Source organism: Anabrus simplex, chromosome 1 (assembly GCF_040414725.1).
Source record: "Anabrus simplex isolate iqAnaSimp1 chromosome 1, ASM4041472v1, whole genome shotgun sequence".
Lineage (NCBI taxonomy): Eukaryota > Metazoa > Arthropoda > Insecta > Orthoptera > Tettigoniidae > Anabrus > Anabrus simplex.
Genome location: NC_090265.1, coordinates 1,647,022,914 through 1,647,095,002, shown reverse-complemented (window position 1 = coordinate 1,647,095,002; position 72,089 = coordinate 1,647,022,914). Strand labels below are relative to the sequence as shown.

Here is a 72,089-nt window from a genome sequence, read left to right as displayed (position 1 = left end):
CCAATATTATTCCTCAGTTCACTGTCTTTAGATGTCTACATTCAAGACATATATGGCCTCAACATTTTCGATTTTCATACCGGGCACAAAGGCGCACGAGTCCTTAGAATACCATTGCCAAGAAAGCGATATATTTGAGCTAAATGGACCGAACACCGAGTGACACCACTGCTACTGGGAATACTTCACGACAAGTCGTTATCTATCATTGAGTGTCATCTTCACTTTTGGACAAGTAACCCTAAAAATGAGTTCATGACACTGAGCAACATTTGTCAAACTCACTCTGGATCTATGAACTCTGTTTATAGGGTTAAATGGACCTCAGGAAGGACCGGGCATTTAGCCAAAAGAGAAAATAACATGAGTGAAGATAGAATTGACTTGTAATATGTGTATACTGCTGACTTAAATGTGAACTAGCAGAATGGCCATACTTAGCACGGGATAAAGCGTGATCTTTAATTTTGTTAATCGCAGAACATTGGAACAAAATATTTAGTTGATTTATAAGGTATACATGAGGCAAATTTAAGCCCTCTACATTTGTGGGAAGTGTGTAATTTAGTGAAATTATATTTTCAGTTTGGTAAATACCCTAATTACAATCAGCTTATTACAATACATTGAAATAAAACATCTATACCTTCCGTACTTATCTTAAACGAATAACTCAGACAAATTCCAGCCCTCTAGCTTCGAACGATGAGTGAATATTTATTATATTTTAGTTAGGGGAATTAATCCTATTTCACCCCTTGATCACAAGATATCTCTACTTTCCTAAACAGTAACTTGAGCCAAACTTCATCCCTCTAGCTTTCAGTCAAGTGGGAGAATTAATGATAATGTAAGTGTGGAAGTTATGTTTCACAAATCTCGTCACAAATCGTTGAAAAAACATCTCTGCTTTCTTTACCTAGCTTATAAACACTTGTGGCAAATTTCAAATGACCAGCTTCGTAGGAACTGATGATTCAGTTTTTTGCTATTTGGTTTACGTCGCACCGACACAGATATGTCTTATGGCGACGATGTGATAGGAAAGGCCTAGAAATGGGATGGAATCGGCCGTGGCCTTAAAAAAGGTACAGCCCCAGCATTTGCTTGGTGTGAAAATGGGAAACCAGGGAAAACCATCTTCAGGGCTGCCGACAGTGGGGTTCGAACCCACTATCTCGCGATTACTGCATACTGGCCGCATTAAGGGACTCCAGCTATCGAGCTCGGTTTGAGGTAAATTACCTAAACACAATACAGCTACCGTAACTCAATCACATCCCAATAAGCTAGGAAGCTGCAATTTGCAACGGTTAATTTTATTATTTTCACTGGCTAGTAAGGACAATTGAAGAATTCGTATTCCGATATTTCGTGATTATATGTGTGATATTGGGGTAAATACACCAATTTCAAAATTGTTAATTGTCGCAGGTCCGCGTAAGCTATAGGGCAAAAATATGACACAAGGTTTCCTTGGTTTCCCTTTTCCTTGGAGAAATATCGATGTTTTATTCCGATGTTTTATTATAAACGTGGTAAAATCTCAATTTGTGAAGGTAATGACTGAGTTATCTTCCAGCATTCCGGTGTGTCACTTTATGGATAGTGGCTAAAGGGACTTCAATTACTTGGCATGGCTACTGAAAAGTAATTGCTGGAATTTACTTCTCCGCGCTGTTAACTTCTAAAAATGCCAGTAGCATTATTGATGTAGGTATTTGTATCCTTGACCTTATTCCTTGAAAAGCAGGCGCTTTAATGAATAAGCGCAAGATGTTCAGTCGCTGAAATTTCCAATGCGAATTTAATTATTTCTCTTGAAAAGTATAACATTCCTACCTCATTTCCCCCTGTCTTGTTTGGAAGGAAATGCCACGTACGTGACAGTAAAATAATGCACGACATAAAGCTGTGTTTAACTAACGTTCGAACTCGGATGGGTCTTGGGCTGTCTAAGAAAAGAGCTTCCTGTAGTTAGATAACATTTGATTACGTCAGTATAGACTCTCAGCTGCTATCTGATTGACCTTCACAAAACAGCCGAATGAGTATCGCACTCGCGGGGAGTAACAGAAATTCATCCTTTTTTAATAAATACTGAACGAAGCAAAACAGAGAGCATGTCAGGGTAAAGATATTCTTCAGTCAGGTACGATGCTCTAAATTTCTCTTGATGTAAATTATTTTAGATATAAACGTTTTTCCATTGTTTTCATTTCTGAGAATCTTGACAAGCATATAAACATAATATCTTTATTATTAATTTTGTTATTAATTGTACTTTTAAAATTCGTTCGTTGGTAGAATATCGGGTGTTATTGTAGAAGAGTTCATTTCTTATTACGTTACTTCCAACATAACTCACGACTTGGTAGAATATTTTAATCGTATATAATATACTAAGCGAATACATTGGATGGGCAATTAAAAATTATGAATTTATAAACGTGTTTCTCCTATTGTTTCATGTTTTAGATACTCATTTCACAGTTTCGCCACAAATACACTATGTTACTGGCTAAACTTTAAGGCAGTGCTAAGGAAATACGGGTAAGTAACGTTCGACACAATGTACCATAACAACAATTATTCAGATCATGTTTAAAATTTTCACCAAAATAGTTGAGAATACCTCGTGAAAAAACGATATATTTCTATTTATCCCTTAACCTTTAATTAGCCGCTCACGGAGATTTCCTCCGGGCCGATTACATTTTGCACGGTACTGAACTTCCCAGTTGAACTGTGGGTCTCCCCCATCCCTATACCTTTCTCCTTGTTCATTTGGACTCTTCCTGTCAGCATTTCGGTGCGATCGTGCATCCTGTGTGCAAGTGTGGGATCATTGTTGTGACGAGTGACAATGCCTGGATGTTTCCTCCGTGTGCGATTAAGTAAATTACCTTATATTTTAGTGCATATTTTTTTTTTGGAGTTCGATGAATTTGTTGTTTTGTTCTTCTAAAGCTATTTTAGAAAAATATTATTTCATATTTTATATGATGTGATCGTCGTAATGTAATGGCGAGTCTCACAAATTTAATACCATAAGATCATTGGAAATGCTTAAGGTGTACAGTATTCTGCTATTAGATCAACAAACTGTGTAAAAATAACCTGTAAGTACTTAAAAGGGTTTATTTTAATTATACCGATGAATACCGCAAACGAAAATGCCAAAATAACATCTGAAAGGACGAAAATAACGCACATTTTTAACCTCGAAGTTTACCTCCGTGCGCGACTAGTAACGTAATAATTTTTGCGCGACTAGACAAGGGTTAGTTAATATTTCGAAAGCATTCATGTTACTGTGCGGGGGGAAACAACAAAGAGAAGTGTGTTAAAATGTACAAAATTGTGTTCCATTGACAGACTGTTTAGATGCCGAACGTATCAACAGAACTTTCAGTTCACTTAAAGACAGTCTGGAAAATAGAAGTGTCAAAAAGAAAAGCAAAGCAACATTTATTACATTTCCGAGGTGGACAGCAGGCAATTGTATATGATAAACGGGGTTAAAATTCAGGTTGTGAGTTTCACTAATAGGAAAGGCCTCTCAGATTTAATTGGGGTGAAAGTTCCTTATTAGATCACTGTAAGTACCCATGTGTTAATATAAGGAAATATCTTCATTGGGGTTATCATATAAATGGGATTGTATGTAAATGTTACACATCTCTGCACATGGTTATGAAAGTATTTAGGGGTTCTAGTGAGGATGTAAAAGAGAGGGCATATAAGTCTCTGGTAAGACCGCAACTTGAGTATGGTTTCTGTGTATGGGACCCTCACGAGGATTACTTGATTCAAGAACTGAGAAAAAAACCACAGAAAAGCAGCTCGATTTGTCCTGGGTGACTTCCGGAACAAGAGTAGCATTACGAAAATGTTGCAAAATTTGGGCAGGGAAGACGTGGGAGAGAGTAGACGAGCTGTTCGACTAAGTGGTATGTTCCGAGTGGAGGGATAGCGTGGAATGGCATTAGTAGACGAATAAGTTTAAGTCCTTTCTTATAAAAGAATAGTAGGAAAGATCATAATATGAAGTTAAATGTGGAATGGTAGGTGACGAATTGGGGCAAATATTCGTTTATAGGAAGAGGAGTTAAGGATAGAAATAACTTGCCAAGGGAGATTTTCAATGAAGTTCCAATTTCTTTGCAGTCATTTAAGAAAAGGCTAGGAAAACAACAGATAGGGGGACTGCCCTAATTGCAGATCAGTATTGACTGATTTGATACCTATGGCTCGTGGAATGTGTATTTGTGCCGCCTTCAGCATTACACTTCATGAATTGGAAAAAAGGCGTATTTATATTTTTCCTACGAGTTCATCTCCTCGCTTATATCTATCGGTTATCCATCCGACAGACTTAATGGGCCTCCGTGCACATGTGATTCCTGAATACAATGTCGCTCCAGCAGAAATTACTCTCGGCGTTACAATCAAACTTTCCTTTCCTTTGCTTTCGTATAAAGAAAAATGAACCTTACCGTTCCGCACTGTAGGAATGTATGTTTGCACACCTGCAGTTGATGCATTTAAAGCTCATTTTCCTTTGGTAAAATGAACACAACGAATATTGTTATGACGGACTAAATATCCATATGTGGCTGGGAGGCGTGAACCGTCTTAAGGAAAATAACTGGTGGGAAGAGGAGTGTAAGATATAACCTTTTGCCCGAACACCGACATTATATACCCTAAAAGAATAAATGGACGATGAACATGATGAAGGTTTTCAAGATGAGAGCGCCGTTTTGTTCATTTTGGCAAATTTGAGTTGATCGTTGTTTTCTTCTCTCTCTTAGTCCAATCCTTCGTAAGGGTGTCGTGGCATCATGCGGCAATCCTTTTGGTGATCTTCCTCCAGGAGTCTCTGCTTTGGGCATGGTGACTTGCTTGCTGTAAGCTCATCCTGGTCAAGTTCTTGATCCGGTCCATCCATTGTAACGGTGCACTTCCTCTAGGTCTTCGGCCTTCGACTCTTCCCTCTATGATAAATATTCCCAATGCCTCCTGTCTTCTGGCAATATGACCAAAATATCTGAGTTGTTTTCGCTTGATAAGGGTCGACAGTCTTGTTCTGGTGGCGAGCTGTTGCAGGATCAATTCATTAGTACGGTGTGCTGTCCATGGTATTCGCAGTAATCTCGTATAGCACCACATTTCTGGAGCATCAAACCTGCGGCGATCCGCCGTCTCCATCGTCCATTGTCCTAGCCAGTTGTAAAATAACACGCTATTACATGTATTAAAATTGTCTTGCTCTGAACGATAATGAAGTAATATATTAACGGGCGAGTTTTTCGTGCTGTTTTTTTTTTTTGCTATGGGCTTTACGTCGCACCGACACAGATAGGTCTTATGGCGACGATGGGATAGGAAAGTCCTAGGAGTTTGAACGAAGCGGCCGTGGCCTTAATTAAGGTACAGACCCAGCATTTGCCTGGTGTGAAAATGGGAAAACACGGAAAACCATTTACAGGGCTGCCGATAGTGGGATTCGAACCTACTATCTTCCGGATGCAAGCTCACAGCCGCGTGCCTCTACGCGCACGGCCAACTCGCCCGGTTTTCGTGCTGTTAGGGGCGCGCAGCTGTGAACTTGTATCAAGGAGATAGTGAGTTCAACCCCACTGTCGGCAGCCCTGAAGATCTTTTTCACGTCGGGCATATGCTGGGGCTGTACTTTTATTAAAACCACGGCCGTTTCCTTCCCATTTCTAGGCCTTGGATAGCCCATCGTAGCCGTAAGACCTACCTATGTCGGTGTGACGTAAAACCAATTGTAAAAAAAAAAAAAAAAAAAAAAAAAATCTTAATTATGTATGTTGTATAAGTCATGGGTCTAATAATTATACGCCATAAATGTTCTATTATCGAATATATCATTTTCACAATAAGTGAGCATATATATTGTTTTACATGCCTGCAATAATGCTCAAATAACCCACAGTTTTGTTCCAAAAGAAATCCATATCTGCATTTTAAAGACTACAAATGCGTTGGCTAAGATTTCAATCATGGCTGCCTAGGTGAGAATTTTGATGATATTCCACTCGGCCATCACGCACAAAATTTTATATCCATTGACTCTTCTTTCTCCACTTCCTTCCCTGCAAAGATTGTTTTAATTTTCTTTTGGATCATTTCGTTTCAGAATTCATAATACAGTACTATATTGACTACATGACAACATGTTGTTTTCAATATCTTGCTTAATTGTGATGGCCTTTCTGGTTCTTGAGTGCAGTACGACTTTAACGGGTTCATCTAATGAAGAAATATTCCATTTTTCAATAAGCAGTAAGAAGAACTCATCGCATCACCGTATATTGCAGGTATGTTTGATCTTAACAATATTATATTATGATACTAACCTGTGGTTACACAGACCGTATGATTGTACACCATCAATAGACACTGTGATCATGAAGAAAATTTGGCGTAATATTGTCACTAAAATTAACCTCAATAGCATTTTGTAAATATTTCTTGTATTGAAATCGTATTTATAATATTTTCTTGTGAGGAACTAGCTTGATGAAGATATGCAGAAATATAAGTAATATCCAAATATTAATGAAAATATTTGCTACGGAATAATAAAATATTAAATTCAAAATACGACTTGTTCATTTCCACATCACTGCTTGGTAAACAGCTGGTCACTTGAGTGCACTCATCTTGACACGAGGAGTCCTTAAGGAGGTAATTTAACTTAAACGTTTCGAAATGTTGTGTAATTATTTTTGAATTTTCTCTGAGATTTCGCATTCTGAAATTACTCTGTTGTACGTAATTTAGCAGGATTTGTAAGACCAATATTATTGTACAAGGCACCCAATTGTAGAAAAATGATATCTCGCATCGTATTTCATTCTAAGTGTTGTATGAAATTTTATGTCTCCGGAGTTAATTAGCCTCTTGTCGGCCTTCCTGACAAAGTACAAAGTACAATGAATCACTTTTAACATGAATAATCAATAATAACCTCTATTAGTATACTATTTATTTGAAAATATATTCGTAATTATGTTTTTCGGCTGATTGGAATGGGTAGTGGCCTACGGTTCAAAATGTTCCGAGTTCCATTCACGTTTCTCTTTCTCATATTCCTGGGGAGTCAGAAAATGCACCCTGCCGTGAGACTGTTATTAATCTACCTCAAATAATACTGAACGGCTCGGGAAATATCATCAACTTATTCCTACCTTCTGTCCCAAAGTAATTATTATATTATTATTATTATTATTATTATTATTATTATTATTATTATTATTATTATGATTATTATTATTATTATTATTATTATTATTATTATTATTATTATTATTATTATTATTATTATTATTATTATTATTCATGATGGCAATTGCAAAATGACTGATAACAAAAATAAACGATAAAGACCGTCGCTGGCATATGGCGTCCAAAATTTAATGGATGAAAATATGTGCGAATATTGACAAGCAACCCAGTTGCATTATACGGATTTTAATAAATTATTCATATCCACTTTACGAGAAAAAATTCTGTTTAGAGATAAACGTTATCCTTAATCCTTTTCAAACAAAGTACTTTTCAACTGCGTATCATAGCAGATATACTATGAAAACAGATAGGGATATTCAAACATTTTCATGTAATTCTTTAATGGATGACTGAAGTCGGCGCGCATTCTTATAAGTAGGGAATATTACTTTGTGATGTGTTCGTTGAAATGCCTAGGTTATTTAAATACGGATTGTAGTGTCATGTGAATATATTACCTTTATAACTGAATCTATTCTTTAATAACCACCATCAGGTTATCTCTGGTAGATTTAGTGTAAATGAAGCAACCTATTTTTGTTTGGCCTTTGATCGGATGACACTTGACACAAGTGCGGTAAGAAATCCCCTCCCCCAATACATATTACAACGAATATTACCTCCTTTAATATATGCTAAAATATATTTATGATATGTTATTTATTGTTATAGAATTAACGTATTATCTACTAAGATGATCAATATTTAAATAGAGTTTATTTTCAACAGGTAAATCTGATGAAAGGTATAGGAGGAACTGCAAACAGCAGCGGAGAGATATTCTTGGAAGTGGAACACGGCAGATCCATGCACAATAATAGTGAACTGGTCCGTCTGAGCACAACAGTCTCTGGTAATACAGCCTTATGTTAGTCAAACCCTTTAATAGTACTTCTGGACATTTCTTTGAATAATTACAGGCTATCAATTCATGACCAAACGACGTTATTCATTATACACATGCTGTAGTAACACACAGTATGAAGATGGTATGTATTTTTATTAAAAGCAAACTCCATGCAAATTTATTAACGGTATACCAGAAAAAATGAATTCAGGACGACCTGCTGACATTAGGTCATCTGAACACCTCCTACTCCTTTTCAACCATTATACAGTAATTCTTTATTGGTCCAAGCTGCTGCCATCAGCCCACATCAGGTTAGTACAGTTTAGTCCAGTAATTTCCAGTCTTAGCGCTGAGTGTGGACAGACGTTACCGCGCAGCAGTGCGACAACACTTTACAGTAACTCAAGTCCTATTCTACGCCGTTCTGAACCGCTGATGTGGTCCTTAAGATGATTATATCGTTCGGCTCTAAGCATCTGTCTGATCGTTTTACAAGTATCCGTGCCGATACATCTCCGTTCATCCCTTTGGAAAAGTGCTTAGCTGTATGTTTATCAATCTCGATATTTCACTGCATTTAAGATGTTATTTGAAATTTGTGGGTGAGTTCTTCAAAATATGAACTGGTTCGTGTGAGGACTTCTTTTAACATTACAGGAGAGTTTCGCACTCCTGCGATAATATTCCCAACAACACAATATGACTTGTAAAGGAAAGGAATCCTACGCAGATAACGTAGTGGAGTGTGCGATACAGAAACAGAAACACAAGGCCTAAATAACGTACAATTAATGCCGTAATCGAGCATCTAGGAGTTACGGGAGATTATCAGTGGAATATAATCGATGAACTGAATGAGACGTCTTGGATTAAAGACGGAGCTATGAACATGTTCAGACTCGATCCAGGTGTAAAATACTTTCTCTAAAGCAGTATCAGCGTCTTCAATTGTTCCTAAGAAATACGTTACTTTACTGCCAGGAATTTCCTACATCTAGACCTCCGGATGATAGGCAGCAAGTAACTTCGAGCTGGGTATTTGTCCATGTTGAATGTAGACACATATGGATAAATAACTAATAATTAATAAGAAAGGGAAGAGGTAAATTTAAAAGGTAAGACTTAATAGGAAGAATAGCCTAATAATTCCTTATTCATAAAACTATGCACACTGAACAATCTCTCGCGTTTGTCCTCTTGTTGTCGCAAGATAATTAAATAAGAGTTTCTTCTCAACAGATAAATCTGATGAAGGATGCAGGAGGAACTGCAAACAGCAGCGGAGATATATTCTTGGACATGGAACACGGCCGATCCATGTGCAACAATAGTGAACTGGTTCGTCTGAGCACAACAGTCTCTGGTAATACTGGACCTTCTGTTAGTCACGCCTTTGACATCGACATGTAGTAGTGTTCCTTGCATTGATGACAGAAGTCGACGTCAGCCAGCTTGGAAATTAAGTACAGATGGACGGGCTACAATCCAGCAGACCACTCTGAGATGCAATATTGGATAATTACGAAGTGTTGGTAGCAATTGTGTCAAGAATGCAAAGAATATGTACTGACAAAGAAATGATTTGTTTAGCTACTGACCGCACTTGCTCAGTCAAGTCACAAGGAGAAGCCTCTTCTCTACCCTTCACGTCCCTCTTCAGCACATCCCACTAGTATACTAGCTGTGAATCAACATGCGATAGATCCGCCAGCAGGTTTTACCTTATGTTTCAAGTGCCAAATTGATCTGAGGCAGTTATAAATCGTGCACTACAGCAACGACAGACAACAGTCATGAACAATGATACTGACGCATCTCACGTTCCCTCCAGAATTAAAACTTGTCATTTACGATAATCTGTACGCAAATTACAAGATCATAACTCAGGCGCTTAAGTTGTAATAACTACTGTATTGCTTACGATAACCTGGTGTTCTGTATATTACTGATGGTGGTTACGATACATTATTTTTTACTTTGTTTTCACCCTCTTTATTCATTTGACGCTTACGAATCTTTGCCAGCATGTGCAGTGGAGTCCGATTGACGTTCGGTACAGTTTAAACAGCGTAACCTCAATTTCGACCAAAATGTCGCTTACGATACTTTGCCTTTCCAGGGACGATATATTTCTGCTGCCATGTTTATTGGCTAACTGCGTGTCGTTGTAGCTCAAAACCTATAATAATGTAAAGGCATTTTAATATTTACTGTGTGTCCTGGAAAGTAGGAAAGCTAGTAACGCTCCTCTGTTTAAGAAGATGCTTTATTTATGTTTCAGTCCCAGAAACTCCAATTCGAAGAAGTGATTACGAGCTATTTCCTGGTTTAGGCTACTACAAATTACACACCACAGTCCAGCTATGGGAAACAGCCCGAGAGATATGTGTGAGCGAGGGAGCCCATCTGATTGTCATCAATTCCGACGCCGAGGCCAATGTTGTGAAGGAGTACTTCTCAAGGAAACCGATATTTTCGGGATCAACGTCATCAAGCTGGATTTACGCTGGATTCCACGATAAATATACTAAAGGAGACTTCGTTACTGTTACAGGTATGTTTAATAATTCTGGGAAAATTATTGGGGAACTGAAAATAATTTTGAGCTGCAAAGGTTTATATTCCGTGAGTTGAAATTCAGTTCTATTCACTCCTTTCATCGTGGTATAATTGCTATATCTCTTGAAAAAGGGTTTAATTAGACACTGATAAATTCCACGAGACGCAAAACCTTCTGAATATAAGGGAGTTATGATGATCATTCTACCCGGGAGTTCAACCTTTTGGTATATCAAGTGATATACCCATGTCTTTTTCTCAGGTGCACTTTTTATGTATTTACACTGATGACAAACAGCACGAGATGTAGCTGTCGTTTTAGTGAAACGGCTCCGTGGTCGTACCAGGGAATATAATAGTACGGTGTACTATATGTTGTGACGTAATGAGATCTCGTAACGGAAATGTGAATAACAAAAGAGCTCATAATGTGTAAGACATCAGATCTCAGCTTATTTGACAGCGGCAAGCTTTCCTGTGACTTCTAGCATCCATTCAAACTTTGAAGTCGGTCAGGTGTTAGGCTTTCCGCAGATCATCATATACGATCCAACCGCCAATACGTGGTTTCATGTAGCAGTCATAGATCCGTCTGTTCCCAAAAACTCCTTGTGTTTTGTGGAGTGAAACCGATCTTCAGGATGAAACTGGATGCTGCACGTTATTAGCCAGGTGTTTGTTATTCAATTGCTCATCAGAGTAATCTCACATACAAATGTGTCTTTCGTTTCGTTTTTATAAGGGTATTGTACACAACTGATTCGATGTCAACACTCAAATGTATCATTATTAAACAGGAATATCATAACCTGATAGATTTCGTTTCATTTTTAGGTGTTTCCCTGTCAAAGTCCGGCTACACAAAGTGGGAAAGTGGGCAGCCTAACGGCGATGACTTCGGTGGACTTAACTCTCAGACTCAATTGGTGGATGTTCCCGGCCACTATAAACTTGGCTTCATATGTGAACAGGAGCTGTGACTTTTCTGATAAATTTTTGAATATATTTCTTTAACTTCTATAAATTTTTCTTCATAAAGTTGTCATTGTAATTTAAGAATGGATTTGTAAAAAAAATGACTACTATTAAACAACATTCATGTTTACTAACTATAAAAATTCTAGATAAGTTGTGTGAAATTATTACTTAACTACCGAACATTAAATTTTAAAGTGTTTTGGTGTTCACAGTTGACGAGCGAGCATTGGTTTTACTAGCTGTATGAAAGAGAGAAAAATAATATCAGGAAATGAAAATAAGGTAGTATTTTCTGCAGCGAGGATTCTGAACCACGTGACCTTGTAGCGTTACGGATGTTTGTATGTCGCATTGAAGCAGATATCCCAGCCGTAGGTTCACCCATGTATGTGTATGTTCCGTCTCCTGCCCTAAGGCTGGTTGGATCTTCAAGAGCTCCGCCATCAGCTGTCATGGATGGCGTAGGCATCACTGAAGAGGCGTACTAGGGAAATGAGGAGTGAGGTTGATTCCCGTTGCTTTCCTCACCGAGCCAGAGGTTGCTATTACATATCAGTCTGCCAAGCCCACTTAAATGCATGCACCAACCGACCCTATGAGCAACATTTTCACACCATTCATGGCAGGGACGGACTGCACAAGGAATGGCATTACTAGCATCGCTCATACCTCGGTCACTTTCATATTGTCAAAGCCAGGGACAAGGCAGAGACAAATCAATGAAAGTAACAAAATTGCTCTAGCCCATACCAGAAGAGATAGTGCACTGTAAACACTAGGTCCTGCCAGCAAAGGCATAGGTTCACCCATATAGGATGGGTATTTAACGAAATAAAACATTTCTAATTTCTTCATAGAAAAACAGCCAAACTTTGGGAAGTTGAAAGGCTGACATTCTGGATTATTGACTGATATTGCCTTGTAATATTATTTAACTTGCCTTAGCTCTGTTTATACTGCAAATAAAAACTATCGTATCTAACTCTCGAGGACACACAGTTCTCTCTGTATGATGTAATGGTGATGGCTTTCTACGTAGTAAAATACTGCGGAGATCAAATAATCTCTCATTTCGTTCTCCGGTTGGTGATTTAATGAGAAGGGGTAATAATCAGGAAGACCAAGGAAGACTTTCTAAGAGTCTGCATGCAGTGTTATACATTTCAATTACTGTGGTAGGTAAGATATTCTAAAAAGGGAAATTGATAGGCTTAACTTAAATATATTTGGTATAAGTCTAGGAAGCCAAGAATAACGGCCGAGAGTATTCGTCGTGTTGAGTACACGACACCTCATAACTGCAGGTCTTTGAGCTGAGGAGTGGTCACTTGGTAGGCCATCGCTGCTTCGCGGCTGTAGCGCTATTGTGGGGGTTTTTTGGTGGAAGTGAAGTACGATGGCTGGAATAGTATGATATTTGGTCAGGCGATTGCAGATTTGTCAACACTATACTACACAGGAGAAATGCTAGAGTTGGCTTAAAAATGGATAATAAGGAAAGTAGGCCAGCAGCTAAGCTAGTATGACCAGCGTTATGAACGAATTATTGTTGTCAAGATAGGCAAGCAAATGCCAATCACAACAGTGAAGGTCTGTTTACAGCTAGTACAGCGGACCATGGAGAAATCGAAAGAATATACGAAGAGAGGCACGATATAATAAAATTTGAGAAAGGAGATGTTGATCTAATTGTGCTGGGAGACTGGAGTGCAGTGGAAAGGCAAGGAAGAGAAGGCAATATAGTACATGGACTCGGACTGCAACAAATAAATGAAACAGGAAGACTGCTGTTGCATAAATAATTTATTCCTTACTGATACTTGGTTCAAACACCACAAACGACGACTTCATACGTGATCTCGACTTCGCGACACCAGAACGTATTAAAAAGACCCTACCGTTTAGGAAGAGTTTCAGGAACTATGTGTTTGATAAAAGCTTCCCAGGAGTTGAAGTGGATTTTGACTACATCCTGCTGGTATTGAAATGCCGTCCGGAAAAGAAGAAAACTGTAGATAGAAAGGAATTCATGGAAATTGGATCTATACGATTTTTAAAGAAAAGAGTGAGAGGGATTTTTGGCATGAACATTCGACGGTATTGTAGGACAAAATATAATGTGTGAGTGAAACACGATAGATCAGGAGTATACTGTGATGAAGAATGGGACCTGTATGGTAGCTGATGCAGTGTTTTGAAGAAAGGAAAAATGAAGTAAGTATGAGCTGGTAACTAACGTGTTACTGGACGTGACTGATGAATAACGGAAGAACAGAAATGAAAAAAATGAGGCAGTCAGGAAGGAATGCAGACGAATAAATAATGAAGTAGATAGAATGTGAAATACAGCTAAGGAATAACGCCTAAAGGGGAAGTTAACAGATGTTGAATGATGTATCATTATCGGAAAGGTAGATGCTCCACATTTGAAAATCAACGGAACCTATGGTGAAAAGACAATTAAGTGTTTACATTTTAAGAGGCTGCATGGAAACCCACCTCTAGGGAAAAATAAGGCAGAAACTAGCAGCAACATGCTATTCAGTAATGTCGAAAGGCTGTGGCGTTCCCCATAAGCGACGCCCTTCGTCCCCACTCGTACATCGTGGTAAATGGGAAAGCGCTACCCATTCACGGAGCACGGTGCGGGCTAAAGAAACGAGTCCCTTTTATACAACTATCCACTAATAATATTGGAACATTCAGAGAATAATCCGCGAGCTTGCAGAGACGGTAAACAAACGCCGATTTTTTTATCGCTTGTGAACAGGAACCAAAATGGAAGGGGTCAAAATCAAGAGGCAATGGCGATGCGAAAATGATCCTCTATCGTAGCACAAGTACTTTCGAAAAACGCAGTTCCTGTCGGCATTATTCAGAAACTCCGTTATGCCGTGGTTGAAGTCAGTAGACTTTCAAACCGTACAATAGCGGTAAGAATTGATTTGAAAACGGCAGCTATGCATATTATTTTCTGCAATGCACCGCAAAGTAAACGGACTGATTACATGAATGAAGTATTCTTGAAAATGTTACGGGCTCACATTCAAAAAATACCCTGTGAGGAAATTTTAAATTTTTGTGGTGTCCTTAATGGTCATGTTGGAGAAATAGGAGATGGATATACCCATTGCTATGGAGATCACGGATATGACAGACGAAATTATGGACGATGCTAGATCTTAGTCTTTGCTGAGTCGGACAATTTTGCCATTGCCAACACATTGTTTAACACAAATCAACTCATATCATTATTCAAGTCTGTTATGAGCTTTTCATTCAGAATGATTACTGGCCGATACGCAGGTGCCACTTCAAGTGGGCATTAAATGCAAAATTAATCCCATCAAAATCCATTGACACTAAACATCTTCTTGCTTAATTTCGAAGCTCGAATTGGGCAGATAAAACCACCTCGTCCTCAGAAGCTTGGTCCGAAAAGAATAAAATATGGCAAACTCTACGGGAAGAAGGACATGCTCCTGGCAAAGTGACCACGGTTAGTATTCATTTATATACTTATAATATGTATCGAAATGCAAAGACCTTCTGTTTCTGTATATGATCATTAAGGTCAAGCAAATCATGCCATTGCTCATATGAAATTTAACTTCATAATCTGCCTCTCTAGTGCTTAAGTGAGAGCAGCTGACTTTTTTGGGAATATTTTTGTATGTGTCTCCATAGGGTGAAATGTGTAGTTTGTTAAGGGGAGTCGGAAACCAAATTTTTTAAAAAAAATTTTACTTTTTCTAAATGTTGCCTCATTAAATTATTTGGACTCTGCTGATTAAAATGGTGTATAATTTATTTTAATAAGACATATGGAAGCCTTTTAAAGAAATGTTTTAAAATATCAATGCGTGAGTGTCAAATTGGGCAACATAGACAATTTTCTTTTTGAAAATGGAACCCTTTAATCTGGAAGGCTGTGGTTTTCACTGTTCTATTCCGGCACTGCCATAACAAACATTTCGATAGTTTCGATTAAATAGAGTTGCATTTTAGGCACTCTTGTGAGTAAGTGTGTGAGTGAACATTCTGCTCTACTTTGAAATCATATTCTGAAAAAAATGACTTTTTTCACATGTTTGACCCATTATCTCAGAACCTACAACGGATAGGCAGTTCATTGTTTACAGAGAGTCACCTTGTGCCATGATACAGCTACTGAACCAGATAAAAGCACTACGCATGTATAGTTTCTTACTTACATATATTATTAATGACATTTCTTGTAAAAAATTTGGAACTTATTAAACAAATTCATAACTTTACAATCGTTTGCTCCAACCATTCCATCCTGGTTCAGTACTTATGGAAAGGGTGTAAATATAAGCAGTAAAAATATCAAATCTCTAAACTTAATACTTCCTGAGATTACAATGCATCTTTTCTGTCAAATTACCATTATCAAGATAGGGCTTTCCGACTCTCCTTAAGGTAATTGTTACAGTTCCTCAGCAATTTTGAACTCCTTCTGTTGAAAATCCAAGGGCAAGTCGTTAGCATAACCGAACTTCTTTGCACTGATATTAGGTAAGTCCTAAATATGAAGGTTGAAAAGTGCGGAGGTTATTAGTTTTAGCGTGAATAATGGTCAACTTGCGGAAACCATGTGTACACAACTCACTGATCAGATACACACGGCAGCAGATGACAGTCTCGTAAAGGGAAAACTGGGTAACGGTTTGAGGTGTAACGAAGAAGTACAGACAGATGTCCAGGCTAAGAAGGAGGACAAAAAGACAAGGCGGAAAACAAAACTATAAGCAGATCATGACCCGTACAAGGTGTTAAATTCTGGCGTAAAACGCTTTCTAGAGCGACAAACAATAACCGCTACTAAGGCCAGTAAGTAACACTAGATACGGCAGACGATACAAATAAAATTCAACGTCCGTAAAAATACGGCACCGAGCAACTGAACGTATTTGACATGTCCTGCAAATTAAAGATTCCAAACTAACGTCTTCTCCGAAACTCTCTAGCATTTTCGACCGTTGAAGAACTACTACAAGATTAAATGTAATGAAGAATTTCTACACAAGCGATTGCATGTGGTGATGCTGTTGCTGGATCTGTCCTGCCAATTAACATCCGAAAAGTATCTCAAGCTGTGAGCAAGTTGAGATGTAGCAAATCAATTGGAACAGACGAAGAACTATCTGAGGTAGTATTCGTGGTCCTTTTCCACCGCATTATTGACGGGGTATGCCTACCCACACTATGGTTTTCGAGCACTACAATACCATATCAGTCTGGAAGTGTATAGGTGACGCTGCGACTGTTCAAACTACCGGCCAGTCTGCTTACTCTGTCACTCGTTAAAGATCTTCGAGCGAGTTATAGATAGTTGACCCTGAAACATAGTCCAGATATATCCTGAATCCAGTGTGGTTTGGTGAAGGGTATTAGTACGAAGGAAGCGATCCATGCAGCTTACCTAAGCTCACCTACTCATCGATACACATAGGAAGAAACCTCTACATCTGGCCTTGCAGATTGTGGAGAAAGCTTTAAATAAGTCTGTTGTCAATAAGTCCAACTTGTGAAGCAGAATGTCAAAAGACACTATGAGAGGTATTTTCTCATTTTAAAAATTAATGCCTGACTGGCCATCAGATAATATAGATATTGTAACCGTAAAAGTTTGTTTCGATGGCTAGCTGAACACAAGACCGATCCTTATCTGAATTGTTACAGAGGAGAGGTAAGTAAAATAAGTATAATGGAACACTAATTATTTAAAAAAAGTTTATTCATGAAATAAAGTCAGATTTTAACGTCACCTCAGCACAGCAGCTACAATGAGTACTTCTCCTTGGGTCTGAATTGGCCCTAATACTTTGCGGGTCACAATGTCTGCTCATGGTTCCACCATCTTCCGAGCCGGTCTCGAATATCTGCAAGGTCTCGAATATCTTGGAGGTCTGGATGGTCTAGGAGCATTCGTAGTCTTGGTTGTAACGTGGCACTGGGGCATGGAATGGATTCAAAGTAATTGGTCTCCACACATGAGATAATAGTTAGTAGCGATCTGCACTCGACTGTCTTTACAGTGGGATTTCACTAATGAACATAGTCATTGCTGATGGATTGAATTGAACTCAAAATTAAATCTGTGATGTATCAGCCACGGAAAATAAATAAGTCACTTTATCAAAGTTAAATATGAGAACTTCGGCTGAATAGTGACGTAGAAAGTAAAATATTCCACTTCCAAACTTTAGACAGTTCAAGTTCGAATTAATTCTAGAAATAAAATGAAACCAAAGAATTTGTTCTGTGATGAATTTAGTCCCGTTCACGATTAAATATAGAAACCACTGTCCTTTCTAGAACCGTCCTGGGTTCAACACAAGTCCTATCTGTATAATTAATAAATGCTAACTGTACCAGTTTATTCAAGCACAGTTCTAAGGCTATGTTCTATCGTGAATATGGTCACTTGGAAAATAAATCCTAAGTTTGATAGAACTGTTAAATTCAACTACTTGTGTCAGTAGCTTGTAACATAAACGTATAGTTTGACGAAATGTTCTAAACCTTGGTAGAGTAATCGTGCACTTTGATGTTTTACTATCACAAATTTCAATCACCTGTACCGTTTCGCTATTAGCACAGGTTTATCACTTGTTAAAGTTAAATACAAAATTTGTACAGTTTTGACGTTTCACTAACGACAAGGTTTTATCACTTTTAGCACTCAATGTTAAATCACTTTGTGAAGTTTAAACACTGTCATTCAAATCCTATCATATCTTGTAATTTAAACATCAAATTACGTTTAAGTACTTGGTAGCGTAGTATCGTACTAGTGAGGAAATATAAGTTCGAATCACACTGTTCCTGTAAATAGTTAAACACCTTAACTGTTCACGTCTCAACTCATACATAACTTCTATTACCGCAAGTAAACGATACTATAATTCTTCTAAGTCTTGTAGATGCGTTGTAGAATCAGAGTTCAATAGTACGCGAACTTAAACTTTCATCGGAGAGTCGAACTGGCCTCTTACATCACGGCAGCAGAATAACCAACAGCCGACCGTCCGGCCTCGACTGTGGCACAAGGTAGACTGGCTTGACAAGCGAAATGCCTGCCTATTTATTCAGTATCCCCTAGGAATTGTAATTGCTAATATCTTCCGTAATTTTCAACAGAGCTCCTTGAAACTTGGGAATCATGATTATAAAATATTAGGCTACACGGTGATGTGCTTCATTTCTTCATAGCATTAATCCATTTAGAAGAATTTAATGATGGAAAAGAATGTAACATTCCGTCTGACGTAATACAACCTTGACCAAGTTACCCAGTTGTGACGTCTCACTTCCCCGCTGATCACAGCTTACATGTTCGCAGGGGAAGCGTGCTCAGCGGGTAACATAACTCCACATACATTGGGGGCTTTAACTTAGAACCGTGTTACGGGTATATTATATATAGTAAGAGTAAATGCCGTACTTGGGCTAGAAGAGCAACAGATTCAACGCAGGGCGTGTACCGTACAGAAATGGAGTGCTGCAGAGGGAGAGAGGTTTGTTGAAATAATGTCTTATTCAACGTCCTTTCCTTGTCCTACGGCTGGCGACCTTCCTTGAAATCCAACTGCTACTCTCGTAATACCATGGGTCCTCTCTCTGCACCATGGAACAATGATTCCTCCCTCATTGGAAATTCTAGACGTTCTGTATGGTCTGGAATTTCTAGAATGTCCAGACGGTCTAGAAGTTATTGTAGTATGGGCGTCAAGATTGGTCACGTATAGGATGACCGTGAATACAAGCGCTTATGCCCTGGACGTATTAATTTGGAAACCAGCTTCTGCACAGTAGAGAAAGGGATATCATAATGATCTTAAACAAGGTTTATAACACTCAGAAATCGTGTACTCAAGGTATGAATCAATAATTATCACGCGGTAGAATGTCACTAGAATCTACCTTGTGTTCTGATACTAATCATTTGAAGTGAATTCTATGCGGACGAACGTCAATAAAATCGAACACGATATTCAGTCTTAGCACTTGAAACGTAAGTAAGCGGAGTCGAATGTCAATAAAATCGAACTCGCAAAATAAATAGCCACTTAAAACTATATGACAATGTAACTTCGTATTGTCGAATATCAATGAAATCGACCTAGTAAGTTAGAGGATTGTGACACTTGGTATAAGTTGAAGTTTTCTCACTTGATAATAAGTTTTTACATACTTTAGAAGGCAATCACTTTGATCGCATGGAAACGAAGAAATTTTACTTGTGAAATTATATGTGTCCACATGTGTTAATTGAAAAATAAGTTGAAACTGACTCTGGTCGTTAACAGTCCTTTGTTCGATCACCCGTAAGGTTGACAAATACAAGTTCAAATATACAGTTCGCAGTCTATCACCTACGAAAATATTTCCAAGTGTTTGAGAATTATTTAAACATGAGGCAATTGCAAGCCCGGTGACGTAGTTACAGAGTTTAAGTTAACTTCATATTCAATCACCTGTCAGTGACCGACACTTGAGAAATTCTAAGTTTTATAGCACTATTATATCAATGAAAACTGTCGAAATATTTCAATCGCTTGACGAAGTACAAGTACCGTTCAAAAATCTATCACTGATAAGAACGTCTCATTGACTTAGAAATATGAGCACTTGGAAAATAAACACAAGTCTTAAAACACTCATCCTAAATAATCAATTACTTGTAACTACTAATGTCGGCGAAGCACAAGTTGTATAATATCGCCCTCAGTTTGAGTAAAAATTATAGCACTCACGAACTGGAATACCGGAGAAACTTCAATTTCAACACTGTTGAGTTAAAATTCCTAATCGCGAATAAATTAAACTGTCACTCAACACTTGATGAAAGTCGTAGACTTCGGCGCGATTGCCACGAGCAGACCGACCGTGTTCGACCGTTGTACTTGACACACTGATTTGCCTTGGGAATTAGCCCCCCTTAAATACTCATATCGTGAAGATAGCAGTAATTGTATTTCATTGAAAAACTCCTTAAGCTTTCGTCGGATTTACACCAAACTTGGTGGAAATAGTAACAACAAAATTGGCAACGCTATGATGTTGTTCTCATAAGTTAATTTTTAAACTAAGGGATGTTGTTAGGCATAGAATATTTCGAATGTGTTCTGGCTGATGCAATATTTCTGTAACAAGGTGAGGTAGGCTGTGATGTCATAAGCTCCACGTCGCATACGGTCCGCATGCTACAGACAGCTGTTGAGTCGGCGTACTGGCCTTCACTTCAGGGGGTCCCGGGTTCGATTCCCGGCCGCGTCGTGGGCTTTAACCTTCATTGGTTAATTCCAATGGCTCGGGGGTTGGATGTTTGTGGTGTCCCTAACATCCCTGCAACTCACACACCACAGATAACACTACCCTCCACTATAATAATACGCAGTTGCCAACACATTGCAGATGCCGCCCACCCTCATCGGAGGGTCTCCCTCACAAGGGCTACAATCGGCTAGAAATAGCCACACGAAATTATTATTATTATCGCCGTAAGACCTATATGTGTCACTGCGTCCTAAAGCAACTTGTAAAATAAATATTTCAAGAGAAGGTAATTGGGCTTAGTTACACTTACCTGAGGAATATTTTGCTCCATTAAACTTACAAATTACTTTATCAACAAGTAATCAGTAAAAGTACAATTACAACTATTTCAGAGAATGGCAATCTTGCGGAAATCACTCACAACTAATTTGGCGAATGCGGCTGAAATCCTGCCAAGATTGCAAATTTAATATTTTTCAACTTTTTAGAAGAGAATTATTTATCTCTAATTTTTATTTTAGTTAGTGATTTCTAGCATCTTCAAGTAATTTGCCATTAACTTTTCAATCTAAGTCGGTCTTAAAATTCTCATTGCTTAACCAAAGTACGGTATATTTTTATGTTTACTGGAAAGGCATTCTACTGGGGTACTTGAAGTAATGCCTGCGTTCATTTTTTTAGAATATCCGCAGCAGAGATGGACACTGTAAAATGAGTTTGATGCATTTGGAAGTACTGAAAATTCTTTTTCTTCTTCTTCTTCTTCTTAATCTGTTTACCCTCCAGGGTTGGCTTTCCCCTCGGACTCAACGAGGGATCCCACCACTACCATCTCAAAAGCAGTGCCCTGCAGCGTAAGACACTGGGTCGTGCATAAAACTGGGGAGGGTGACCAGTACATCGAACAGACGGCCTCACCTGCTATGCTGAACAGGGGCCTTATGGGAGATGGGACAACTGGAAGGGATAGACAAGGAAGTGGAAAGGAAGTTGCCGTGGCCTTAAGTAGTACCGCGTATCACGAAAAAAATCCAACATGTAGGAAATATGAAGAGCGACAAGGTATAACAAAAAATTTAAAAGGAAAATGAAAATTGAATTGTGCTGGAAGACTGAATTTAAGTTGAAGGCGAAGGAACGAAGGCAATGTAGTACGAGAACTGGGACTGGAATAAAGTATTGAAAGACTAATTCGGCTGTATGAATCATAATATGTATTACTTTTCCTTGCTAACACTTGGTTCAAACACAAGAACGGGGAGAGTTGGCCGAGCGGTTAGGGGCCCACAGCTGTGAGCTCGCATCCGGGAGTTAGTGGGTTCGATCTCCATTGTCGGCAGCCCTGAAAATAGTTTTCCGTGGTTTCCCGTTTTCACACCAGGCTATACCTTAATTAATGCCATGACTGCTTCCTTCCCTCTCATAGCTCTTTCCTATCCCATCGTCGCCACAAGAGCGATCGGTGTCGGTACGACGTAAAGCAGCTTGCAAACACAAGAGACGAAGCATGAATACGTGAGCGGGACTTGGAGACCCTGGAAAGAATCAAATAGACGTCTTAGGTTTATTCAGAGATTCAGAAACATTATGCATGATTTCAAGACATTCCTAGGTGGTGACGTGGATTCTGACCACATTTTGCTGGTCCACAAATAACGTGTGAACTGTAAGAAGGAAGAAAAAAAATAATTTAGTGTAATGGGATCTATGCATTTTGAAAGAAAAGAGCATGAAGTATTTTTAAGGGAACATTGTAAATTATGACTAAATAAAAGGACCGAGCAGAACACCATCGGTGAAGAGTAGACTGTCATAAAGAATGGCATCATTTGGCTGCTGAAGGTGTGTTGCAATGAAAGACTCGATCGAGTATGTTGCATAACTTAGAGATTCTAGACTTGCTGACTAATTGCGAAAGTACAAGAATGTAAAAATGATACGGGGAGAAAGGAATACAGCCGAATAAATAATGAAGTGTACAGAAAGTGCAGTACATCTAAGGAATAACGGCACAAGGAGATGTTCGATGATGGTGAATGTTGTATGGTTGTTGGGAAGGTACACGCTCAATATCTGAAATTCAAGGGAACCTGAGGAGAAAGGAAAAGGAGGAGTTAAAATTACAAGCGGCTACATGGAAAACCTGTTATATGAAGAGAAAAAAAGGCAGAAATTTACATGAAACGTATTAAAACATTGCACTAAGAAAAGGAAATAGATCATAACGTTGTCGGGCAAACTGAACAACCCTAATCAAAATTGAGCCACAATTTTGAGATCAGAATTCTACAGAACATTTGGATACCAAACTAGGAATAAGAAACACGGAATGGACGATTTCTCGTCAGAATTACTGACAGATTACGGAATTCGGCACGACGAGTTTATTCCAATCTATGATGCTGGAAAAGTACCATTTAATTTTAGATGGATGTTTGATATACCCGTTCCTAAAGAAGCAAGTGCTGACAAGTGTGGAAACTACGCCACCATTAGCTTAGTACCTATCTCACATTTGCAAAATGTTAACATGCATTCCTTTTAGAAGAAACCTCCACCCCATGGCACTACAGCCCTTGAAGGGCCTTGGCCTACTAAGCGACCGCTCCTCAGCCCGAAGGCCTGCAGATTACGAGGTGTCGTGTGGTCAGCACGGCGAATCCTCTCGGCCGTTATTCTTGGCTTTCTAGACTGGGGCCGCTATCTCACCATCAGATAGATCCTCAATTCTAATCACGTAGGCTGAGTGGACCTCGAACCAGCCCTCAGGTCCAGGTAAAAATCCCTGGCCTGGTCGGGAATCGAACCCGGGGCCTCCGGGTAAGAGGCAGGCAAGCTACCCCTACACAGAGGGGCCGGCCCTTTTAGAAGAACGGAAATATAAAATCAATAAGAAGATCCCATAACAAATATAGTAAACAATCCTGACTTGTGATCTGATCTTACAGGATCGAATTAAGAGCGGCATCCACAGTTGTATAGTAGGAATTCAGTAACTTTCGTTCAGCCAAGTTGTTTGACATTCTTAAGGTGACTGGAAGAGATTTCGAGAAAGAATGGATAATCTACACTCGGTACAAAAGTCGGTCTGCTGTGATAACAATCCAGGACTATGGATAAAAACCGGCATACGAGAATGGAGTGAAACATTGCCGCAGTTTCTTCTCTTTCCTTTTTAATGCGGATGTAGAAGAGGCAGTACAATAAATCAAAGATAAATTAGTAAAGGTAATCAGAACCCAAGGAGAGAGAATCAACATTCTTTTATTTGCCGATTACACTGTTAACCTAAATCTGGAGAAGAACTGGAGAAATGTCTCAATAATATGGACACAGTCTTGTAGAAGGTGTAAAAAGAGGAAATAATGGTTTCAAAACAAATGTAGAAGAGTTCAGTCAAATGCACTCAAGTAGAACAGGAAATATTAGCTTAGGAAACGTTTCCTAAACAATGTAAATGAATATTGAAATGTGTGTGGTGGATTAAATTACGATGGCAGAAGTAAGAAGGATATTAAATCGCACTAGCGTTATTCAAGAAAATAAATATTAATACTTCGACACCAGCAGTCAGCATTCCAGCTGTGGCTCCATAGCGTAAGCTGAGCTGATTACGAATTTCTTCTCACCGTAAGTAACTTGGTTGCGATACATCTCGAGCAAACGTGCAAAGTATGATAAAATCTTACGCATTAGAAAATTTCTTACTAAAATAGCACACTGCACACTATACGACCTACTGAAATTCCCATACCTCAATTGTTACCCTTGAGAAGGCAACAAAAATCGCGACTCTGTTCCACAATTGTTACGGTGCTATAAGAAGCGGAGGGTCTCAGGACTGGATATTGGGATAAACATAGAAAGCAAAATGAATGGTGAGTAATATTAGTGCGTACCACTCCCCTACAACTGTACATTCCTATATCGTCTTATATATTACGGCTTTCATCAGGTGTTGAATTTACCATTAAACGTAACCCATACCCATAAACAATAATAGGAATTAAACATCAATTTTAGAGAAATGGATGAAAATGATTGATTAGGTACGACCCCCACCACGCAAACCGACATAGGTAATTTGAAACATAAAAATAGAGTAACAGGCAGGAAAAAAACACCACAGCCTCATTTTGAGCTAAGAAAGTCTTAATAAGTGAACTAAGTTTAGTCCAAATAAAATAAACTGCCGCACCAGCTCGAAAAGGGCAGCTAGATTGTCTCGAATGAATTACATAATTTCCAGTTTCTATTATATTACTGGTTGCAAAGTAAGGCCAGAAAACTATATAGGGGCTTGGAGGACTTTGGCAACTTGACCCACCAAGATATGCGTAACGACAATCTGACCCTATCCAACGACAACTTAGTGGGAACCAGAGCACATCTCAGCTATGACGCCGAGAGGAAACAGCAAAATTTTAACGGAACATTATCCATAATATGGATAAAGAGAAGCTCCCTAACAACAACGGTTGAATATTCCGAGCCGTTTTCCCATAACGAAGGATTACAATCGTACTAATATTCTAAAGTATAACGCAAAATAGCACAGTAATCATAATCTTAAGAACCAGAATTTGATTAATCAAACTATTAACATACATTAGGGAGATTACCAACATTATTCCTCAGTTCACTTTCTTTTAAAGTCTACATTCAAAACACATATGACCTGAATATCTTTCGTTTTCAATAATGAGCACAAAGGCGCACGTGACCTTAGAACACCAGTGCCAAGAAAGCGGTATCTTTGAGCTAAATGGACCGAACACCGAGTTACACCACTGTTTCTGGGAATACTTCACGACAAGTCGTTATCTATCATTGAGTGTCATCTTCACTTTTGGACAAGAAACCCTAAAAATTAGTTCATGACACTGACAATCATTTGTCAAACTCGCACTGGACCTATGAACTCTGTTTATAGGGTTAAATGGACCTTAGGAAGGACCGAGGTCATTTAGCCACAAGAGAAAATAACATGAGTGAAAATTGAATCGACTTGTAATATGTGTTTACTGTTGACTTAAATGCGAACTAGCAGAATGGCCATACATAGCATGAGATAAGGCGTAATGTTTAATTTTGTTAATTGCAGAACATCGGAACAAAATATTTAATAGATTTATAAGGTATACATGAGGCAAATATAAGCCCCCTACATTTGTGGGAAGTGTGTAATTTAGTGAAATTATATTTTCGGTTTGGTAATTACCTTAATTACACTCCGCTTATTACAATACACTGAAATAAAACATCTGTACTTTCCGTGTTTATCTTAAACGAATAACTCAGACAAGTTTCAGCCCTCTAGCTTCGAACGATGAGTGAATATTTATTATATTGTAGTTAGGGGAATTAACCGTATTTCACCCCCTTGATCACAAAATATCTTTACATTTCTAAACAGATTTTTATAGGGTAATTACCACATTTTCACCCCCATTTACATCAGAAAATCTTAATAAATTTCTTTACTTTAAATAAAATACTGATAAGGATAAATTTTAACATATTATTTATCCCTCCGCCGTTCCGGGAATCGGATGAAGCTGGGGTAGCTACTTCTACACAATATCACTAAATTGTACACTCCCAAGAGGGTAGGGGATATAATTCGAAACAAAAATTCGGTATAAGCTAATTAGGGAAAGGGTGGATAATTTTCTGTTATTGTTTTCTGAAGGGCGGTGTAATTGAGGTAAATTACCTAAACACAATACAGCTACCGTAACTCAATCACATCCCAATAAGATAGGAAGCTGCAATTTGGAATGGTTAATTATTTATTATTTTCATAAGCTCGTTAGGAAAAGTGAAGAATTCGTATTCCGATATTTCGTGATTAAAGGTGTGATTTGGGGTAAATACACCAATTTCAAAATTGTTAATTGTCGCAGGTCCCCGTAAGCTATAGGGCAAAAATATGACACAAGGTTTCCTTGGTTTTCCTTTTCCTTGGAGAAATACCGATGTTTTATTATTAACGTGGTATAATCTCAATTTGTGGAGGTAATGACTGAGTTATCTTCCAGCATTCCGGTGTATCACGCAATGGATAGTGGCTAAATGGTCGTCAAACACTTGGCATGGCTACTGAAAAATAATTGCTGGAATTTACTTTTCCTCCACGTTGTTAACTTCTAAAAATGTCAGTAGCATTACTGTTGTAGGCATTTGTACCCTTGACCTTATTCCTTGAAAAGCAGGCGCTTTAATGAATAAAATCCAGGTTACCAGGTAAGGTGTTCAATCTCTGAACTTTCCAATGTGAATTTAAATATTTCTCTATAAAAGTATAACGTCCCTACCTCATTTTCCCCCTGTCTTATTTGGAAGGAAATGCCACGAAACATGACAGTAAAAACATGCACGACATAAAGCTGTGTTTAACTAACGTTCGAACTCGGATGGGTCTTGGGCTGTCTAAGAAAAGAACATCCTCTAGTTAGATAACATTTGTTTTGATTACGTCAGTATTGACTCTCAGCTGCTATCTGATTGACCTTCACAAAACAGCCGAATGAGTATCGCACTCGCGGGGAGTAACATAAATTCATTCTTCTTTAATAAATACTGAACGAAGCAAAACAGAGTGCATGTCAGGGTAAAGATATTCTTCGGTCAGGTATGATGCTCGAAATTTCTCTTGATGTAAATTATTTTAGATTTAAACATTTTTCAATTGTTTTAATTTCTGAGAGTCTTAACAAGCATATACACATATCTTGTGTTTCCTTTGTTATTAATTGTACTTTTAAAATTCGTTCGTTGGTAGAAAATCGGGTGTTATTGCAGAAGAGCTTATGTCTTATTACGTTACTTCCAACATAACTCACGCCTTGGTAGAATATTATCTATATAATTATAAAAGGAAGCGTCTGTCTGTCTGTCTGTCTGTCTGTCTGTCTGTCTGTCTGTCTGTCTGTCTGTCTGTCTGTCTGTCTGTCTGTCTGTCTGTCTGTCTGTCTGTCTGTCTGTCTGTCTGTCTGTCTGTGCGCGATGCCCAGCAAAATCTACAGCACGCAGAGATCTGAAATTTTGAACATAGGTAGATGGAAAGGGGCCCAAATGCACCTAGAAGCCGGAATTTTCATTTTCGCTTTCGTTGGTGAATTATGAACGATAAACCATCGGAAAACGTGCATTGGGATATGACAATCCAACGTGCTGTCACCAAGATTAAATGCATAGAGTCTCTGTCGCTAGGCAACGTACATAATATAGGTAGAGAACACAATATTCAAGGAGCCATTTTACGTCCAGGGCATAGGAAGCTGTTTTGGTTACATGGTGTGAGGGGATATGCCGGTGTTGATGATGATTGGTCCGTCGGATCGGGACGTTAAGCCTTGAGCTACTCAAGAGGAGTGGGCTATGTGCCGGCGCCGGGTTTCATCCTCTTCATTCTTGCTATCATATATCATGCCCGATGTTCTACACAGTTACAAGTCTATCGACTACACGGCAGAGCTTTGAAAGACTTGGAGTCACCTGGAGTACCCTCGAACATCTTAGAGCGGACGATTGTGGCACCAATTATCCTTCTTAAGAATAAGAATCATGCCCTCTGCACTGAACACGACTCTGTAACTGATGACTAATATTATTGAAGCCATTCTCATGATTGGGCATGCCGCGAGCGAAGTAATATTCATTCCTCGGATTCGAATAATTTCTTCGGATATACAGTTTAAGTTTAGATGTCTGCAGTGTTCAAAATAAAATTTCTCTATGTAATAATAAAGCAAGCATAATCTTTTTCTTCTTACTATATATAAAATGTATGTATGAATGTATGTATGTATGTATGTATGTATGTACGTGTGTAAATGACACATCTCATCCTAAACCACCGGAGCAATTTCAACCAAACTTGGTACACTTATGACTTACTATCTGGATACGAGCACGGTGGGGGTAAGCCATCTGTAGCTCCCTTGGGGATAGGGGGTCAGAGGGGCAAGGAATAAAATAATCGAAAAAGTGTCAAATCCACAGTTTTCGGGGTCGCTGAGATGAACAGTGACGCTCCCGATTTTTCAACAGTCAAAGTTCAGCTCCCTTTCGCGTGGGGGGCGAAGAGTGAGTGATACATAAAATTAAACGAAAATAATGTCGAATACATAGTTTTCGGGGGTCGCCGAGGTGAACTGTATACTCCAGATTTTTTTGTATCAGGAGACAAACCACGTGAGGGCAAGACAGCCCAGGAACCCTTAGGGGCGTGGGGCGAGGGGCTCAGATATACAAATTAACGAAAATAGTGTCGAATCCATACATTTCGGTGTCGCTGAGATGAATAGTGACACTCCAGATTTTTTAATGTCCAAGTACAGCTCCCTTTAGAGTGGGGCGAGGGGGGGGTGATATATAAAATTAAACGAAAATAGTGTCGAATACATAGCTTTTGGGGTCGCCGAGGTGAATTGTACACTCCGAATTTTTAGTATCAGGAGACAAACCAAGTGGGGGTAAGACAGCCCAGGAACCCTTAGAGGCATGGGGGCGAGGGGGCTGAGGTGTATAAATAATCGAAAATGGTATCGAATCCGTAATTTTTGGGGTCGCTGAGATGGACAGTGGCACTCCGGAAATTTTTAAAGTCCAAGTTTAGTCCCATTCGTGGTGGGGGCAATGGGAGAGTGATATAGCCATATGTGAGCCAAATTCTGTGTTTGAATCTGTCACATAAGTATCTGAAAAGTAATTCACTGTGTGAAAATCTTACACAAATTTTACCCTATTCAACGTTTCTAAAACGTGAATTGTGGTAGACAGCTGCACCTGTCGTTATCATCCCAACTCCATTACTCGCACTTTACATTGGAAACAACGTCTGCGGTACTCCATATGGTTTTTCTCGGATAACGCCAATTTACATGCAAATTAAAATTATTATTCACTTCATGTACAGTAATTTACTTCGATATCCGTATACAATTTGGAATACCGTAGCGAAGCACGGGTACAACTGCTAGTCGTATATAATATACAAAGCGAATACATTGGATGGGCAATAAAAAATTATGAATTTCAAAAATGTGTTTCTCCTATTGTTTCATGTTTTACACACTCATTTCAAAATTTCACCACAAACACAGTATGTTACTGGTTATACTTTAAGGCAGTGTTAAGGAAATACGGGTAAGCAAGGTTCGGCACAATGTACCATAAAAATAATTATTCAGATCATGTTTAAAATCTTCACCAAAATAGTTGAGAACACCTCGTGAAAAAATGATATATTTCTATCTATCGCATATATCTCCCCAAAGATGTACTTTTCGCATATCCCTTAATATTTCGAAAGCATTCATGTTACTGTGCGGGGTGAAACAACAAAGAGAAGTGTGTTAAAATATACTAAATTATGTTCCATTTGCAGACTGTTTAGATGGCGAACGAATCAACAGACCTTTCAGTTCACTTAAAGACAGTCTGGAAAATGGAAGTGTCAAAAAGAAAAGCAAAGCAATATATATTACATTTCAGAGGTGGATAACAGGCAATGGTATGATAAACGGGGTTAAAATACAGGTTGTGAGTTTCACTAATAGGAAACGCCTCTCAGATTTAATTGGGGTGAAAGTTCCTTATTGGATCACTGTAAGTACCCATCTGTTAACATACGGAAATATCTTCATTGGGGTTATCATATAAATGGGATTGTAAGTAAAGGTTACAGATCTCTGCACATGGTTATGAGGGCATTTAGGGGTTCTAGTGAGGATGTAAAAGAGAGGGAATATAAGTCTCTGGTAAAACCGCAACTAGAGTATGGTTTCTGTGTATGGGACCCTCACTAGGATTACTTGACTCAAGAACTGAAAATAAACCACAGAAAAGCAGCTCGATTTGTTCTGGGTGACTGCCGGAAAAAGAGTAGCGTTACGAAAATGTTGCAAAGTTTGGGTAGGGAAGACTTTGGGGAGAGTAGACGAGCGGCTCGACTAAGTGGTATGTTCCGAGTGGAGAGATGGCGTGGAATGACATAAGTAGACGAAAAGTTTAAGTGCTGTCTTATAAAATAAAAGTAGGAAAGACCATAATGGGTAGTTAAATGTGGAATTGTAGGCGAAGAATTGGGGCAAATATTCGTTTATAGGAAGAGGAGTTAAGGATAGGAATAACTTGCCAAGGGAGATGTTCAATGAAGATCTAATTTCTTTGCAGTCATTTAAGAAAAGGCTAAGAAAACAGCAGGTAGGGGATTTGCTACCTGGGCGAATGCCCTAGATGCAGATCAGTATTGAGTGATTGATTCCTATGGCTGGAGGGATGTGTTTTTGTGCCGCGTTCAGCATTAGACATCATGATTTGGAAAAAAGGCGTAATTACATTTTTCCTACGAGTTCATCTATTCGCTTATTTCAATCAGTTATCCATCCGACACACTTAATGGGCCTCCGTGCATATGTGATTCCTGAATACAATGTCACTCCAGCAGAAATTACTCTCAGCGTTACAATCAAACTTTCCTTTCCTTTGCTTTCATATCAAGAAAAATGAACCTCACCGTTACGCACTCTACGAATGTATGTTTGCATGACTCATTTACACACTCCTGCAGTGTGATATATTTAAGGCTCATTTTCCTTTAGTAAAATTAACACAACGAATATTGTTATGACGGACTAAATATCCATATGAGGCTGGGAGGCGTGAACCGTCTTAAGGAAAATAACTGGTGGGAAGAGGATTGTGAGATATATAACCTTTTGCCTGAACAGCGACGATATATACCCTAAAAGAATAAATGATCGATGAACATGATGAAGCTTTTCAAGATTTTTTTTCATTTTGGCAAATTTGAGTTGATCGTTGTTTTCTTCTCTCTCTTAGTCCAACCCTTCGTAAGGGTGTCGTGGCATCATGCGACAACCCTTTTGCTGATCTTCCTCCAAGAGTCTCTGCTTTGGGCATGGTGACTTGCTTGCTGTAAGCTCAACCTGGTCAAGTTCTTGATCTGCACCATCCATCGAAATGGCGCACGTCCTCTAGGTCTTCGGCCTTCGACTTTTCCCTCTATGATAAGTATTTCCATTGCCTCCTGTCTTCTGGCTATATGACCAAAATATCTGAGTTGTTTTCGGTTGATAAGGGTCGACAGTCTTGTTCTGATGCCGAGCTGTTGCAGGATCAATTCATTAGTACAGTGTGTTGTCCATGGTATTCGAAGTAATGTCCTATAGCACGATATTTCTAGAGCATCAAACCTGCGGCGATCCGCCGTCTCCATCGTCCATTGTCCTAGCCAGTTGTAAAATAACACGCTATTACATGTAGTAAAATTTTTCTTGCTCTGAACGATATTGAAGTAACATTTTAACGGGCGAGTTTTTCATGTTGTTAGGCGAGCACAGCTGTGAACTTGTATCCGGGAGATAGTGAGTTCAAACCCACTGTCGGCGGCCCTGAAAATCTTTTTCACGTCGGGCAAATGCTCTGTACCTTTATTAAAGCTACGGCCATTTCCTTCCCATTTCTAGGCCTTTGATATCCTATCATCGCCTTAAGACCTATCTATGTCGGTGTGACGTAAAAACAACTGAAAAAAAGAAAGAAATAATATTCTCAGTTAGGACTATGTACGTTGTATAAGTCATGGGTCTAATAATTATACGCCACAAATGTTCTATTCACGAATATTGTCATTTTAACAACAAGTAAAGCAGAGGTATTGTTTTACAGGCCTGCTGATGCAATGATGCTCATATAACCCACAGGTTTGTGCGAAAAGAAATCCATATTTGCTTTTAAAGTCTACAAATGTGTTGGCTAAGATTTCAATCATGGCTAACTAGGTGATAATTTTGATGATATTCCACTAGACCATCACGAACAAAATTTTATGTCCATTGACTCTTCTTTCTCCATTTCTTTCCTTGCAAAGATTGTTTTAATTTTCTCTTGGATCATTTCGTTTCAGAATTCATAATACAGTACTATATTGACTACACGACAACATGTTGTTTTCAATATCTTACGTAACTGTGATGGCCTTTCTTGTTCTTGAGTGCAGTACGACTTCAACGGATTCATCTAATGAAGAAACATTCCATTTTTCAATAAGCAGTAAGAAGAACTCATCGCATCACCGTATATTGCAGGTATGTTTGATCTTAATATTATATTATGATACTATCCTGTGGTTAAACAGACCGTATGATTATACACCAGCAATAGACACTGTGATCATGAAGAAAATTTGGCGTAATATTGTCATTAAAATTAAACACAATAGCATTTTGTGAATAGTTCTTGTATTAAAAATATATTTATAATATTTTCTTGTGAGAAACTAGCTTTATGAAGATTGCTGAAATATAAGTAATATCCAAATATTAATGGAAATATTAGCTACGGAATAATAAAATAATCAATTCAAAATACGACGTGTTCATTTCCACATCACTGCATGGTATACAGCTGGTCACTTGAGTGCACTCATCTTGACACGAGAAGTCCTTAAGGAGGTAATTTAAATGAAACGTTTCGAAATGTTGTGTAATTATTGTTGAATTTTCTCTGAGATTTCGCATTCTGAAATTACTCCGTTCTACGTAATTTAGCAGCATTTGTAGGACTAATATTATTGTACAATGCACTCAATTGTAGAAAAATGATATCTCGTATCGTATTTCATTCTAGGTATTTTATGAAATTTTATGTCTCCGGAGTTAATTAGCCTCTTGTCGGCCTTCCTGACATAGTACAAAGTACAAAGAATCACTTTTAACCTGAATAATCAATAATAACCATTATTAGTATATTATTTATTTGAAAATATATTCGTAATTATGTTCCTCGACTGATTGGAATGGGCAGTGGCCTACGGTTCAAAATGTTCCGAGTTCCATTCCCGTTTCTCTTTCTCATATTCTTCGGGAGTCAGAAAATGCACCCTGCCGTGAGACTGTTATTAATCTACCTCAAATAATACTGAACGGCTTGGAGAAAGTCATAAACTTCTTATTCCTACTCTCTGTCCCAAAGTAATTATTATTATTCATGATGGCACTTGCAGAATGACTGATAACAAAAATATAAAATAAAGACCGTCGCTGACATATGGCGTCCACAATTTAATGGAGGAGAATATGTGCGAATGTTGACAAGCAGGCAAATTGCATTATACGGATTTTAATAAATTATTCATATCCACTTTACGAGAAAAAATCTGCATAAATATAAAAGTTATCCCTAATCCTTTCCAAACAAAATACTTTTCAAGGGCGTATCATAGCAGATGTACTATGAAAGCAGATAGGGATATTCAAACATTTTCATGTAATTTTTTAACGGATGACTGAAGTCAGCGCGGATTCTTATAAGTAGGGAATATTACTTTGTGATGTGTTCGTTGAAATGCCTAGGTTATTTAAATACGGATTGTAATGTCATGTGAATATGTTTCCTTTATAACTGATTCTATTCCTTAATAACCATCATCAGGTTATCTCTCGTAGATTTAGTGTAACTGAAGCAACCGATTTATGTTTGGCCTTTGATCGGATGACACTTGACAAAAGTGCCGTAAGAAAGCCACCCCCTCAAATATATATTACAATCAATATTACCTCCTTCAATGTATGCTAAAATACTTTTTTGATATGTTATTTATTGTTATAGAATTAACGTGTTATCTACTGAGATGATCAATATTTAAATAGTTTCTTTTCAACAGGTAAATCTGATGAAAGGTATAGGAGGAAATGCAAACAGCAGCGGAGAGATATTCTTGGACGTGGAACACGGCCGATCCATGCACAATAATAGTGAACTGGTTCGTCTGAGCACAACAGTCACTGGTAATACTGAGCTTTATGTTAGTCAAACCCTTTAATAGTACTTCTGGACATTTCTTTGAATAATTACAGGCTATCAATTCATGACCAAACGACAATATTCATCATACACATGCTGTAGTAACACACAGTATGAAGATGGTATGTATTTTTATTAAAAGCAAACTCCCCGCAAATTTCTTAACGGTATATCAGAGAAAATGAAATCAGGACGACCTGCTGACATTAGGTCATCTGAACACCTCCTACTTCTTAATGAACGTAAGTTTTCGTGGCTCATTGTATTAACACAAAGAAGTAAATGAACTGGATTAAAGCCACTATATATGTATTTATTAATAATAAAGCCAAGCTTTCTGCCAAATTACATTGGCCTTCATCAGGGCATGTGAAGTTTTGCCTCCGACAGTGAGCAAAGAAGTTATCTGAAGGAACATGGAAATCATGCCCGTACCATCCACGGCCTACTCCACTAACTGGACTCAAGGATCGTGGCGCTGTGCTGTGCTGTGCTGTGGTGTGGTGGTTGGGAAGTTACTGATGCACCGCCCTCTGTCGACAGTTTGAGTGCGTCCCGCTGTGCCATGGTGGTGTTATGCATGTATTTCTGCAGTACAGGTCTCCATGTATTTGATTACTTGAAGCCGTCTTCCCTGTTGATGTTATTTGGGCGCAGCTCTATCTCTATGGCTTCCCTCATAAGACGAGCATAGAAGTCTTTTACAGGCGCGATGACCTTCGCCTGGTCAAAGAGGATTTCATGGTCTGTACTGCAGAAATGTTCTGCTATGGCAGACTGGCTTATAGCGTTCTCCGTGGAGGATGAAAGAGCGACATTCTTTACTGATCTGATGTGCTCTTTCACCCTGGTGCTAACAAGCCTTTTTGTCATGCCAACATATGAACAACCACAACCACATGGAATTTCATATACGCCCCGGTGTTTCAAGACGTGGCTTCTCTTTGACTGGTCGAAACAGGGATTTGAGCTTCCGGTCTGCGGTGAAAACTGGAATTATATTGTACTTCTTAAGAATGCGCCCTATTCTGTCAGTTATACCTGCCACGTAAGGAAGGAATACTTTTTTCTTTTTGCTGTAGTCCTGGTTGGTGCTATTCAAGTTAGGCTCCTTGATCTTCACAGCTCGTGTTATGTCTCCAGATGTATAGCCGTTTTTCTTCATGGATGTTGTCAGTTCTCTCATTGCACTCGAGCGGTTATCATCTTCTGCAACATTATACACCCTAGTATATAACGTTCGAAGGAGAGCTGCTTTTTGGGAGGGGTGGTGATGTGAAGACTTATGAAGGTTTATTTCAGAATGTGTAGGTTTCTTGTACATTGCATGGCCTAGTGTACCATCGTTCTTCTTGTATATTAACACATCAAGAAAAGGTAATTTGCCTTCATTTTCTACTTCCATTGTGAACTTGATCTTACTGTTAATGAAATTTAGGTGCGCTAAAAATTCATTTAAAGTTTCCCTTTCATGTGGCCAGACCGAAAATGTGTCATCCACGTAACGATAGAAGCACTTAGGTTTCAATGGCGCTGTTGTTAATGCAGTAGACTCAAAGTGTTCCATAAAAATACTAGCAACCACTGGTGACAAAGGTGAACCCATTGCTGCTCCTTCTGTCTGTTCGTAATAATCCCCTATGTAGTAGAAGTAAGTGGATTTTAAACAAACTGCTGCCAGATTGGTCAAGTCCTCAGACAGGTATTCTCCGATGTAAGCAAGTGTTTCTTCTACAGGTATATTAGTGAAAAGTGACGTAACATCAAAGCTTACCAGGATGTCACCTTCGTCCACCCGTAGTTCACGTAACTTCTGCAAGAAATGTTTCGAATCTTTAATGTGATGTTCTGTCTTCCCTGTTTCTGCCTGTATCAGTGATGAAATATAGCGGGCTAACTCATGGGTCGCAGAACCAATGGCACTCACGATTGGTCTTAGTGGCACGCCATCCTTGTGTACTTTTGGGAGGCCATAAAAGACTGGAGGTACCGGGTCTGAATTTAGTAAGGACTTCTGCAAATGTTCTGGAAGTGTTGAGCTCTTCACTAGTCGAGTGACTTGTGTATTAATTTTCTTAGTGGGATTCCTAACTTTCTTATACGTTTCTTCTTCCAGTAGGTTGTTCATTTTTGTTTCGTAATCAGTTGTATTCATGATGACTGAAACATTACATTTGTCAGCTGGAATTACAATTATACTCTTGTCTTTGCGAAACACATTAGCTTCTTTAAGTTCACCTTTGGTCAGGTTTTGACGTGGTGGCTTCGCTTTTCTAAGCACGCAAGATACATCTTGACGAATTTCTTCCGCCTTATTTAACGGTAAATCTCTGATGGCACACTCTACCCCACCGACAGTCTTCTCTACTGGGAATCTTCTCGGTGCCACAGCGAAGTTAAAACCTTTCTTTAGCAGTGATATTGAGTTCTGGTTCAGTACTTTATCAGACAGATTTACTATGACCTTGTTATAATCTAATTCCGGTGGTTTGCGTTGGACCATTTTCTGAAATTTCCTTTCTTGATTGTCTCTACTATACTCTTTTACACGTTCGGCCTGCTCATACGTTATCCTGTCTATCAAGGCCCAATGTTCAGTTTAAAGGTTAATGCTAATCTCCATGAATAAACTGAGTATAATTTTATTGTACTTATCCAAATCCCTCCAAGTTTGTTGAATTTGATTTCGCAGCATGCCATGCAATGTACAAGAAACCTACACATTCTGAAATATACCTTCATAAGTCTTCACATCACCACCCCTCCCAAAAAGCAGCTCTCCTTCGAACGTTATATACTAGGGTGAATAATGTTGCAGACGATGATAACCGCTCGAGTGGAGTGAGAGAACTGACAACATTCATGAAGAAAAACGTCTGTACATCTGGAGACATAACACGAGCTGTGAAGATCAAGGGGCCTAACTTGAATAGCACCAACCATGACTACAGCAAAAAGAAAAAAAGTATTCCTTCCTTACGTGGCAGGTATAACTGACAGAATAGGGCGCATTCTTAAGAAGTACAATATAATTCCAGTTTTCACCGCAGACCGGAAGCTCAAATCCCTGTTTCGACCAGTCAAAGAGAAGCCACGTCTTGAAACACCGGGCGTATATGAAATTCCATGTGGTTGTGGTTGTTCATATGTTGGCATGATGAAAAGGCTTGTTAGCACCAGGGTGAAAGAGCACATCAGATCAGTAAAGAATGCCGCTCTTTCATCCTCCACGGAGAACGCTATAAGCCAGTCTGCCGTAGCAGAACATTTCTTCAGTACAGACCATGAAATCCTCTTTGACCAGGCGAAGGTCATCGCGCCTGTAAAAGACTTCTATGCTCGTCTTATGAGGGAAGCCATAGAGATAGAGCTGCGCCCAAATAACATCAACAGGGAAGACGGCTTCAAGTTATCAAATACAAGGAGACCTGTACTGCAGAAATACATGCATAACACCACCATGGCACAGCGGGACGCACTCAAACTGTCGACAGAGGGCGGTGCATCAGTAACTTCCCTCCCAACCACCACAGCACAGCGCCACGATCCTTGAGTCCAGTTAGTAGGGTAGGCCGTGGATGGTACGGGCACGACTTCCATGTTCCTTCAGATAATTTCTTTGCTCACTGTCGGAAGCAAAACTTCACATGCCCTGATGAAGGCCAATGTAATTTGGCCGAAAGCTTGGCTTAATTATTAATAAATATATATATATAGTGGCTTTAATCCAGTTCATTTACTTCTTTGTTTTACCTCCTACTTCTTTTCAACCATTATACAGTACATCTTTATTGGTCCAGGCTGCTGCTATCAGCGCACATCAGGTTAATACAGTTTGGTCCAGTACTTTCCAGTCTTAGCGCTGTACCAAATGAGTGTGGACAGATGTTACCGCGGAGCAGTGCGTCAACAGTTCACAGTAACTCAAGTCCTATTTTACGACGTTCTGAACCGCAGATGTGGTCCTCAAGATGATTATATCGTTTGGCTCTAAGCATCTGTCTGATCGTTTTACAAGTATCCGTGCCGATACATCTCCGTTCATCCCTTTGGAAAGGAATAACGAAAAGTACTTATTGTTAGCTGTATGTTTATCAATCTCAATATTTCACTGCATTTAAGGTGTTATTAGATATTCGTGTATGAATTATTGAAAATATGAACTGATTTGTCTGAGGACTTCTTTTAACTTTATAGGAGAGTTTCGTACTCCTGCGGTAATATTCCCAACAACAGAACATGTCTTATAAAGGAAAGGAATCCTACGCTGATAACGTAGTGGAGTATGCGATGCAGAAACAGAAACACAAGGCCTGAATAACACACAACTATTGCCGTAGTCGAGCATCTAGAAGACGAAGCTATGAAAATGTTTGGACTAGAACCAGGGGTAAAATACTTTCTCTAAAGCAGTATCAGCGTCATCAATTTTTCCTAAGAAATACGTTACTTTACTACCAGAAATTTCCTACATCTAGACCTCCGGATGATAGGCAGCAAGTAACTTCGAGCTGGGTATTTGTCCATGTTGAAAATAGACACATCTGGATAAATAACTAATAATGAATAAGAAAGAGAGGAGATAAATTGAAAAGGGAAGACTTAATAGGAAGAATAGCCTAATAATTCCTTATTCATAAAACTATGCACACTGAACAATCTCTCGCGTTTGTTCTCTTGTTGTCGCAAGATATTTAAATAAGAGTTTCTTCTCAACAGATAAATCTGATGAAGGATACAGGAGGAGCTGCAAACAACAGCGGATAGATATTCTTGGACGTGGAACACGGCCGATCCATGTGCAACAATAGTGAACTGGTTCGTCTGAGCACAACAGTCTCTGGTAATACTGAACCTTCTGTTAGTCACGCCTTTGACATCGACATGTTGTAGTGTTCCTTGCATTGATGACAGGAGTTGACGTCAGCCAGCTTGGAAATTAAGTACAGATAGACGGGCTACAATCCAGCAGACCACTCTGAGATGCAATATTGGATAACTACGAAGTGTTGGTAGCAATTGAGTCAAGAATGCAAAGAATATGTACTGACAAAGAAATGATTTGTTTAGCTACTGACCGTACTTGCTCAGTCAAGTCACAAGGATAAGCCCCTTCTCTACCCTTCACGTCCCTCTTCAGCACATCCCACTAGTATACTAGCTGTCAATCAACATGCGATAGATCCGCCAGCAGGTTTTACCTTATGTTTCAAGTGCCAAATTGATTTGAGGCAGTTATAAATCGTGCACTACAGCAGTGACGGACGATGAAACTGACACATCTCACGTTCCCTCCAGGATTAAAACTTGTCGTTTACGATAATCTGTACGCAAATTACAAGATCGTAACTCAGGCGTTTAAGTTGTAATAACTACTGTATTGCTTACGATAACCTGGTGCTCTGTATATTACTGATGGTGGTTACGATACATTATTTTTTACTTTGTTTTCACCCTCTTTATTCATTTGACGCTTACGAATCTTTGCCAGCATGTGCAGTGGAGTCCGACTGACGTACTGTTTAAACAGCGTAACCTCAATTTTGACAAAAATGTCGCTTACGATACTTCGCCTTTCCAGGGACTATACATTTCTGCTGCACTGTTTATTGGCTAAATACTTGTCACTGTAGCTCAAAACCTATAATAATATAAAGGCATTTTAATATCGTCTTTGTCTCCTGGAAAGTAGGAAAGGTAGTAACGCTCCTCTGTTTATAACCCGATTAATGTTTAAGAAGATGCTTTATTTATGTTTCAGTGCCAGAAACTCCGCTTCGAAGAAGTGATTACGAGCTATTTCCTGGTTTAGGCTACTACAAATTACACACCACAGCACAGCTATGGGAAACAGCACAAGAGATCTGTGTGAGAGAGGGAGCCCATCTGATTGTCATCAACTCCGAGGCCGAGGCCAATGTTGTGAAGGAGTACTTCTCAAGGAAACCGATATTTTCGGGATCATCGTCATCAAACTGGATTTACGCTGGCTTCCACGATAAATATACTAAAGGAGACTTCGTTACTGTTACAGGTATGTTTAATAATTCTGGGAAAATTATTGGGGAACTGAAAATAATTTTGAGCTGCAAAGGTTTATATTCCGTGTGTTGAAAATCAGTTCAATTCACTCCTTTCGTGGTGGTATAATTGCGATATGTCTTGAAAAAGGATTTAATTGGACACTGATAAATTCCACGAGACGACTGGGAATCAGACTCAAAACCTTCTGAATATATGGGAGTTACGCTGATCATTCTACCCGGGAGTTCAAGTGATATCCCGGTATGTCTTTTTTCTGAGGTGCACCTGTTATGTATTTACACTGATGACCATTAGAACGAGACATAGCTGTCGTTTTAATGAAATGACTCCGTAGTTTCCCAGGGAATACAATAGTACGGTTTACTATATGTTGTGATATAATGAGATCTCGTAACGGAAATGTGAATAATAAAAGAGCACATAATGTGTAAGACATGAGATCTCAGGTTATTTGACTGCGGCAAGCTTTCCTGTGACTTGTAGCATCCATTCAAACTTTGAAGTAGGTCAGGTATCAGGCTATCCGCAGATCATCATATCAAGACCCAACCGCCAATACGTGGTTTCGTCCAAACCCCCGACACCGGGGTCAATTGCCGTAGTGTTCCCTGCATTGATGACATAAGTCGAACTTAGCTAGCTTGGAAATTAAGTACAAATAGACGGACTACAATCCAGCACACCATTCTGAGATTCAATACTGGATAACTACGAAGTGTTGGCAGACATTGCGTCAAGAGCTACCTCCTCGCGATGAGGTATATAAGACGCCGTACCCCTGAGTACCTCTGGTTACCACTCGTCACATGGCACAAAATCTCCCATGTTTAACGGAACACCATCGTAAGGCACAGGAAGAATGGAAAAGGTCGCTTAGATTTATCGATTGGTACGATTAGAACGCAGGGCACAAGTGCGTCCTTTCGCATATGAGGCAGTGGATGCCTCTTATCAGTAGGGTGTGGTACATGCCAGTGTTAGTGTTATCCTCTTATGGAGACTGTTGAGCTAGGACGAACTGGGACCCGCCGTACATCGCGTTCTGTTCCTAAGAGGAGAAATTCCGATCTACACGAAAGGTCTTAGAACTATAGCAGTAAGTTAATTGACAATTATTGGAATAAAATATACAAATAAGATATTTGAATTACGGATTATAAATTTAAATAAATTTTCTTTTTAAAGGTGTAAATAAGGATTTAAGGAAAGGAGAAGTTTTCAAGGACAGAGCAGGCAGCATTTTAAATTTTAGTATATAGTGACTAACTTTTATTCATTTTACGAGATACCTGTTGTCACATAAGGTCCCACAAGCGCAATGTAAGAGACCTGTACCTACAGCAAAAGAATGAACCGGCCATCGCTCACGAAAGGTAGCCGATTGGTTCGATGTAAAGTCAACGGATGTAAGGAAGCTTGCCAGTCGTATTGAGCATATATCGGTTGCTGTCTATGGAGTTGTGCACAATGTAGACTCTGTCTCATCTAATATCTACACATATTGGGAGACTATGTAGCAGTCATAGATCTGTCTCTTCCCCAAAACTCCTTTTGGTTTGTGGAGTGAAACACACAACGCAATGGCACGATCTTCAGGATGAAACTGGATGCTGCACGTTATTAGCCGGTTGTTTGTTATTCAATTGCTCATCAGAGTAATCTCACATACAAATGTGTCTTTCGTTTCGTTTTTATAAGGGTATTGTACACAACTGATTCGATGTCAACACTCAAATGTATCATTATTAAACAGGAATATCATAACCTGATAGATTTCGTTTCATTTTTAGGTGTTTCCCTGTCAAAGTCCGGCTACACAAAGTGGGAAAGTGGGCAGCCTAACGGCGATGACTTCGGTGGACTTAACTCTCAGACTCAATTGGTGGATGTTCCCGGCCACTATAAACTTGGCTTCATATGTGAACAGGAGCTGTGACTTTTCTGATAAATTTCTGACTATATTTCTTTAACTTCTATACATTTTTCTTCATAAAGTTGTCATTGTAATTTAAGAATGGATTTGTAAAAAACATGACTACTATTAAACAATATTCATGTTTACTAACCATAAAAATTCTAGATAAGTTGTGTGAAATTATTACTTAACTACTAAAATTTTAGTGTTTTGGTGTTCACAGTTGACGAGAGAGCATTGGTTTTACTAGCTGTATGAAAGAGAGAAAAATAATATCAGGAAATGAAAATAACTTAGGTAGTATTGTCTGCAGCGAGGATTGTGAACCACGTGACCTTGTAGCGTTACGGATGTTTGTATGTCGCATTGAAGCAGATATCCGAGCCCTAGGTTCACCCATGTATGTGTATGTTCCGTCTTCCGCCCTAAGGCTGGTTGGATCTTCAAGAGCTCCGCCATCAGCTGTCATGGATGGCGTAGGCATCACTGAAGAGGCGTACTAGGGAAATGAGTAGTGAGGTTGTTTCCCGTTGCTTTCCTCACCGAGCCAGAGGTTGCTCTTGTATATCAGTCTGCCAAGCCCACTGAATTGCATGCACCAACCGACCCTATGAGCAACATTTTCACACCATTAATAGGAGGGACTGACTGCACAAGAAATGGCATTACTAGCATCGCTCATACCTCAGTCACTTTCATATTGTCAAAGCCAGGGATAAGGCAGGGACAAATCAATGAAAGTAACAAAATTGCTCTAGCCCATACCAGAAGACATAGTGCACTGTAAACACTAGGTCCTGCCAGCAAAGGCATAGGTTCACCCATATCGGATGGGTATTTAACCAAATAAAACATTTATAATTTCTTCATAGAAAAACAGCCGAAATTTTGGAAGTTAAAAGGCTGGCATTCTGCATTATTGACTGATATTGCCTTGTAATATTATTTAACTTGCCTTAGCTCTGTTTATACTGCAAAGAAAAACTATCGTATCTAACTCTCGAGGACACACAGTTCTCTCTGTATGATGTAATGGTGATGGCTTTCTACGTAGTAAAATACTGCGGAGATCAAATAATCTCTCATTTCGTTCTCCGGGTGGTGATTTAATGAGAAGGGCCAATAATCAGGAAGACCAAGGAAGACTTTCTGAGAGTCTGCATGCAATGTTATACGTTTCAATGACTGTGGTAGGTAAGATATTCTAAAAAGGGAAGTTGATAGGCTTAACTTAAATATATTTGGTATAAGTGACCAGTCTAGGAAGCCAAGAATAACGGCCGAGAGTATTCGTCGTGTTGAGTACACGACACCTCATAATTTGCAGGTCTTTGAGCTGAGGAGTGGTCACTTGGTAGGTCATCGCTGCTTCGGGGCTGTAGCGCTATTGTGTTGTTGTTGTTTTTTTTTGTTTTTTTTGTTTTTTTGTGGAAGTGAAGTACGATGGCTGGAAAAGTATGATATTTGGTCAGGAGACTATCAACACTATACTACACAGGAGAAATGCTAGAGTTCGCTAAAAATGGATAATAAGGAAAGTAGGCCAGCAGCTGAGCTAGTATGCCCAGCGTTATGAACGAATTATTGTTGTCAAGGTAGGCAAGCAAATGACAATCATAACAGAGAAGGTCGGTTTACAGCTAGTACAGCGGACCATGGAGAAATCGAAAGAATATACGAAGAGAGGCATGATATAATTCAATGTGAGAAAGGAGATGAGGATCTAATTGTGCTGGGAGACTGGAGTGCAGTGGAAGGGCAAGAAGGGGAAGGCAATATAGTACACGAACACGGACTGGAACAAATGAATGGAACAGGTAGACCGCTGTTATATTAATTATTTATTCCTTACAGATACTTGGTTCAAACAAAACAAACGACGGCTTTATACGTGATCTCGACTTCGCGACACCGGAAAGTATCAAAAAGAGCCTTCCGCTTAGGAAGAGTTTCAGAAACTATGTGTTTGATAGAAACTTCCCAGGAGGTAACGTGAGTTTTGACAACAATTTGATGGTCTTGAAATCTCGTCTGGAGAGAAAGAAAATTTAAGAAAGAAGGGATTTCATGGAGAGGGGATCTATACGATTTGTAAAGATAAGAATGAGAGGGACTTTTGGCATGAACATTCTACTGTACTGTAGGTGAAAATATAATGTCTGAGTGAAACATGATAGATCAGGAGTATAGTTTTATGAAGAATTAAACCTGCATGGTAGCTGAAGTAGTGTTTTGAAGAAAGGAAAAATCAAGTAATTATGAGCTGGTAACTAACATGTTACTAGACGTGACTGACGAATAGCGGAAGAACAGGAATGCCAAAATGAGACACTGAGAAAGGAATGCAGGCGAATAAATGAAGAAGTAAATAGAATGTGAAATACAGCTAAGGAATAACGACTAAAGGGGAAGTTCACAGATGTTGAATGTTGTATCATTATCGGAAAGTTAGATGCTCCTCATTTGAAAATCAACGGAACCTATGGTGAAAAGACAATTAAGTGTTTACATTTTGAGAGGCTACATGGAAACCCACCTCTAGTGAAAAATAAGGCAGAAATTAGCAGCAACATGCTATTCAGTAATGTCCAAAGACTGTGGCGTTCCCTATAAGCGACGCACTTCGTCTCGACTCGAACGTCGTGGTAAATGGGAAAGCGCTACCCGTTCATGGGCGGAGCGGACTATAGAAATGAGCCCCTTGTATACAACTATCCACCAAGAATATTGGAATATTCACATAAGAATGCGCGAGCTGGCAGGGACCGTAAACAACCGCCGAATTTATATCGCTTGTGAACAGGAAATATAAGAAGGGGCCAAAATGAAAAGGTATTGGTGATGCTAAAATGATCCTCTATCTTGGCACAAGCTCTTCGCAAAACGCGGTTCCTGTGGGCATTATTCAGAAAATCCGTTATGCCGTACAACAGCGGTAAGAATCGATCTGAAAACGACAGCTATACATATCATTTTCTGCAATGCACCGCAAAGTGGATGGACTGATTACGTAAATTAAGTATTCTGGAAACAGTTATGGGCTCACATTCAAAAAATTACCCCGTGAGGAACATTTTAAATTTTGGTGGTGTCCTGAATGGTCATGTTGGAGAAGCAGGAGATGGATATACCTATTGCTATGGAGGCCACGGATATGGGACACGAAATGATGGACGACGCTAGATGTTAGACTTTGCTGAATCGGACAATTTTGCCATTGCCAACACATTGTTTAATACAGGGTAAACACACATCATTATACAAGTCAGTTGTGAGCTTTTCACTCAGAATGATTACTGTCCGATACGCAGGTGCGACTTCAAGTTCGCATTAAGTGCAAAATTAATCCCATCAGAATTCATTGACCCTCAACATCATCTGCTTGATTTGGACGCTCGAATTGGGCAGATAAAACCACCTCGTCCTCAGAAGTTTGGTCCGGAAATAATAAAATATTGCAAACTCTACGGGAAAATGGAGATGTTCTTGGCAAAGTCAGCACTGTTAATATTTATTTATATATTTTTTGGTATGTCTCGAAGTGCAAAGACCTTCTGTTCTGCATATGACCACTAAGATCAAGCAAATCATGCCATTGCTCATATGAAATTTCATAATCTGCCTCTCTAGTGCTTAAGTGAAAGCATCTGACCTCTGTTTTGGGAATATTTTTGTATGAGTCTCCATTGGGTGAAATACTTGTGTAGTTTGTTAAGGTCATCCGTTACAGTTCCTCCTCTGCAAAATCCAAGGCCAAGTCGTCAGCATAACCGAACTTCGTTGCACTGGTATTAGGTAAGTCCGAAATATGAAGGTTGAAAAGTGCAGAGGGTATTAGTTTTAGCGTGAACAATGGTCAACATGCAGAAAACATGTCGACACAATTTACTGATCAGATACACACGGCAGCAGATGACATTCTCAGAAAGGGAGGAATTGGTTAACGGTTTGTGGTGTAACGAAGACGTACATATAGATTTCAAGGCTAAGAATGAGGACAATAAGACCAGGCGGAAAACAAAACTACAAGCAGTAAAATGTGTTTAATTCCGTCGTGAAACGTTTTTAGAGTGACAAACAATAACCACTACTAAGGCCAGTAACACTCGATACGGCAGAGGATGCAAATAAAATCCTACGCCTGTAAAAACACGGCACCGATCAACTGAACGTTTTGGACATGTCCTGCAAATTAATGATTCCATCTAAGGTCTTCTCCGAAACTCTCTAGCCATTTTCGACAGTTGAAGGAACTACTACAAGATTATACGTAATGAAGAATTTCTACACCAAGCGATTCCATGTGGTGATACGGTTGCTGAATCTGTCCTGCCAATTAACATCCGAAAAGTATATCAAACTCTGAGTAAGCTGAGATGTGGCAAATCAATTGGACCAGACGACGTAGCATCTGAGGTAGTACTTGTGGTCCTTTTCAATCGCATATTGACGGAGGATGCCTCCCCACACTCTGGCTTTCGAGCACTACCATACCATACCGTACCATACCAATCTGGAAGTGTATAGGTGACGTTGGTGACTGTTCAAACTACCGCCCAGTCTGCCTACTCTGTCATTCGTTAGAGATCTTTGAGAGAGTCAGTTGACCCTGAATCATAGTCCATATATATCCGGAATCCAGTGTGGATTGGGGAAAGGTATTAATACAGTTCACCAAAGCTCACCTATTCATCGATACACTTAGAAAGAAATGTCAACATCTGGCCTTTCTGGTTGTGGAGAAAGCTATAAATAACCTACCACATGAACTCAAACCCATGGTACTCTGAGCGAATGAAGTTCCGGAAGTCCGTTGTCAATAGATGCAAATTGTGAAGCTGAATGTCACAATTCGCTATGAGGGACATTGTCTCACTTTCAAAAATTGATGCCTGCCTGGCCATCACATGATAGATATATATATATATATATATATTGTAACCGTAAATGCCGTTCTTGGCGTAGAAGAGCATACGATTCAACGCAGGGCGTGTACAGCACAGAAATGGAGTGCTACAGAGGGAGAGAGGTTTGTTGAAATAATGTCTTATTAAAAAAACAGAGTTTATTAAGAAAAGTTCAAATTTCATATCATCTCAGTACAGAAGAAACACTGGGAAGTGTCCTTTCCTTGTCCTACGACTGGAGGCGTTCCTTGAAATCTGGCTGCTCCTGTCGTACGACCATGTGCCCCTATCCGCACCATGGAACCACGATTCCTTCCTCGATGGAAATTCCAGACGTTGTGGATGGTCTGGAATTTCTAGAAGGTCTAGACGGTCTAGAAGTTCTAGTAGTATGGGCGTGAAAATTGGTCACATATCGGATGAACGTGAATGCACGCGCTTATGCCATGAACGTATTCATTTGGAATCCGGTTTCTGCGGAGATGAGAGATAAAATAATGAACTAAAACAAGGTTTATAACACACAGAAATCGTGTACTCGAATAATGAATCAATAACTATCACACGGTAGAATGTCCTCTTGTTCTGAAACTAATCATGTCAATAAAATCGAACACGCTATTCAGTCTTAGCACATGGAAGGTAAGTAAGCGGGTTCAAATGTCAATAAAATCGAACTCGCAAAATAAATAGCCAATTAAAACTATACGATAATGTAACTTCGTATTGTCGAATGTCAATGAAATCGACCTAGTAAGTTCGAAGAATGTGACACTTGGCATAAGTTGTTTTCTCACTTGATAAATATTCCTATGTTTTTGCACAGTTTAGAAGGCAATCACTTTGATCGGATGGAAACGAAAATATTTTACTTGTGAAATTATTCCTGTTCACGTGTGTTAATTGAAAAATAAATTGAAACTGACTGTTCGTTAACAGTTCTTGGTTCCATCACTCGTAAGGTTGATAAATACAAGTTCAAACATACAGTTCACAGTCTATCACCTACGAAAATATTTCTAAATGTTTTAGAATTATTTACGCACGAAACATATATTGATTCCCATAGGGAACCTGAAATATTTATCCCGAAGTCTCTCATATTTCATTGGCACTGCCGCTAGCTCAAAGTAGCTTACGAAGTGGCCTCTACGGTATGCATTAGGCATGCGTATTGATAGGTGTGCTATTTACTAACTGACGAGCACAACTTAGCACACTGGGGGGAAATACTGGCAACCAGGAATGAGTTACTTGGAAAATATAAAATGTCCAAAAACAGGGCAACTATACTGGTATTATAAATTTACTCATCGGGGACAAATATTTCAGGTTCCCTATGGGAATCAACATCTATTTCTATATCTATTTCTTATCAAGACCTGGCACGACCACTGGTCGTTCCAAAACACCTTTAAGGATTTAGACACCGACGGTCACGGTCCCAGCAATGGTTCAGTAGGATGAGCTACGTATGTAGCTGGGTTACGGTGGTATAAGAAGTGGAGGGCTTCGGGCCTCGATAAGGAGAGTGACATAGTAAAAATAATAGGTATCGAAAACAAAATTAATGGTGAATGTGTTGAATGTTTTTGCGTATCAGTCAATTGCGTATTATTTATTACTATATCATGTTATAATTCAGGGCTACCATCAGCTCTTCTTCTTACCATTAAACATAACACTTTCCAATAGCCAATACTAGTTTATAAACCTCAATTTTAGGGAAATGGATAAATGGTGAGTTAGGTAGGACATGTAAGTTGTAGGTAATTGGCACCCTGCACACCACATACATATTCCGACATATTACAAAATAGGTAGGAAAATATACAGTACATAACAACCCCATATTTTGATATACATAGATAGATGGATTTATGGTTTATTTTAACTGGCAAAGATAACAACACGTGTCAGTCACTTATACTTATCCAGGAAAGTGACCATAAGTGAAATTAAAAATTACTCCAAATATAACAAAATGCTACGCCAGATAGAATAGGCCAGCCAGCTTGTCTCGAAAGAATTATAGAACTTCCTGGCATGGCGAACGCTATAACCATTACAATATGATAATACTGGTTGCAATATAGAGCACTAAAGAAATATCGCCTTGGAGAACTTTAGCAACTTGACCCACCAAGATACGTACAATGACAGAGAGTCCCTAGCCAACAACAACAACAGAGTGAGGACCACACCACAGCACACCTATGTCTGTGAGAGGCAACACAGCAGGAATTTCAGAGGACAGTAACTATATTGTGGATAAAGAGAAGCTCCGTAACAAGAAGCGCTGACAAATTACTGTAATTCCTTTTCATAAACATACCAATAATCTCAAGTTCATCACAATATAGCGAACAATATCTTACAAACTAGAAATTTATGAACAACTATATTACCATATATTAAAGAGATTACCAAATGTTCCCTAAGAGCACTTACTTGAAAAGGCTACATTCGGGATAGCCGTGCCATAAAAATTTGCTGTCCTTCAATTCGAGCACAAAAACGGTGTGAATCATTTTGAACCAAGTGCGGAAAAGCAGTAACTTGGAGATAAATTGACCGAATATCGAGCGACACCACTGCTCCTGGCAATATTCCTTTCGGGTTTGCGATCAAGTTTTTAGATTCAGTTGTTTAGTGTCATCTTCATAATTTGATAATAAACCTTAAAAATGTGTTCTTGACCCTTAGCGATACTAGTTGAACTCGCTCTGGATCTATAAAAGCCGGCTGTAGGCCTATATATGGACCTTCCGATGGATCGGTATGATTTAGCCACACGACATAGAATGAGTGAAGATGTAATTGATTTGTTATGCTCGTTCAGTCCACTTAAATGTGAACTTGCTGATTGCCAATACTTTTGGCAGCTCTGAAGGTGGTTTTGCGTGGTTTCTTATTTTCACACATTAATTAATGCCATGGCTGATTGCTTTTCACTCCAAGTCATTTCCTGTCCCATCGTCGCCACAAGACCTATCTGTGTCGATGCGACGTAAAGCAACTTGTAAATAAAGAGGATTATCCCCTTGTAGTTGTCGGTTAAAGTTCGCAAACATGGCGAGCGTATCTATGATGAAACGATTTACAATTTTAGTCTTGCGACGTTTCGTAGTATCTCGATCGGTATACCTTAGATTGAATTAGAAATGTAGACTTAGTATTTTATTAAATTTCTCGCGTATTACTTTATATTTACCATATATATGTCGAATTTGGTACGCGTATAGCCAGTGGACCTGTCAATATGCCTACCAACTTTCATGATTCTATCTGTCATATAAGGATGCCAAACAATGCAATAACAGGTGGAAAAATTAAAAATTACGTAAAATAAAATATGCAGCTCAATACAGTGTATAACCGATGAAGATACGACAAGAGTCAAAGGAACAAAGTTGTAGCTCTCTTGGAACGGGGTCAATATCGATCCGTCCGCTTGGTGATACGACTTACCGTTTAGCCACAAAATACCTCAAAACGAAGGTCTGAATCTTCTTTTAATTTGCTTCAGTATTTCGAAATATTTCAGGGGGAAAATTTTAATCATTAGAACATCTTGGGATTTCACCGTTGGTTCCAGATTATAATTTTGCCTAATTTCAATTTTGTCGCGCACCTGGAAGATAGCTTACGCCATTTTTATTGGGCTAAAAATGTAATATTTATTGGTAGCCTGTTTAATACAACAACACAACTTTCATATTCCAAATCTCTCCGTCAATAACTTTCCAGTTGGCATTCAATTACCCTCATGACCACCTGCTAGAGAATCTATATTATATTCAGAAATGATAGGGATGTCGTAGCCAAATGTTATTTTCACTGAATTTTACCAACATCTGGTCGTAGTTCGAAACGCGTACAATACATATATGAGCGTTTCAGTGAATAAACGAGTCCATATGTTTAATAATCAGATAAAACTGGTGGTCACATCAAGAGTATTATCTGGCCGAAACGCAAAACAATAGACTTCTCTTTCTATGATAGAGGACAAGATATTTTCACCCTCGTTAATATTATTACCTGGACTTCCATTTCGCAATCTCATTAATGTATCTAGATACAACGAGGTAGGGGCTGCCTGGCCGAGGCGGTAAAGGCGTGCTCGGTTCTCCCGGAAGGTCGTGGGTTCGAATCCCCGTCAGGTAGTCGTAAAATTTAAGAAACGAGATTTCCACTTCGGAAGGTGCATATGGCCCTGAGGTTCACTCAGCCTACACCAAGAATGAGTACCAGGTTAATTCCTGGGGGCAAAGGCGGCCGGGCGTATACCTAACCACTCTGCCCCATCATGTGCCGAGGTTACGAATAGTGGAAGCCTTTACCTTCCACCCCTCCAAGGGCCTTCATCGCCTGTACGGAGGTGACTTTGCTTTGCTTTTATACCATTTACAACATCTCTTTTTAAATAATTTTCTACTCTGTATGTTTAATGGGTAATAGATTGACTAAGAGAAGATCTTTCTGAACCTATTGATAAACTTTAGTTTGATTAGCCTACGTGAGTAATGACTCGCGCTTGCTAACTCATTGACCTTCACAGAGCTGTCGAATGAGCATCGCGATCGCCGAGAATAACCGTAACGCATTCCTCTATAATAAATACTGAATGATACAGAGCACAGAGAGTATCAGGGAAGAGATAATCCTCAGCCAGGCACGTATCTTGAACTTTCTCTTTGTGTAAATTATGTAAGATGTAAACATTTTTCCATTTATTTCATTTCTTGGAAGCCTGAAATTCGCATAAACGAGTCTTGTGTTTTCGGTGTTATCAATTGTACTTTTAAAATGAGTTCTTCGGTAGAATAGCCGATGTTACTGTAGATTAGTTTATTTCTCAATACCTTACTTCCAACATCACTCAGGCCTTAGTAGATTATTATTATTATTATTATTATTATTATTATTATTATTATTATTATTATTATTATTATTATTATTATTATTATTATATATAATGCACTGGGCGATTACTTAAACCAAAAATGAGGTTACAGTTCTATATTCGTAAATTTTATTCTTCATTTAAAAGAAATTTTACGTACTTATTTCCCATTTTAATCGTAAATACATTATTTTACATGGTAACGCCTCAGCTTGTTTTTTCTACTATTTGCTTTACGTCGCACCGACACAGAGAGGTCTTGTGGCGACGATGGGATAGGAAAGGCCTAGGAATGGGAAGGATGTGGCCATGGCATTAATTAATGTGTGAAAATGAGAAACCACGGAAAACCACCTACAGAGCGTAATGCAAAGCAATCTGAAGCAACATTGAGCCTTTTATGTTGAATAGGAGCAGAGATATTACGTCCCAAGAATGTTATTTTTTCAAAATTTCTTTGAAAAACCCTCAGAAATTAATTTTGGATTATTTTATGGCAGAAATCCACTAGTTTATACCCTTAGAATCCGTGATATCAGTTTCAAGGAAATAGAATAACTTTGCTGAAATGTCATCACGAGTGACGATGAGTACCATAATTAAGGTACAGCCCCAGCATTTGCGTGGTGTGAAAATGGGAAACCACGGAAAACCATCTTCAGGGCTGCCGACAGTGGGATTCGAACCTACTATCTCCCGAATACTGGATACTGGCCGCACTTAAGCGACTGCAGCTATCGATCTCGATTCAGCTTGTTTTAGGGTGTAAAATGGAAGTATCACCCGGCCCAATAAACCATAACGATTTTTAAGGTCAAGTTTGAACCCTTCAAAACAGTTGTGTTTACATGGGAGAAGAAATATTAGCTTGTTATTTACCTCATATCTTCTTCTGAGATGCTCATAGTTTATGACTTCATTGTTCATGAACATCCCACGTGTGAAGACAATTCGAAAAATGGCCGAGGAAGATTTCACACGGTCCTGTTTTGAGGTTTCCAAACACACTACATGCTTTTCTACAATCGTCTAAAGAAATTGTGGTAATCAAGCCTGAATCGATGAAGTATTCCGAATTCACCTTGTAGTGATCCCTTCCTGTTAACTGAGTATTTAGATATTTTGAATATTCAATTGTTTATTTAAAATACCCAAATTTGATGTTATTGGGAATCATCAAACTTCTTTCAGATTATCACGACCATTGTTTTCAGAAAATCCCACGTTATTATATCACAATTTCACTAATAATTCTTACACAAAAGTATGCTAACTTCGTAATAATGTACATTTTCTACATATAATTTACGTTTTTACCAATGCAAATTTATAAACTAGATTTCACGTGTTGATTTGGACATGCAGTTAGGAGTGCACGGCTGTGAGCTTGCAACCGGGAGATGGGGGTTTCGAGCCCACCTGTCGGCAGTCATGAAGATGGTTTCTGTTGTTTCCCATTTTCACACCAGGAAAATGCTTGGGTTGTACCTGAATTAAGGCTACGGCAGCTTCCTTTGGAGTTCTAGCTCATTCCTATCCCATTGCCGTAAGACCTATCTGTATCGGTGCGACGTAAAGCAAGTTGTAACGAAATGTATTCATACCTCAGTAAATGTAAGATTTTCAATCATAGTTGCAGATGATACGAAGCAGGAAGTGGAAAAATATATCGAAATGCGTCCACAAGAACTGAATTCATCTAAAAATTTGTTCATTTGTGTTTATCAGAATGATCAACATTTTACCACGTTATTTACACAATATTAGCTGCTCAATATGCACTTGAAAGGCATCATTTTGATAAGAGATGGCATATATGCGCTAATAGAATGTAATATAGTCTGAAAATAATGACTATTTTTAATCTGGCAGCATAATTTTCTTCATTCTGGCAAATTTGATATGATTGTTGTCTTCTTATCATTAGCTAGTCCTAAAATAACACTCAATTAGGTGCAATACAATTTTCCTACACTGAAGAATGGTGAAATAATTTCCTTTCATATACAATGTGTAAATCAGAATTATTATCAACTATAAATATACAGTTATCGAATATTTCTCTTTACACAGAAAATGACCACATGTGTAGTTTGACAAACCTATTGGATACGATCATGCTCATGAACCCCTAAGTTTTGTGTCAAAGAGGAACCACAATTACCTTTAAAAGGATCCAAATGTATTTGGATCATCGTTTCGCCTAGGTGAAAAGGGTGATAGTTTCCCACTAGGTTAAGCCCTACGACTTTTATATTCATTAAATATTCTTCTCTAAAAACGTTGATCTTCATTTCCTTTGGGGGAATTTGATTTCAGAATTTGTAATACAGCACTACACTGACTAGATGTTAAGATGTTGTCTTCAGTGTGTTTGGTAATTGCGATGGCATTACTGGCTGTTGAGTGCAGTAACGGCCCATTATGTTCATCGGATGAAGAAATATTCCATTTTTCAATAAGCAGTAAGAAGAACTCATCGCTTCATCGCATTTTGCAGGTATGTTTAATCGGAACAATATTGTATTTAGTGATATGAAACGATTATATGATTCAATTGACCAACTTATTATATGCCACCAATAAAATTTTGCAACATTTCTTGAATATAATTAACCTCAATTAGGTTTTTAGATAGTTCTCTTATTCAAAACACTTTGTTTTATATTCTTGAGAGAAACAGTAGTTTTCTCAACGTTTTGGAAATATTCAAATTGTTAATTATTACTTGCTACGGACTGATTAAAGATTCATCTTCATCAATTCCACTTCCCACTTGGTAAACAGCTCGTCATTTTTGGAGCCCACTTCTTGAACATATCGAGACATTAAAGAGATAAATTAATTGAAATGTTACGAATTTTGATGTAATAATTGTTGAATTTTTTCTACAAATATTCTGTTGTACAAAATTGAGCATGTTGTAAGAATAGTAATGAAATGGCTTATGGCTTTTAGTGCCGGGAGTGTCCGAGGACAAGTTCGGCTCGCCAGGTGCAGGTCTTCTGATTTGACTTCCGTAGGCGACCTGCGCGTCTCATGATGAGGATGAAATGATGGAGACCACACGTACACCCAGCTTCCGTGCCAGCGAAATTAACCAATTATGGTTAAAATTCCCGACCTTGCCGGGAATCGAACCCGAGACCCTTGTGACCAAAGACCAGCACGCGAACCATTTAGCCATGGAGCCGGACGTAAGAATAGTAATATTGTATAATGCATTTATCCGTTTAAAATTGGTCTGCTACATCCTTCTTTATTCTACTCATCATCATCATCATCATCATCATCATCATCTGTTTACCCTCCAGGTTCGGTTTTTCCCTCGGACTTAGCGAGGGACCCCACCTCTAGCGCCTCAAGGGCAGTGTCCTGGAGCTTCAGACTCTTGGTCGGGGGATACAACTGGGGAGTATGACCAGTACCTCGTCCAGGTGGCCGCACATACTATGCTGAAGAGGGGCCTTGTGGAGGGATGGGAAGATTGGAAGGGATAGGCAAGGAAGAGGGAAGGAAGCGGCCGTGGCCTTAAGTTAGGTACCATCCCGGCATTCGCATGGAAGAGAAGTGGGAAACCACGGAAAACCACTTCCAGGATGGCTGAGGTGGGAATCGAACCCACCTCTACTCAGTTGACCTCCCGAGGCTGAGTGGACCCCGTTCCAGCCCTCATACCACTTTTCAAATTTCGTGGCAGAGCCGGGAATCGAACCCCGGGCCTCCGGGGGTGGCAGCTAATCACGCTAACCACTACACCACAGAGGCGGACCTTTATTCTACTAACTAGCAAACGTACCTGTGCTTCACTACGGTATTCTATATTGCATACGGATATCGAAGTAAGTTACTGTACATGAAGTGAATAAGATTTTTTAAAATTGCATATCTCCTTTAGTTGTTCGAGAAACAGCATAAGGTGGTCCACAGATGTTGCTTCCAATGTAAAGTGCGAGTTGCGGTGTTGTGATGATAATGGCAGGTCCACTTGTTCAACAACAAAGGTGTTTTACTTTAGTCCACCTCTTCAATACTTTTATTTTCACTTATAGTTGTTACTTAAAAAGACTATCAGTAAAATGGGACATGTTTCGTCCTCAATTAAGGGCATCTTCAACCTAAAAACAATCATCAAGAGTATAACTAATATTAAAAGTGGAATCTAAAAGTTTAGCCACTTATTAAAATTTGGGACATAGAAATGTGAAAAATGATACAATATATAAAGATGCTAATGGAACACTGTCAATGATTAAACTATAATCTTGTCGGAGACTAAAACTTCTTCAATTAAAATTCTAATTGAAACAGTTCATTTTAAATGTTAGTGGAATACCAGTGGAAATAATATAAAGCGAACGACTTGAGGGCGTGAACACAAGCATAAACAAGATTGTCATAAATACAATATGTCCAAGGCCGCTGATGAAATTCGTGAGCATAATGTGAGACAGAAGAATCAGTTGAACAATTGAAGAAGTGGCCCTTAGCACCGGTAGGTAATACTATTGGCTGAAACCTTGTCAGGAAATGTCAGTAGATACTGAAATAATGTTTTCTGTAAGAGAAGGAAAAGATTCATTAAGAAGTTGAACGTAAGGAGAGAATTGGGATTACATAATTTCAAACAGATGAGGACTCACATGTTAGTTGAAAGTTGTTATTTGTTGTCTACTGTTATATTGGTTGCTGCCCTTCTGTTGGCTCTGAGATTTATAACATGTATAGGTCCACTTGTCTACTGCAATTCACAAAGGAGTAGGGAATTTTCATTTAACGGCAGGCCCCATTGCCAACTGCGTGGCCACAAGCTATTTCGTGAGTTTTCGTTACAATGGCAGACACCATTTCCTACTTCCAGACAGATTACAGTTGAGGAAATTTTATTATAATGGCAGGCACCTTCCGTACTGCCAGTCAAAATTGAGTTGTGTTGTTATCATTATAATGACAGACCCATTTTCCTAATGCTAGTCAGCTTAATGCCTGTCACACCAAGTTGGTGATTTTTCCATTATAATAACAGGCCACTGTGCCTAACGTCAGTCACATTTTAGATGGGTAAATTTGTTTATAATGGGGGCAACCTTGCCTACTGACAAACAGAATCAGGTAAAGGAGTTTTGAAAAACAAAAATTCACGCATCTTGCCTTCTGCTAGTAAAATCGGGAGGGGAATTCTTTACAATGTTACACAGGAGTTAGAGGAGGACCCCGTTCCTACTGTCAGTGAAAGTTGATGTGGGGACTGCTGATTACAATAGCAGACGCCCTTCTTCTGAAAGTCACAATCGATTTGAAAAGTATTAATTACAATGGCAGACATGCCCTTTCTAGATTGCTACAAATCGTCTTCAATCAATAGATATAGTTCGACATACGGAAGTACATGCATGTTCACCTCCATTTACAGATTAACTGCTGCTAAACGGTACATCATATCGAAAAATGGATTTTACGATAAGACGACTCTGGCCTCATTTAGTGAACTAAATGGCTGGTCCTATGATATTTTCTCGTACCTTACGTAAAGGTAAGATAATTTTAGAAACGTTGAATAGGATGAAATCTGTGTATAGATTTCTCGAAATGCATCACTTTTCAGATACTTATGTCACGGCTACAAGCAAGAAATTTGACTCACATGTGGCTAATAGATGGGCCAATATTCGTGTAGAATTTGACGATCCTATCTTTCCAATAAGTTATTCAAACCATCAATTATATGTGTACAAAGTGCGAAATTAGGTACAATTAAATAATAGAGCCAAATATAACGTAATGGTAGAGTTACGACAAAACGTCATAGGGGTAAAGTTGTAGATCACTCCAAATTGAATGGAGGTTGTGCGGTCAGTTTTGTGATACGAAATACCTCGAAAAGATGGTCTGCACCGTCATTAAAATTACCTCCATATTTCGATATTTTTCTGGGGTAAAAAGTACAAATTTCAAGCATCTCGTAATTTTTCCGTCGGTTATAGACTAAAAGCTTTAATTTTGCCAAATTTCAGTTTTCTAGCTCGTCTGGCAGAATGATATGGGGCGGGGGGTTAAAATTAGGACTTTCAGGGAACTTTTAACCCCATGAAACCTGTAGGTTATCGTTTTGAATAAATATATCCGATTGCGTTATTATGCAAATTTGAAACTCCCAGCGTGTTCCCCTCAGAGAATTTTGAGGATTTTTCTGTTTTGCTAGGGATTCTGAAGTCATCGGCTTCTCTGGTAACAGATGTTAAGTTTATGAGACGCCTGAAAGTGGCTCATTAAATCACGTCTATTTTCATTTTTATACCTTAATATATATATATACAGTACAGTATATATACATCGCTCCAAACTGACTTCCTTTTATTAATATTGATTATATTTCACCCTCTTCTCTTGTGGTTCTAGGGGCGTCTTACTCTCACAGTATATTTTCCTGGTAGTAATTCAAACTTGTAACATTTTTTGTTGATAGCCACGCTAGAAGATACGTACATCCATTATCTCGGTCATTTTGGACAATTTTTCTCTCACCCTTTTCTCACCCCCTGTGCCACATTGGCTGAACTTGGGCTTTAAAAAATACGGAATATTCCTATTCATCTCAGCGAGGCAGAAAAATATGGATTCGACACTATTTTCGATTATTTTTATATCTTTATCCTCCCTCGCCCCCCACCCAAAACGGAGCCGAACTTCGACTTTTAAAAGCTCAAAAGTGTCATATTTCATCTCAGCCACACCAAAAACTGTGGATGAGACACTTTTCGATTATTTTTATATCTAAACCCCCTGATCCCTCACCCCTAGGGTGCTACGGATGGCTTATCCCCGCAGTTCTCGTCTCCAGATAGTAAGTCATAAGTGTACCTAGTTTGGTTAAAATTGCTCCATACATCCATTTTTATATATAGTAAGGTTGTTTAACCAATATTATGACTCCATAGTTAATAAGTCTTCTTGATGGAAGTAGGTCTACACTAGAGTAAGTGCCAAATGGTAGTTTGTGCTGTACAAAGTTACAGCCTACCTAGCATACTAATGATTCATTATTAAAATAATTAATCAATAAAAATATTAGTACATTAGTTATTTAGAATTTTATTCATAGTCTGGTTCCATGGCTGAATGGCAAGGGTAGTGGGCTATGGTTCAAAACGCCCCGGGTTCCATTTCTGTCTCGTCTACTTAAATCCTCTGCCTCGGTTCCTCTTTACATACAACACATAACTGCGCAAACTTTCACAGGAACAATTACTATTTATCACTCCCCTTCTCATACGGTTTACACCTGGCCGTAAAAACTGGCCTATCCAGTAAAAATAATAGTGAACTGGCCGGGAGAGAGATGACTTTTATTTCTAAAACTTCTTCCGCAATAAACTTAGCAATTATTATTAACGTAGGAAAATTTAGTGATATCACTTATAGAGGGAATGTTATCAAAAATAAATTATGAATCTAATGCACGAAAACCGATGGTCGCTGACTTATGATGTCCACAATTTAATCGAGCAAAATAAGTACGAATGTACACAAACAGCCTAGGTGCATTATTACGGATGAAGAAGAACTTGAATACTTTATAATTTATCCTTTTCCATTCTTACGATATTTCCTTGTGCCTAAATATAACATTTAAGGACGTGTCAGACATACATATATATTACGAAATCAGTTAGGGATATCCATACATTTTCCTGGATAGCTGACTCCTGTCAGTTCATATTCTTATAAGTAAGGATCGTTTATTTCTGATACATTCGTTGAATCCTGAAGGCTTTTTTATAGACATGCTAAAATTTGAACACCATTCTTTCAAATACTGTATATTCTGTACCTAAATCACCAGTCTATACTACAGTACGTAAGGCTGTGTTAGAACAATTAATTTTGAATTTCTTTGTTATCGCATAACGCCAAGTCCATCTCTTTTTAAAATATGATTACTGATAGATTCTTTGCGTAGATAAACCACAAGAAATTCTGAAAAATTCATTATTATTTCTATAGCATCTGCAAAATACCATCCATATTACTAAGGCAAAAAGTAATTTCGACGTCACAAAGAAATCATAGAGGGTACGTTGTTTCTATCTCTGTTTAAATCCGCATTTAGAGTCATGTAAATATGTTAACAACAGAAAAAATCAATTAAAAATTCTCTTCGGCATATCCCATATTTATTTTGTGTCCATTGAGTCACCCACGCATATAAACATTTTGGCCAGTGATTTATGAACGGATGTTCCTTGATAAAACGCAATCATTCTCTTGAAAATCCGAAGCAAGGTCGACCGCATAGATTAAAATTCATGTTATCGCCTTTACAGTTTTCAAAGTTTGTCAAAATACCCTTGTGCTGTGTAACTTTATATTACAAAATTGAAGTTGTTATCCAATAAGCTGATCGATATTTATATAGAGTTTCTTCTCAACAGGTAGATCTGACGAAGTGTACCGCAGGGACTCCTAACGGCAGCGGGGAGATATCTTTGGACGTGGGACACGGCCGATCGTTGTGGAACAATAGTGAACTCATTCATCTGAGCACTTCAGTCTATGGTATTACTAAGTCTTGTGTTAGTCTAGCCATTCAACAGTACTGCAAGATAGTTGTGCAAATAATTCCAGGCTATCAATTCACGACATAACAACATAATTCATGACATACATCATGCACGTTTATAACACACAGGATCCAATTGGTATGTATTTATCTTTACACTTAGTTTCAACACGGTCTTGACGGTATCTCGTATGAGATGAAAACAGGACCAATTGCAGACATTAGGGCAGCGGTCATAAGAACAGCTCCTAATCGTTTTTTTTTCAAACTAAATATTCCATTACTGGTCCAGGCAGCTGATATCAGACGATATCATGCAAGTGCAGGCTGGTCCAGTACCTGGCAGTCGTAGCACTGTACCATTTCAGTGTGGGGACTTGTTACCGGGCAGCAGTGCGACAGCGTTTAAGAGGAATTCACGACATTCTCAACTGCTGAAGTGATCCTTAAGACGATGATATCGGTAGGATCTATTCACCCTGGGGTTAAAACTTTGCTCATCCCTTTGAAATGGTGTAACATAGAATAAAGGAATATAAATATCTAGATTAAAGTCACTTATTTGTAACTGAAACACAGTCGACTTATTATAAAAACAAAGCCGAGCTTTCCGGGGCACTTAAATTTATGCTTCTGACAATGATCATATAAATTCTTGAAAAAACCTGTAAGTCACTACCGTACTATCCACGGCCTCCCCACTAACTGGACTCAGGTATCACCACCCTGTGCTGTGGTGGTTGGGAGTGAAGTGACTGATTCACCGTCCTCTGTCGACATTTTCTGGTCTGCGTCGCGCTGTGCCATGGTAGTGTTATGCATGTATTTTTGGAGAACAGGTCTCAATGCATTTGATAATTTGAAGCCGTCTTCCCTCTTGGGTGCAGTTGTATCTCTGTTGCTTCCCCCACGAGTCGACCATAGAAGTCTTTTAGAGGTGCGATGACCCGCGCCTGGTCATAGATTTGGTGGTCCGTATTGTAGAAGTGTTCGGCTATGGAAGACTGGCTTATACAATTTTCTGTGGAAGATGAAAGCGTAACATTCTTGACTGACCTGATGTGTTCTTTTACCCTTGTTCAAACAAGCCTTTTCGTCATGCCAATATATGAGCGAGCACAATCACGTGGAATTCATGGACAACCGGTGTTTCAAGAGATGATTTTTCTTCCACTGGTCGAAACAGGGATTTGAATTTCAGGTCTGAGGTGAAAACTGAAATTTTATTATACTTCGTAAGAATGGGCCCTATTCTCTCAGTTATACCTGCCACTTAAGGAAGGAAAACCATTTTCTTTTTTCTGTGGTCCTGGTTTGTACTATCCCTATCATGATCCTTGATCTTCACAGCTCGTGGTATGTCTCTTGATGTATACCCGTTTTTCTTCATGGACGTTGTCAGTTCTCTTAATGCACTCGAGCAGTCTTCGGCGTCTGCAACTTTATTCACCGTAGTCAATACCGTATGAAGGAGAGCTGATGTTTGTCAGGGATAGTGTTGTGTGAGGACTTTCGAAGGCATCTTTCAGTATGTATAAGTTTCTTGTACATTGCATGGCCTAGTACACCATCGTTCTTCTTGTACAATAGCACATCAAGAAAAGGTAATTTTACTTTATTCCCTAGTTCCATTGTGAACTTGATATTCCTGTTAATGAAATTTAAGTGCTCCAAATATTCATTTTATATTTCCCTTCCATGTGGCCAGACCAAAAATATGTCATCTACGTAACGATAGTAGAAGCACTTAGGTTTATGTGGCGCTGTAGTTATTCCAGCAGACTCGAAGTGTTCCATAACAATGTTTGCAGCCGCTGGTGACAGAATTGACCCCACTACTGTTCCTTTAATACAATGAGCCACGAAAACCTACGTTCATTAAGAGCAACTTAGCTTAGCTGTATGCCTTTCATTCACGATTTATTTGAATTGAAGATGATATTCAATATTTTTGTGTGAATTCTAAAACGTATGAATTGGTTCGTCTGATAACTTCAGGTAACTTTATAGGAGGGTTATTATAAGCTGTGCTAAACGTTACCGACAATGGAACATTCCTGCGAATAGAAAGGTAGCCTCCGCAGTTAGCGTAGTGATGTGGTCGATACTGAAAGCTAAACACTATGCTTAAATAGCTCAAAACTAAAACCGTAGCATGAAATCTAAGATCTGAATGATATGGCTGGGGTTAAAGACAGAAATATAAAACGGCTCAGACTAGAGCCAGGGGTAAAATACATTCTTTAAATCAGTAACACCATCATCAAGCACTCCAAGTTAATATTTTACTATGTTTCCAGGAATTTCCTAGAGCTAGAACTGTAAAATGCTGAAAAATGTTGAAAGAGATTAATTCATAACGTGGTAAAAATGTGGAACAAAATCGTCATATCATTACTACATAAGAATTAAAAAACTGCCTTTAACTGAATGTCGTGTGTAATAACTTACTTACCAAATTAATCTGAGGAAAATTCATAACAGAAATTACTGGGTTAATGTGTTCCCGATTTCAAACCAAAGATAACTGACATCTAACCCAGTCTCTATCTCTCTCTCTCTCTCTCTCTCTTTCTACACTCAGAAACGTCATCACGTCTATATCACTAGATGGAAAATTTTTAATTTTTTCATAAATATTCTCAGAGCACATGAGTATGTTTTCTTTTTTGAAATGTTTAACTGAAATTATATCATTTGCGCTATTATTTGGAAAATATCCCGAAATATTTAAATTATATGGGATCCGGTTTCTTCTTGCACACTCATGCCTTAACTACTGGGCCAATTATGGAAAATTTATTGTGGATATGTACCAAAAAATCAGTTAAAATACAAGCTTGTCCAGTGACAAATCTTTTGAAAATGGCAACAAATCAAATGACAATACTATGATAGCACTGATTATTTTGACAAGTGGCATAGGATATTCTGCTCTATTTTACCTAGATTTTAGGAAGACCTTTCATTGCGTCGCATACACATTATGAAGATCTAATTGGTGGCCTCGACATCTCAACGAGTACGCTACTTTGGATGTGCGTTTACATCTCAGTTATCGATACGCTCCTCACAATGGGGAGCAATTGTCCTGTCTGGTAATATCTAGAGAATCGTATGCCTCGGAGGCCTGGAGTCAAAACATTGTTTTCTATTTGCATTAGTATATATATCGTGAAAACATACCATAAATGTCACATAAATTATGAATGATAAGAGGTAGCAGAAACCTGTTACGAGACGCTACTTGTTTCAAAAATGTGGGAACAATGCAGGACATTCGTGACGGAAATTCAAATATAATCTTGGTAGTGACCTCTTTGTAGTGCTGCTATTCTAATGTAAAACGGTTCCGAGAATGTTAGTCAAGGAGAGGAGGATATGTTACTTGGGGGAAACGGACATTTAAATAAGCAAATGAGTAGAAATAAGATGAAAAAGCCAAAAACTTAACAATTTCAAGATAATACAAGCTTGAGATGAAAAGGAGAGAGAGAGGGATAGTCGTAAAGTACAGATGTGTATGATTTGGTTCTTACACACTAGCAAGCAGACTTAGCATAATAATACGTGTCGGAGATGCTTTGTGTATGTTTCAGTTCGAGAACCTCCCGTTCGAAGAGGAGATTACGAATTATTTGCTGGTATAGGCTACTACAAACTACACACCACAGCCCAGCTATGGGAACGAGCAAGGGAGGTCTGTGTGAGAGAAGGAGCCCATCTTATTGTCATCAACTCCGACGCCGAGGCCAATGTTGTGAGGAGTACTTCTCAAGAAAACCGACATTTTCCGGTGCTACCTATTCAACGTATCTTTTCGCTGGCTTTCACGATAAATATACTGAAGGAGACTATGTTACTGTTACAGGTATGTTTGTACATTCCGAAAAAATAGGGAAACCTGATCATTCTCCCAGGTTGTGGGGCACCAGAGTGTATCAAGTGATGTATGTGTTTTATTTTTAGGTGCACATGTTATTTATTTACAGTGATGTGAAATTGAATGCGATATAGCTTCCGTTTTAGTGACATGATGCCGTAGTCAGCTCAGGGAATGTAATAATATGGTGTAGGTTACGCTGGGATATCGTCTGATCTCGTACTGGAAGGGTGAGTAATAAATGAGCAAAGAAAGTGTAAGAGACGATATCTCAGGTCATTTGATTACAGCTAGATTTTCGGGGACAGATGTGGAGGCCCGAGCCAAGCTAAGGGAAGCAGCACGGAAGATCTGTGTGAGAGAAGGAGCCCATGTTATTGTCATCAAATCCGGAGCCGAGGCCAATGTTGTGAATGAGTACTTCTCAAGAATACCGACATTTTCCTGAGCATCCATTTCAGTCCGCCAAGTACTAGGCTTCCATATGTCAAGGGTATACTGCAAATACGTGGATTCGTCCATAAAAACCGACGTGAGGGCCAACTGCCGTAGTGTTCATTGCACTGATGTCAGGAGTCTAGGTAGACTAGCTTGAAAGAAAGTAGAGGATATACAGACTGCTGTCTAGCTGACCACTCGCAGATTCAATCCTGGATAATTATCAAGATATGGTGGCCATTCTTCAAGAAATACTTGATAGAAAATGAGATGTAGAAGCCACAGTACCTCCGAGATATCTCTGCATACGAACCGTGACAGGGCACAAAGTCTGCCTGAGCTACGGAAGAAGATAACATGGCCCTCGAAGCTTGTGAAAAGGTCGCCTATATGGGCCAATCTGTACCCGAGGAATGCAGGTTACAAGTGAGTCGTCTCCCACATGAGGCAATGGATCCCACTTCCCAGCAGTGTACGGTTCATGCCGGTTTTAGTGGTATCCTCGTACGGGGGCTGTTCAGCTAGAACGAAATGAGACCCATAGTACAACGCCAAAGTCTGTAGCCGGTGAACAGATATTATCCACTCATTTGTTCGCCACCGGCACCATGTAGCAGACTTGCACCTACAGTTCACGTATAAAGGATGCTTGCTTGGCCTGCAAGGTCATTAGATTTCAATTGTATTGAACACATGTGGATTGCTGTCGAGATAGGTTTGCCCACCCAGCAATTTTTCCCGACTGATCTCATTTATTACGGGAGACTGTGTAGCAGTCATGGGCAAGTCTGAGCCCGCAACCCTTCACTTCGGTTTTTCAGGCCTAGGCACGCACAGCCACGATCATCAGGGCGCACGCTACCAGACAGGTATCTATCATTGAATTGCTCATCAGTGTAACTTCTCGCGTACAGTTATGTATATCATTTCGATTTTATTTCTGGATTCTGCATTATTTAATATGAAAACTTTACATTTCTATTCTACTTATCAGGGGTTTATAAACTAAAAGAAATCTTTCCTCAGAACGGATTTACGAATTCACAACCTGTTAACTGACAGGAAAGGCCACGTCACTGTATTAGCTTAAACTTGCAAAAATGAAATGTATGATTATTAAACAGGAATATAGAAATCTAAAATAATTATTTTTATTTTTAGGTGTTTCCCTATCCAAATCTGATTATACAAAGTGGGGACCCGGAGAGCCTATTGGTGGTAATGATAAGAACTTCGGTGGACTCAATTCCCAGGGTCTGATGGTGGACATTCCCAACGACTGGAAACTTGGCTTCATATGTGAACAGGAGATGTGACATTTATTAATGATGTTCCAGAGAATAAATGTAAACGTTTTGTTATATTAAAATTAAACCTTCGATATTCTCTATGAAATTGTCAACAAACATTAAAGAAAGCTATTGTAAAATAAAAACCATTGATATTCACAAACAATAACGTTGCAGAAAATATTGTATGTAATTGTTATTAAAGTAACACACTTTCCATTTTGATAGAGTTTGAGTGTACTCATTTACCGAGAGCTGATTGATTTAACTAGGTATATAACGGAAATAAAATTAACATCATGAATTAAGAATATGTTACGGTTATACTTCCTGCCATGTGGCATTACCTTAAATTACTGATTGTGAGTTAGTTACCACGTAGTCAGCAGTGAATTACTGCCGACAGACCAGAATTTCATTGGAAATGTGTATTTGTGACTTCGGTTTTACATTCATTGGCACGTTCTCGTAAATTCGTCACTTTACCTTCCTTCTAATACATAATTAGGAACCATTACACATATACAGGTCTGAGAGGTAAAGCATTAACGATGGAATTTCATTAGTGAGCATACTATGAAATATAAACTGCCAGGTAGCAAATAATTTCTACGTCTCTTCAGAATCACAAAGCAAAAATCGTCAATTAAAGCACTGTATTCTAGGAAAATCAGTATTGTTTACCTATTTATTAAAGTTTCGTAGAATTCCTCATGTGGGGATTATTGTTGCTATCCAGCATGAATCACGCTTTTTGTCACTACCTATGGTGGAAACTGCCTGACGTTTCGCAATCCCTATAGTATACTGTACCGGTTACGACCTGTACATGCATATTTTTTGAGAGTTAATTGTATTTAATCATCACGCGTATTACTCCGTGCAAGCCTGATTTGTTTACATTCAGCAGGACGAGCGAGCAAGCTGAGGACAGCTGTATGTGTGACGTAGCTGCAGGGGCTAGTTAAATCACCCGCCTGTCATGCCACGTGCAGCTGGCATGAACTCGTATGTTCTAGATTCAAGCGTCACACCTTCCCGAACATTCGACGGAGAAAAAATTTAAAACTCCTATAGTAATTATGGTAGCGACTTGAGCAACATGTCATTTTTAAGGGAATCACATAAACGTCGCAATGCTTGAATTTCAAGAAAATCCGTCGAGGGATTCAGGAGATAACCAGCTTCACGGCATATGTGACGTAGATGTCCCCAAACCGAATATAAGGAGGGCTCAATATAGCCTGATATCTCAGTCAGTCACAGTCGAGTAGTCAGCGTGGCTCTACTCGCTGCCATAATCGTCGGAGGCTATCTTCGTGTGGTTATAGTCTCACTGAGGAACTCAGAATTTCCTCGAAGTCTTTATAAATGGGACTTGTAATATTTACGAGTGTTGAGGAACGAAGTCTATATAAATGGGACTTGTAATATTTACGAGTGTTGAGGAACTCTGAATTCTTCTAAGTCTTTATAAATGGGATCTGTAATATTTACCAGTGATGAACTCTAAATTTTCTCCAGTGATTTTTCAAAGACTTGTAATATTTACCAGTGATGGACTCTAAAATTTCACCCGTGATTTTTCAAGGTAGGTAAGGTAAGGGTTATTCTACCCGAAGGCAGATCCGAACCTCCGCAGAGGTCTTCCTGAGCCGGAGTTTACGTGCGGTAGGGTGGCCAGTTCCTTTCCGCTCCTCCATTTCATTACCCCCACCAACAGCGCGTGTCAACCCATCCAACTCCTGACCACGCCCAATGTTGCTTAACTTCGGAGATCTCACGGGATCCGGTGTTTCAACACGGCTACGGCCGTTGGCAGATTTTTGAAAGACTTGTGATATTTACGAGTGAAGAACTCTAACATTATTCAAAATTTTCATGAGCATAGACTTGTGGTTTTCATCAGTGAATTTTCAAAAACTTGTAATATTTACCAGTGATGGACTCTACCGCCTCTGTGGTGTAGTGGTTAGCGTGATTAGCTGCCACCCCCGGATGCCCGGGTTCGATTCCCGGCTCTGCCCTGAAATTTGAAAAGTGGTACGATGGCTGAAACGGGGTCCACTCGGCCTCGAGAGGTCAACTGAGTAGAGGTGGGTTCGATTCCCACCTCAGCCATCCTGGAAGTGGTTTTCCGTGGTTTCCTACTTCTCCTCCAGGCGAATGCCGGGATGGTACCTAACTTAAGGCCACGGCCGCTTCCTTCCCTCTTCCTTGCCTATCCCTTCCAATCTTCCCAATCCTCCACAAGGCCCCTGTTCAGCATAGCAGGTGAGGCCGCCTGGGCGAGGTACTGGTCATACTCCCCAGTTGTATCCCCCTACCAAGAGTCTGAAGCTCCAGGACACTGCCCTTGAGGCGGTAGAGGTGGGATCCTTCGCTAAGTCCGAGGGAAAAACTGAACCTGGAGGGTAAACAGATGATGATGATGATGATGATGATGATGATGATGATGATGATGATGATGATGATGATGATGATGATGATGGACTCTAAATTTTCACCAGTGATTTTTCAAGGACTTGTAATATTTACCAGTGTTGGACTCTAACTTTTCGCCAGTGATTATTCAAAGACTAGTAATATTCACGAGTGATGAACTCTAAATTTATTCGCAGTTTCCATGAGCATAGACTTGTGATTTTTGCCAGTGATTACTTAAAGACTTGTAATTTTTGCCATTGATGAACTATAACATTATTGAAAGTCTTCATGAACATGGACTTGTCATTTCCATGAGTGTTAAAGAGTGAATTCTTGAAAGTCTTTATGAACATTGACTACTGATTTTACTAGTGGTGAGAAAACTAATTATTCAAGGTTTTCATGAACTTTGACTTATAAATTCTGCGAGTGACGAAGAACACATTTTCGGAGTTTTATTGGCATTGATTCTATCAACCTCATTGTACTTGGGTAATGTGATTACCTGCGACATCATCAGGAACCATCGGAGGTCAACCCGAGCATCGGGAATTTGAGGCGTATTCCATGCTACCAACCTGGATGGTCCGTCCGCATCTTGACGGAGTACTTGGGCATCTTCTGGAACGTGTTCCAGCCAGTGCGGCCTGGTGAGCTGGAGACCGGGCCATTTAAAGGACAATGTGGAAGACAACCCCTATCTACCATAAGGTGATGTGCAATTTAATATGGATTACATGAATAGTGTATGTGTATTTTTGTGTATCTCTTATCAAATCAGATTCAAACCTTTCTTGTAGATAGGACCCTGCTTCCTGTACAAGCCCTAGCTAATATTCATCCAGTTTAGCCCTGAGAACTATTTCATGCTTACGTTGAAAGTAAATCTTAAAGTCGGGCTCTGTTACTGGTACAATACCTCGTGAAAGCTTATCGGAGGGATATTACAAAGAAATCTCTGTCAAACTGTATGGGAAGTATGTGTTTCAAAATCACAGTATATGAAGAAAAATCAACGTTTGGATTTTCAAATAAAATGAGTATCCCTCGTCCTAAAATACAGTATGTACTTCCTTTTGTGTATCAGTAGTAGATTGTCGGCCGCAGGATGTCAAGATCACAGATTCGAACGCAGTCGAGTTTCGTCAATACTCCATGTACTATGGTATCGTCATGTAAGAGATTTACGCCACACCCTGCCAGAAATCTTAAATTAAAATTCAGCCTTAGATAATCAAAGAGTAAAAGGAAACGTCTAAATTGACATGCAGGCAGTCTAAGGTTTTCACATCGGATTGTCTCGGTAGCAATTTCTATACATAAAAATTTTCTCTTCACCTATGGACCACGTTTGACAGTTTTTGCATTATTTTTAGCCTTCTCTGTCTTCACTGTCAGCCAGTATCTTTCTCCTACTTCTTTCCACTGTCCTGTATACGATCTCCCTTCTGCCATTAGTGTTTCCCCAGTCTTCTGGAAACCGCAAACGGTTTGGTGGGTTGTCTAAATAGCTTTATGTCCTTGATATAATCTTCCGGAACCCCACCTTTGTCAAGTCCATCTTCACTTCTCGAATCCATTACAGCTCTGTATTCCCCTGTCTGAAGAACTCAAAGATCATCTTCGTTAGTCTGTTATTGTCCATCCTTAACAAATGTCCATAGAAATTCACCCTTCTCTACCTCATCAATTCAACCACTCTATTGTGCCATTTCAACTGTCCGAAATTGATAGTACATTGGAACAAAAATGGACGCAATAATCATGACATAAGTAAATACGATGCATAAACTCAATCATCTATGTCAATAAATTACAATATATGGCGTGATTGAGGTATAAAAGATCCAGGCGGAAGTGACTAAGACAAGTAGAAGTTTAGAAATGTTGAAACACTATTATTGAAAAACTGCAAATTGAAAGAGTAAACCTGAGCAACGATCGCATTGAGCTAAAGATAGGCCTACATATTGCGAGCGCCTAGTTTAGTCTTTAAAAGAAACTCAAGGGATTTCAAAAAAGAAGATTTGCGACATATTTATTAATTTAAGAATACAGAAGTACGAAACTGTAAATAAAGCGGCGAGTTATGAAAAAAGATAGCACGAAAGGCTTATAGTGCATCTTCATATAGGCAAGGTATAACGATTGATACAATTACCAAGAAGGAAAACTTTATGATACGGGAAATAACTAGATTAACATTAAAAATAGCAACTATAACGCAAATATCTGAAACAAAGGCAAACATTTTGGAAGTCTACAAGCGCTATTAGAATTAAAGTTAAAACGGTGTACTTAATATTGAATTTACCATGTTAGAAGGCTATGGAATCCGTATCATGTCGCAATTGACTTCATCTTTATTTATTTCTGTTGCATGTGCGCGAGACATGGCTTTCAAGATGTTCTCCTCCCGATGTCCGGAGGAGAGTGACCTGAGGTTTTCCCCGAATCCACGAGAAGAAGATAAAATTTGATTGGAAATTGGACCTGAGCAAGCTAGTCTGGATTTATTCGCGACCCGCCCTGGACGCAGGAACGGCGCACTATACATAACATTATTATTATTATTATTATTATTATTATTATTATTATTATTATTATTATTATTATTATTATTATTATTATTATTTATCGATCTTGCAAATAATGCATGTCGCGAACATTTTTGGCTGATCTCCAAGGAATGTTACTAAAGTGGAAGGTTTTTGAAACAAATCGTCAATTTTATCAAATTAAGAATGTTTATTTTGCTTGCTTAAGACAGTTCAAATAATAATAATAAGCGCTGGCCGCAGAAAATCACCAATGAATTATTTTTTACAATTCAAAACTATCGCTGACAATCTTATAATATTTGA

The 72,089-nt window shown here is 38.9% G+C and overlaps 3 protein-coding genes across 6 annotated transcripts; all 3 read left to right on the top strand.

The window, feature by feature from the left end:
* The first annotated feature begins 2,061 nt into the window (after window positions 1-2,061).
* On the top strand, window positions 2,062-11,850 carry LOC136881527 (hemolymph lipopolysaccharide-binding protein). Of its 3 annotated transcripts, none has more exons than XM_067154158.2 (6): window positions 2,075-2,152; window positions 2,479-2,553; window positions 6,170-6,350; window positions 8,053-8,176; window positions 10,455-10,727; window positions 11,567-11,850. In XM_067154158.2, the coding sequence occupies exons 3-6, from the start codon at window positions 6,207-6,209 to the stop codon at window positions 11,710-11,712; spliced, it is 687 nt and encodes a 228-aa protein (XP_067010259.1). In that variant the 5' UTR covers window positions 2,075-2,152; window positions 2,479-2,553; window positions 6,170-6,206; the 3' UTR covers window positions 11,713-11,850. The 3 variants fall into 3 exon arrangements, with proteins under 3 accessions (XP_067010260.1, XP_067010259.1, XP_067010258.2); XM_067154157.2 differs by having other exon boundaries at window positions 2,077-2,152; window positions 6,263-6,350; XM_067154159.2 differs by lacking the exon at window positions 2,479-2,553 and having other exon boundaries at window positions 2,062-2,152.
* Window positions 11,851-27,583: 15,733 nt separating this feature from the next.
* On the top strand, window positions 27,584-43,104 carry LOC136858657 (hemolymph lipopolysaccharide-binding protein-like). The gene is made up of 5 exons (XM_068225655.1): window positions 27,584-27,650; window positions 32,955-33,135; window positions 34,713-34,836; window positions 40,614-40,886; window positions 42,688-43,104. The coding sequence occupies exons 2-5, from the start codon at window positions 32,992-32,994 to the stop codon at window positions 42,831-42,833; spliced, it is 687 nt and encodes a 228-aa protein (XP_068081756.1). The 5' UTR covers window positions 27,584-27,650; window positions 32,955-32,991; the 3' UTR covers window positions 42,834-43,104.
* An 11,845-nt stretch (window positions 43,105-54,949) lies between these two features.
* Window positions 54,950-67,075, top strand: LOC136881500 (hemolymph lipopolysaccharide-binding protein-like). Of its 2 annotated transcripts, XM_068229408.1 has the most exons (4): window positions 54,950-55,128; window positions 61,061-61,184; window positions 64,788-65,059; window positions 66,671-67,075. In XM_068229408.1, the coding sequence occupies exons 1-4, from the start codon at window positions 54,985-54,987 to the stop codon at window positions 66,767-66,769; spliced, it is 639 nt and encodes a 212-aa protein (XP_068085509.1). In that variant the 5' UTR covers window positions 54,950-54,984; the 3' UTR covers window positions 66,770-67,075. The 2 variants fall into 2 exon arrangements, with proteins under 2 accessions (XP_068085509.1, XP_068085511.1); XM_068229410.1 differs by lacking the exon at window positions 64,788-65,059.
* The last annotated feature ends 5,014 nt before the right edge of the window (window positions 67,076-72,089 follow it).

Excerpts from the sequence above, each read along its gene's own strand:
- LOC136881500 (XM_068229408.1), top strand. The coding sequence starts at position 54,985 with ATGTTGTCTTCAGTGTGTTTGGTAATTGCGATGGCATTACTGGCTGTT. Across the intron at positions 61,185-64,787 it reads TCTGAGCACTTCAGTCTATG|TTCGAGAACCTCCCGTTCGA; the intron begins GTATTACTAAGT and ends TGTATGTTTCAG. Across the intron at positions 65,060-66,670 it reads AGACTATGTTACTGTTACAG|GTGTTTCCCTATCCAAATCT; the intron begins GTATGTTTGTAC and ends TTTTATTTTTAG.
- LOC136881527 (XM_067154159.2), top strand. The coding sequence starts at position 6,207 with ATGTTGTTTTCAATATCTTGCTTAATTGTGATGGCCTTTCTGGTTCTT. Across the intron at positions 6,351-8,052 it reads CGCATCACCGTATATTGCAG|GTAAATCTGATGAAAGGTAT; the intron begins GTATGTTTGATC and ends TATTTTCAACAG. Across the intron at positions 8,177-10,454 it reads TCTGAGCACAACAGTCTCTG|TCCCAGAAACTCCAATTCGA; the intron begins GTAATACAGCCT and ends TTTATGTTTCAG.
- LOC136858657 (XM_068225655.1), top strand. The coding sequence starts at position 32,992 with ATGTTGTTTTCAATATCTTACGTAACTGTGATGGCCTTTCTTGTTCTT. Across the intron at positions 34,837-40,613 it reads TCTGAGCACAACAGTCACTG|TGCCAGAAACTCCGCTTCGA; the intron begins GTAATACTGAGC and ends TTTATGTTTCAG. Across the intron at positions 40,887-42,687 it reads AGACTTCGTTACTGTTACAG|GTGTTTCCCTGTCAAAGTCC; the intron begins GTATGTTTAATA and ends TTTCATTTTTAG.